The sequence below is a fragment of the Salvia splendens genome, chromosome 2, assembly GCF_004379255.2.
Source record: "Salvia splendens isolate huo1 chromosome 2, SspV2, whole genome shotgun sequence".
Classification (NCBI taxonomy): domain Eukaryota; kingdom Viridiplantae; phylum Streptophyta; class Magnoliopsida; order Lamiales; family Lamiaceae; genus Salvia; species Salvia splendens.
In genome coordinates, this window is record NC_056033.1 from 23,214,376 (window position 1) to 23,286,464 (window position 72,089).

The following is a 72,089-nucleotide window of genomic DNA, read 5'->3' on the forward strand; positions in this document are numbered from 1 at the left end:
TTTACACTTAAGAGCATATAAAAGATACAAAGATTTGATTTTTGATTTCTGAAAGTTAATGACAAAATAAAGCTACAAGCTAACTAAAGAAAGACTATTCAAATGGGAAAACATGTCACTCCAAGTTGCTCACTAAACTTGTATTGTTCTACACCTTTAACAATAAAACATGACCAAAGGTCATTTTTTGTCCTAAACATATAGCGATTTTATGATTTTGGTCCAAAACATTATCTTTTGAATTATTTGGTCCATCACAAATAAAAACGAGTCACATTTAGTCCGAATTGGACGGAACTGTTTAGATTTAACAGTGAACGAATCTTAATATTCGAATTTTTATTCTTTTTCAAAAAAATTCAAATTTTATTCGAAATTATTATTAACAAAAGGAACTACTTGTCATTTATAAACCCTAGTATAATTTTACATTCTTTTTCTCTCATTCATCTTCTTCCTCAGTTTGTTTTTGTTTGTTTTGGAGAGAAACCCTAGTTCTTATAAGAACCTCAAGTAACCCAAACTCGCCAACCATGGACCGTTCGAACTACAGCAGAGAGACCAGTGAGAGTGGCGGTGGACGTGACCTCCGATTCCGGTACGAATTTTACCATTGCAAGAATCGGGCTTCACTCCGAATCGTCAACACCCATGGAAAATTAAGAATCGGGCTTCACTCCGAATCGTCAACACCCATGGAAAACCAAGAATCAGGCTTCACTCCGAGACAAAGGTTGAATCGAAGGTAAATCACCGCCCCGAGCCAGGGTTGAATTGCCGGCGAGAACCAGAGTTGAACCACCGACGAAAGATGGGGGAGATAGACGAGATTCGGTGTAGGAATTGTGAAGAGAGAGATTGGGCAGATAGGCCGTCAGTTCATTCCATTTAGTATTGTTAATCATTTTATGTTTTATTTTATTTTTGTCAAAAATTATTAACGTAAAATTTTTAATTTTTTAGTTTTGGGTTAATTAGATATTAGACATTAATAAAATATAATTATTAACTTAATCTAGTCAAAATTCAATTAAGATTCGTTGACTGATAGATTTAAACAGTTCTGTCCAATTCGGACTAAATGTGACCCGTTTTTATTTGTGAGGGACCAAATAATTCAAAAGATAATGTTTAGGACCAAAATCATAAAATCGTCATATGTTTAGGACCAAAAAGGGCCTTTAGTCTTAAAACATCAACCTCACATACACTAAACATGTGCAGGATGAGTAGTTCACAATTAGCTGAACACATAACCTATAAACCAATTTTCTGAAGGGGTTGGCAGTGGAAGCATACATAAATCAATTACATAACAATTCTGATCTATTTAGCATATTATTTAGAAAAATTCTATTCGCGCAATTATCTCATGTATCATGCTCATAACTTGAATTAAATCATGCTTTAGCTTAATTGAAACCTAAAACATGCTTTCTACGGATTAGCCAATTTACCTTGAAGATTCTCCAAAGAATCAAAGATGGCTAGCGCTTTCTCCACATGAAGATGTTGAGTACTAGACCACGGATCTTCTGACTGGTTCCCGGACTGTACGCTGATATCAGTGTGGGCTGATCTCACCAGAATACTAGGACTTAAATAAAGAAGACAGAAATCCTATCTCACAGAGAAGAGAAAATCGTCCCTCGCAGTGTAGGGGAGGGGGACGAAAATTTTGAATAAAATTAAGTGTATTTTCTGTCTCCTTTATTCTCCTATTTATATTAAGTCACATATTAGGCCCAGTCATGGATCTATGGAAGGTTTTGGATACGGTCTCCCCCAATTAGCTTTTTACTAATTAAATTGAACCCACAATATAATACAAGCTTATATTGGAATATTACGAGCAGCCACTACAGAAGTAATATTGCACTGCCCATCCAAATCCGAAATTATAAGTAATCCAGGTTTCCATTTGATTGTCGTTCATTTCCCATGCTAGAAACGTCCATTAATTAATTAGTGTCTGCTGTGAACTTAATTAATTAACATCTTATTAATTCCAAGAGTGGACTTAGCAAGAATCGCTTATTTATTATTCATAGAGTAATCAAACTCCATCTAGCTAGGTTCCGAATAATAAAGCCTTGTTTCAAGCTCCTCTTGAAGACGTTATCAAACGAGACTCACCTTGCACACGATTCAATATAATAGCAATCCTAGCACCGCTAGATATTAATCACCACTACCCAATATACCAGGATTATTGGGTTGCGAAAAACCCGCACCATTTGGTAAGTCAAAGTAGTGCATAATCAATATCGTATGCTCAATGCTAACATACATTGATTAAGAAATAAATAAATTATCAAGACCTCCTCTTTTAGTAGATAGCATAAAGACTTGTCTCGCTGTTAGATCCAATTCAGTGTTCTACCACACCAATGTCATCTTATTTCAGTAAGGCTTAGAAATATGCGGACTGACATTGCAAACTTTCACGATAGGTAGTCTAGACCTATCTGGGTTGTGAAATTCTTATTTTTCTTTGTTCAGAACTGACCGTGTTACCTTAAAGTGGACGGCGCCCACAACCCGTCTACTAAAATAAAAACTTAGGCTTTGTTAAGTTACTTATACATTTAAACATGCAATAAACATCCATTAAATGTAAAACATAACAACATTATGACAAAAATAATATGTTTCATCCATTGGAAAATAAATAAAGAGTTTTACAGTATTCAATCACTCGAAAGGTGATTTCTAGTATACAAAACTCTAACATTTTCAATGTATATAAACTCATGCGGAAGCGCGGGAGAAATAAACATCTACTATAATCACATACTTAATCCACTAACAAATTATCCTCTGAACAATTCTAATTCAATAGCGTACCAACAATCAAACATTCCTAAACTATGTTAAAGAGACAATAGCAAAGGAAAGAACAACACTACATTATTTGCCAAAAACATAGTGTATAAACATTGAGCACATTGTTGGTAACAAAACACATTAATTCAACGGTGTAGAAACATCCATACAAAGCATAGATTACAACTTGGAGCGACATAGAGAGTTTAGCCTAAACACATGGTGGAATTTGCAATAAAAACCATAGGAATCATGCTCTCGTTGAGTGGAATTAGGATTTGGAGACAGATCGTCGGAATGTTAGCTGGAATTTCTTCCTTTTCTTCTTCCTCCTCTCTTTCTCTCTTTTCCTCTCTCTTTTCTCCTCCCGAATGTCTGAATAATCCTCCCAAAACTGCCTCCAAACTATTTGAAGACTGAATTCGGCAGTTACTACGTCTTCGTATCCGGCCGGGTGAATTATTAGGCATGAAAATTACCCGGTCGGGTGGCTAATTTTGAGGACTTACTGAAATTTTTGCTTTTTGGACACGTCACCCGGTCGGGTGCCATTTTTAGGCACAAAATTCACTCGGCCGGGTACCTCATTTTGAAGGCTTTCTGGAACTCAAGACGCAAACTGGGCAGCTTGTCAAATTGGGTAGTCTATCACGAAATTTTTTCAATGACTATGTCCTCAATCCGAGCTTCATTCCATGTCTCGTTTCACCATCCATTCCGCTTCCTACACCATAAAACATACTTTTGCGAGCATCAAACCATATAAATCACGTAAAGCAATGGGAATAAAGATATACTATTTGATTCACATCAGTCCACATGTAGAATGACGTGTAAGGTTAGTATCAGTTTAAAACTTTCTATTTTTAAAATTAATTTAATTTTGATGGACGACCAAAAATGGTAAAACTTGTCTAATTTATGGACGGAGGAGGGAGTACAATTTAATTCAACAACACGACTTCTTAAGTTGTGCTAAAATATAATGTCTCACATAGTGTGAGACGATAGAGTAGTACGTCTTCCCTCTCGACTACAATGACACATTTCTTAGTCGACACAGAATTTTAGAAGCTAGTTAATGTGCTTAATTGAAGAAAAAAAAAGTAAGTCTTGGTAATAAATACTAAATAGATAAAGAAATAGGATTTAATATTTAATTGAAAAGAGAAAAATTGGTTGGATATATTAATTAAAAAGAAAAATAGTATTATGATTTTAAAAAATAGAAATATAGTAGCATTTTATTAGAGGTAAATTAAAAAGAAAAGCGTGTCTTAATTCAGTTTTAAACGGAACAAGTAGTAGTACTTGTTTATGAAATCACTAAAATACTACTCCAAATTTGATAAAAAGCAAAACGAGTAAAAATGTTGATCCAAATGTAGTGGATAATTATCATCCTTACATTACATCTCACTGTACTGGATAAACGTATAAAACTCTAACGCCACACCACAGCCTCAATCAAAAATTTTCTTCGCCCAAAATAACAAACAATGACCGCCTCCACAGCCCTCTTCTCTTCAATTCTCAACATCCCCACTTCCAAGATCTCCAATTCCCATCTCAGTTTCAACCACATCCAAAAGAAGCAATCTTTCTTCGCTCCGTCAATCCCAATTTCGACCTCCTGCAATTCAACCGCAATTTCCAATTCCTTGGCTCTCGATCACGATGAGGAGGTGAAAAGGGCGGAGTCGATACTCGGGTCCAAAGTCCGGGTCAAGGTGCCCCTGAAAGTGTACCACGTGCCCAAGGTGCCCGAATTGGATCTCACGGGCCGGGTCGGGTTGCTGAAGCAGTACGTCGGGGTTCATAAAGAGAAGAGGATCTCTGCCAATTTGCCCTACAAGGTGGAATTCGTGGCGGAGGAGATCAGCGGCCGCGGCGGTAAGCCGATTAAATTCCTTGCGCATTTGAGGGAAGATGAGTTTGAGTTTCTCGATTGATTGTGCTCTCACTTTTTTTAGAAAAATATTGTGTAATTCAATGTAGATAATGTACCCCTTTATACTTACTATGTCGAATTGAATTCTATCGTTGCTTTTATGAGAGATGAAGAGAATGAACAAATTTTAGGGTCTCTGTTACTGATATAGCTTGGTGCTTTGTCTTAGTTTTTTGTTAATGCTCCATCTGTTTCGTGGCAGTATAGTCATTTCTTTTCGGCATGGAAATTAAGAAAGAGACGTATAGTGCATTAAATAAATAGATACTAGTAAGAGTGAGAAAATGTGTTACCTTTTACTAAAAGGGGAAATGCCTCAACTATCATGAAACGTCCTTTCATAAAGGGGAATGGAGGGAGTACTTCATTGGCAGTTGAGATACTTGGTGGTTTGAACGCTTTAGGCATCTGATTTAGATGGTAGTTTCTTAAGGCGAAAGCCTGTGCACAGCAATGAAAATACCTGAATGTTGTCTGCTATTTTCTGTGAAGAATAGACCTAGATTATGGTTATGGTAAAACTTAAAAGCATATTGTTGCAGGCTTCTTCAGTAGTGTGTATTGACTGCTGAGAAGCTGTTCCGATATAGGTCTCCTGTTGTGTTTTTCTCATCTTTCTTTGCTCTTCGTTTTTACCTGTGGGTTTTGTTGTTTGATTTGCTATGAATTCCTAAGAACATGCGGATACTTGTCATAGACTCTGACTATGGAAAATTTCTTGTTGTTGGTACTCCCTCCGTCCCAACTAAGTTTGAGTCGTATTACTTATTGGGATGTCCCAACTAAGTTGAGTCATTTCCTTTTTTGACAAAAAAACAAAACATCCAATCACTCTTACATTATTCCTCTTTCCTACTCTTAATATCCGTGCCCAAAAGTTTTGACTCAACTTAGTTGGGATGGGAGGAGTATTATTTTTATCTCAAATTGTGAGGATTCTTCCTAAACACTATAGTAGTTCTTGTTGGATAACATCTTAAGAATTTTTAGCTCTTCTCGTGGGATACTAGTTGTTGATTTCACATCTTCGTACCAGTTGTTTGAAACTCGTCTATATGATTCCAAATTGTCTCTTGGTTCTTGAATTTCACTTGGTCAGTTCTCCATTTGTAACTTTTAGCTCTACATTTATTGTTTCAACTTGCAACTTTAAGGAGATAACATTCTTGATGCCTGGTTTGTGCTTCTGCACCATTCGCCTTTTATTTCCTATGTAATTTGAATTGGGTGAGTCACGCGATCTTGGCTGCTCTTTTTTCGCAGTTGGTTTCAGTTGTCTATAATGATGGTTGATGCTGGTTCCAGCAATGCAATTTAAGCATAGGCATATGGTTTTTGTCTAATGTTGTTTCCGCTACCTCTTTTGTTGTTTTTGAGGACTGAGCATGGCGCTGTGTGCTTTTAGAGTTTTTTGGGGTTGATGATATGGAGAAACTTAGGTCTTTCTTGGTATAATGGAATGAGACAAGGGAAGAATGGAATGAGAATAGGAATGAGATGATATTTTTTTTTTGCATTCCCTTTGCATTTTTGTTCAAATCTCTCCATTAGAATGAAAGTAGGAATCTTAATCCATTCTAAAGTTGCACACATTTACAATTTACGAATTTTGGTACCCGAAGAAAGAATGTCTTTGTTTGGAGATCTAGAGCGACTTGATTTCTTTGTTCTTGGAAAGTCGAGGCTAGCTCCACTCGATTCTGCCACTATCGGAAGAATTGGGTTGTTCTATATTTGAAAAGAAATACTCTAACCGTTCACGAAAAATCTCTTTGGTTCATACACCAAATTTAGTCTCTGGTTACAATTAACCAGATTTGGTATACTCCCTTTGTTCTAAGCTAATTGGGCATTTCTTTTGGACACAGGATTTAAGAAATTGATTTGTTGTGTTTGTCATGACGCAGTTTGCATCTTTAAATTTCTAATCCTTTATAGTACAAAAAAAATTAAACGTGATAGAAAATATATTTTTCGATACATATTAATTAATTAGTTAATGTGCTAAGAAAATTTTGATTATATTCATAACCATTAATTAATTAATGTTCTAAGAAAATTTTATTATATTAATAACCAATTCAATTTCACGAAAAAATCTACACAAGTATAATAGCATATGATCATAATTCAAACTCTGTTAACATATAAAATAATTAACTAATTATAATTTTTAATATTTTTTTACTTATAGTAATAATTAAAGAAATTTTTAAAGCAAGAAAATAAAATATTAAAGGCCAACGAAAGAAAACTTCTATATAACGAAACAAAAAATTTTATATGCATCAGAAATGTCAGTAACGTGTAAAATGAGTAGTAATTCTGATAGAATACTTACTATTCAATACATATTAATTATTTAATATACTAATATTAATTATAGCTAAAATTAATATGCTAAAAATGATACACTATTTTTATTTCACGAAAAATTTAAACAAGTAATAAAGTATGACTGTAATTTAAACTTTGTTAGTATCTTAATCAATTTTTAATTATATACTTCATCCGTCCTATAAAAATACAAACCTATAAAAATACAAACACTTTTCATTATTGTATATCCCATAAAAATAACACACTTCTACTTTTGATAACTTCTTTTTCTCTAATGTAGCGTGTCTCATTCTAATATCACAATTACTTTTTCTTAAGGATCTCTCTTACTTTATCCATTGTTAATTAAAACACATGCCGTCCCAAAAGTTTATATTTTTATGGAACTTGACGAGTATATTTTTTATAGCAAATAAAAAAAATAAAAAAATAAAATAAGAAATAAAATATTAAGAGCATCATCCCACAACAGTCATCCATTATCCATTCGTCCTTTAACTATTCATGGCCACACTTTTTATATAAAATAAAATTATATAATTAAATTCTTGAAAATTAAAAATTACATAATAAAAACCCTAAAAATAAAAATTACATAATTAAAATCCTAAAAATTACTTCTCCTCCTCTAGTGACGACAACGGCCCATGCGCAAAAATAATTGGAGCGCCGTCGCTCCAATTGGATGATGTCGCGAACCGGCTCCTAACCTCATACCAATGTCAGACCCTCCCAAATGAGCTCCATTGAGCTGGGCTTGCGACCTCGTCCGAGGAGGACTGGGTGCCACTCGCCCACTTATCAAGACCTCGGACCTTCTTCTAAGTAGTGACAAACTTGAAGAAGGCCCTCCCACAGGTGTCATGTTGGAAGAGCATCACGGTTGAAGTCAGAATGTCGGCTTCGCTCGATCAATCTACCGCTGCACCTCCTTTCTTCATTACCGCTGAACTTTTGGATTTTGGAGCTCTTCCGACCGAAATGATTTCATAGAATCTTCGCATTGCAACTTACGAATCCTTCCAAATGCGTAGAATTGTAGGTTGCAGTCACTCAAGTTACAAAAACCTTTGCGTTTTGGTTGGTTCTCACAACCGAATTTTTTTTTAATTATATATGTACTAAAAAAGAGTTAATGTGCACTAAAATTTTTAATAAAACAAACTAAAGCTAAAAATTCGAAGATCTTAGATACATTCAATTACCATATTTGTAAGTAATTATTAGTTGGACACACCATTTCATGGTGTCCACTTGGTTTCATAGACTAGAGAAATTTTTCTTATTGCCCACAATTACACTATTTTTCATGAACTGAAGAGTTGGTATTCTTTGCTCGAAGGGTAGAAATGTGCCCTGACTCCTGAATTTGAGAAATTTTAATGATCAAGATAAAAATATTCAATTCTCAGTTATGAAGTAATTGCACTGCCCGAAGAGCTTTAATCAATTTTAATGATCAAGATAAAAATATCAATTATCTATTTCATCAATTATGATAAAGGGATTGTACAGCCTTTAATCTATTAATGTTGGATAGGTATTTGTACTTACATAGATTATAGTTTATTCATTGTTAGAACTTCTCCAAAGAATAGGTACATGAAGAAAAATATTTTATATTTATCTTTTCTTCATAAAAACTCATTTACCTTTTCTCATAAAAACTAAACATGATAGTTATTTTTCTTAATTTTTTATAATATACCTTCTTTCCTTGAAATTTTATTACTCTTGAAAAAACGCAAGTATATTTATATTTTTGAAAATAGAAATAAAAAATATGCAATTTATCTGAAGTATCTTAATGTTCTTGTACAAGATAATATAACATCTATTCAGATAATATCCAAATACTCTCTTTATCCCTTTAAAAAGAAAACATTTTTCTTTTAGATTGTCCCATGAAAATGAAATATTTCCTAAAATAGAAATAACATCATCTCTATTTTTTCATCTCTCTTATTTTACTTTATCTTCATTAAATCACAAAACAACATTGCAAAAAATCTCGTGCCAGAAACCAAATGTTTCTTATTTATTGGGGCGGAGAGTATTTATCTATACACTAATTATACCTACTCTCCCCATCTCATAAATTTAGTGACATTTGGGACGACATGAGATTTAATTCATAATTGGTAAAGTAAAAAAAGAGGAGAATAAGGGTAGTTAAAATTGTATTAGGTGGATAGCGGGACTCATATTATTATTGATGTAAATGGTGGACCCTAGTTATATAAATTGTAAATACGCCAAATTGATGTAAATGGGTAATGAGATGTGGAAAACTTTCTATAAATGGAAATCTACTATTTTTATGGGACGAACAAACAATAAAAGCGTTCCTTGAATAACACCCAATACTTGCATGCTATTTTGACTGTTATTTTTGCGTGAATCTGGTTTCTGATGAACATTGCAAAACAAAATAGTGAAATGTTTTAATGATATTGTTTCTGATCAAATGCTATTATTATTTTAATTTTTATATTTCCCTTCACTAATAATTCTAAAGATAAATAAAAGTAGAACTCACGTTTCACTAAAAATCTTTCTATTCATTTTTCACTAAAAATCTTTCTATTCATTTTTCACTATATTTCTTAAAATTCAAGCCTGATCAAATATGTTCTTATATTAATGGACGGAGGGAGTAGCAATTAACAATTGATTACATTTGATAAGTAAATTATATTTTAAATTTAAATAATTAATATATAAACTTAAAAGATATTAATATTAATTCTTATATATGGTTTTAAAACTAATTATTTTCTCTCTCATTAAAATCATCTTAACATTTAAATTTACATAACTAGCTCGATTTAAATTATTTTTTCATAAAAAATGTATCAACTTAAATGAAATTTTATAATGATTCTAACGATATCTCAATTGTATATGTTTTAACGATGATCGAATAATAAAATTTCATAATTTTTATTTCAATTTTCGTATATGATGATAAACAGATTTTTTATCAATAAAAAAACATAAAAAATTTTAATATAATACGTGTACAATATCAATAAAACCGTGATGATATTTTCCCGTATTTGTGCTGAAATTCTCAATGTCGTTATTGATATTAGTCATACACTATGTTGATATAGTAAAATCATGAAAATTACTACTCTATCCGTCCCCAAAAAATACACTAGTTCCTTTTTTTTTTTACCATTTTGGGTCATCCCATAAAATTAGATAAAACCTAAATATGTAAAGCTTTTCAACAAATAATAATCTCACACCTCATTTATAATGTGAATCTTACAATCCACTAAGAGCATTGGCAATGGGTGCCCATCGCAAGGGTCGAGTGATCGGCTCCCCCATCGGCCTTTGAGAGGCCTCCATTGTGGAGCAATGGCCTTTCTCCACTTATCATGGCTCCTCCCAAAGACCGATATATCTCTTCTTTCTATTTTATTTTTTTTATTTTATTTATTTTTTATTCCATATATGTACTGCATTCCCCACCAATTATTCACATTTATCCCACTTTATTTTATCTCACTCTACATTTTACTTCTCTATAGTCACAATGATTACAATATTTTTATTAATGTTTAGTTTTTTTTTCTATAATTTTTTTAGATGTAAGATGTTTTCATTTTAATGAAATTTGTTTTTTATTGAGTTTTCTCCATTTCTTGTTATTCTATATCATTTTATTTCACACTAAATTAAAAGTGAAAAATATAAAATAGTGAGGATGTGGAAAAGATATGGGCTCTGAGATAGGCTCTGGGATGAGCTCTCATTGCAGGGAAGATAGTCTCTGAGATGAGCCTGCTGACATGGCAGGAAAAAATGGAGATAGGCTCTGAGATGGGCTCCGGAGATAGGTCACCATTGCTAGTGTTCTAATACTCATTTCACTATATTTTTCCTCTCTCTTAGACCATCTCCAATCATTTACACCAAACTCAAACTCATTCTTGAGTATACGTCACACCAAAAAGTAGTTTTACTCCAACCATTTACACCAAATTCAAAATTTACACCATTTTTGAGTTTTTGTCACCATATTTGGTGTTGTGTTTGGTGTTTGTGTTTGGTGTATGGTTGGAGAAGATTTCTACACCAAAACTCATTTTTGGAGTATGGTTCGAGATGGTCTTACTTTTTCTCATCTCTGTCTCACATTACTAATTGCACATTAAAATCCGTGTCATTTATAAGTTTGTCAATTTTTTTGGGACGGATGGGGTATATTTTAACAAATGCACTACTCCCTCCGTCCCGGCTAAGATGACACATTTCTTGGCTGGCACGACATTTTAGGAGTTATTGATTAAAGTGTTTAATTGAAGAGAGAAAAGTTGGATGTAATGTAAGTATTAAAATAGAAAGAGAAAGAAAGATGAATATTTTAATATGAGTGAGAAAAAGTGGCTGGTGTATTAATTGGAGAGAGAGTTTCCAAAAAAGGAAATGTGTCATCTTAATTGAGACAAACTAAAAAGGAAAACGTGTCATCTTAAGCGGGATGGAGGGAGTATTTTACTTTTTTTTGTTAATATTTTGTCTACAATTTATTGAAATCCATAAGTTTTAATCTCATCAACTCATTTTAAGATCTAATAATATAAAATTAATCTTAATTTTAGATTGGATACTACATGCATATTTTAATAGGATCCCATCTCTATATATACTATAATTAAATTCTTATTAATAATTTTTTCTACATAAGCACGTACATGATAAATAATTATCAAAGCGAACAAAACTATGCCTCCGATATTAACAATAGTCATCCACCAATGTGCCATCTGTTCTGTATTTTGCACTAGACGCGGGATGGTTGAAAGTGGAGTATCAGTGGATTTTGTAATAAAAAGATTATATTTTTTCCACTTTCCGTAAAAAACTTTAAAATATAAAGTTATAAATAATATGAATTTTAATGCATAATTTGTAAAATAAAAGAGATATAAATTGTAAAATAAAAGAGATGAAAGGAAAATTGTAATGATTGAGTGTTAATGAAAGAAAAATTGTAATGATTGAGTGTTAGTGATTGTGGGATACACTTATAAAATATATATAGGGGACGATAAAAACTAGTAAAACTTGTCTATTTTTTTTATTAATAGAAGGTGTTTATTTTATTTATTTACCTTATTTATATTTTTTTAAAAAATCTAAAAGTAGAATTATATCATCATAGTAAAATTCCCTCTTGTGCATTAGCTGAATAAGTCAACTTTTTGAATTCAATATCATACGTATATGAAGAAGAAGTAAACCCCCAAATTTAGTTTCTTTAAAGCAGGAAATCCCATCAATTAATTAGGTTTAAGAATAAGCGTAGAAACAATGAACGGTCTACGGTTTTGGCTTTCGCAAACGAAATTCAGTTTCTGAATTACGAATACAAAAATGATGGTGGTGGTGGTGGATAGTGCTTGAATTTTGGATTTATTTTTCAAGTGCATTTGCCATCATCGATTGCCATCAACATCCATTCATCAGTTCTACTGATCCAAATTGCAAAAGGTGGGTTTTATTTCTCAAAATCCTTCGAGATTTTTTGTGCCTTCCCATTTATTTTGACGTCTGATTTTTGGTGGGGTTTTAGCATTTCATGGTAATTATTTGTATTTTGGCTGTTTTGAGCTTCTGGGTTTATTTCGTGATGATTAAGTTAAGAATTCGTTTGTTTCTGGAACTAATCAAGTTAATATTATTGTGGCGGTGCTTTTCGTTGCCTGGATTGGATTTTTATTCTTCACTTTTCTGAATTTGTGTGGGGCTTTGGGGTTTTATGATTCTTGATCAAGCTGAGACTGGGAAGATTTTTACTTGATTGCAAGTTGATTCTAGATAGTCGCAGCTAGGTTGAATTGTTGATTTATCATACAAAAATTGTGATTTAAAAAGGAACCAAATGGCAACAATCTATAAAGTCAAACCAAGAAAATCGATAAACCCTGTTATAAAGGAGCTAGTTTTTTATGCTCCAGTGATCTCCTCTGTAAACAGATATTGACTTCCATCTCTTTGGCCCCCTCTCTCTGTCTCTCATTGTTCTTCTTTGTGCAATTTTTGTTCTTCAAGATGTCCCCTCTGTGAATTCAGTATAATAGAAAACTAAGAGGGTGTATATGTGTAAGGATTTTATTGTATGTTATACATTTATCTTGCTTGTGAATAATGATTTGTTCCTTGCTGAATCTTTTACTTTTAGCTGCATCAGGGACAGTATAACCCCATTCAACATTGATGTGTGCAAGAGCAGTAATTGGAAATCACTAAGCTGTAACTGTGAAGTGCCGTCAGCCTGGAGTATTATTTTAGTCCTGCTCACTTGGCGTGGTAGAGGACACGCCAACATAATACCATCTGTTATTATGTGCATATGATGATCTAGTGATTTTACAGTTTGAAGCACCAAAGGATGGGCTTAAAAGTGAACCTGCTTCTTTTGGTATGTGTCCTTGTTGTAATATTTGGTCATAGTATAGGAGCCGAAGAAGATAGACACACTTTACAAAGAGTAATAACTGCTCCGCGGAGGAATGCAGAAGGTGGTGTGATAGATGGATCTGGTACTGAGCATATTAGTGATGAAACGGGTGGGTGGCAGGATGGAAATGTTAGAGTCTCAGTGTCAAAAGTTGCAATTTGCACACTGGCCATGGCTGCAGCTACTGGTTTGGGGGCTCTCCCTTTCTTTTTTATGGAGCTTGATCCTCAATGGGCTGGAATATGCAATGGAATGGCAGCGGGAGTAATGCTTGCTGCAAGCTTTGACCTTATACAAGAAGGACAGGGCCATGGAAGTGGCAGTTGGGTTGTGTTGGGTATTTTGTCTGGTGGTGTTTTCATCTGGCTTTGCAAGAAGGTGAATCTCTTTGACTGTTAGAAATTTATATGTCTGATCTGTCTGTGGAGTTGTTGTCAAATACTTCTTATGAGTTGATGTTATCCTCATTGGTAGTTGTTCTGTTTGTATATCTCTTTATGATTTTTGATTGGCGACTATTTCTGCTTCTTGGCTTGCAGCTTTAAATTTCGATTAAAATTTTTCATGTAAACTCTCCGGGGCCCTCTTTTGATACCATGGATATAGTATTATCTAGTTGGCTGCAGAATCTTATGTCTCCTTTGATCATTTTTTTTTGGTTTTGTAATGGTTGGTTCCTGTGTTTTAAAGCTTTGAGATGGCAATCATGGCATGCTGGGTGTTTGGCAGCTATTTAACGTTTGAGTTTCTCCCCACTCTTCTTTTCCTTTTGTTTTTCACTTTTTTTCTTAGCCTATTTGGCAGGCTGGAATTGATTATTGATTTTGTTTTATTCTATCACTGGCTTAATGCAAATGTGGTCTGCATCTGCTTTATATCCTTATGAATTCAGACCCTATCTTCTTGCAAGAACATTATATCTAACGATAAGGCCTTTTCTTAACTATGTAATAAAAATATACGTAGTATTTACCTTCCCTCTTTTCACTTAATTCAAGCACAATTGGATCTTGCCTGTTTCCGTTACTCTGAAATCTCACAGAGTGCCAAATAGTTGTAGTGCAAAGGTTTTTAATTGATAGTATATTATATAATCAATTTCATTAACCATTCTAGAAGAAGTTTACTAACAACATTTCCTGGCATTATTTGTACTTTGGAACTGCTGCTCTTCTTCCTTTAGTTGACTGGTAATATATTCTTTTGTCTACGTGTGTGTTTTAACTCAGTTTCTTGAGCAATATGGTGAAATGAGCATGCTGGACATAAAGGGAGCTGATGCTACTAAAGTCATTCTTGTTGTTGGAATCATGACTCTTCATTCTTTTGGGGAGGGATCTGGTGTTGGAGTTTCCTTTGCTGGCTCTAAGGGTTTATCACAAGGGATATTGGTGACATTGGCTATTGCTGTACATAATATACCTGAGGGCCTGGCTGTTAGTATGGTCCTTGCGTCAAGAGGAGTTTCTCCGCAGAATGCCATGATATGGAGTGTGATTACGTCACTACCACAGGTAATTACGTCTGGTTGTGGATGACTATGAATATTTTACATACCTCTAGATACAAAATGAAATTGAGGGACATCATTATGTAGAAATAAACACGAAGGGGTAATTACTTATTGAAGGCATCAGTCTATAGCCTTATTAAGCTATTCCATTTGGAACATGGGAGAATTAATCAATACTACCTCCATCCTTAAATAGCAACTATTTCCATTTTGGACAGTCCCTTAAAATTATAAACTTTCTATTTTAGGAAACATTTTTCTCTTTAATAAGGTGGGACCCATTCTCCAGGGACAACACTTCAATCGCTTTTTCTTTCTATCTCTCTTACTTTACCAGATGTGCATTAAAACCCATGCTGTTTCAAAAGTTTTATTTTTAAAGGACGGAGGTAGTATGATTTGGAACCAGTGATTGTTGATTCTTTGGGACGGGATCTTATTGGGACAACGTAATGGTAATTGGTTAATATCTCTGGTGAATTTTTAAACTATCACTTGCCACTACTTGGCTTCTCCAGATGCCATTTGTGGATATTGGAAACATGTGGTACTTATTTTGCTCCGTGTATGGATGTGTAGAGGTTCTTTCTTCTTTTGTGGGGTTGGGGGGAGGGGTGTGGTGTAAGAGATTGATATAATCTATTTTGTAAAAGTTGGAAATTAGTATCTTATCTAGTTTGTTAATGCAGCCTCTTGTAGCGGTTCCTTCATTTATATGTGCTGATGCTTTCAACATGTTCTTGCCATTTGCTACTGGATTTGCTGCCGGTTGTATGATTTGGATGGTTATGGCTGAGGTCCTTCCGGATGGTTTCAAGGTAAAAATAGAGGAACATATTTCGAATTCATATAAGTTAATGAAGCAAGAATTCTCTTTCAGCCAGTATTGCTTGCATATACTTTTATTCCCCTTTTCGTTTACTATGAATTATGTGTGGCATCAAAAGCTAGTCTTTGAGCTTATGAATACGAAATCATAGTAATTTACATGTCTTCCAGATTAAGCCTTTTCATAGAATTTGATTGTATAGAAAATATAGATAGAATTTCTTTTGACTAATGAAAAACAAAACTTCCCTTATTGATGTCTGTTGATTCTCCATTCTTTATGGGCTGAAATAATATTCCCCGAACTTGTCAATTTCTATCTGATGACAGTGTTACGTGTAAATGTTAGTTTATGAAAAGGACCGAGACTGATCACAACATCAGAACTTATCAACTAGGATTGTTGTTTTGTTTATTTATTTTAAAAAAATTCCTCTTATTTGCAGGAGACTTCCCCATCTCAAGTGGCATCTGCAGCTACGCTTTCTGTGGCATTTATGGAGGCACTTGGTGCTCTATTTGAGCATTTCAGCAACAACTACAGGTGAGACCACTGTCTGCTAGCTTAACATTTTCTGTAATTTGTGTGATGACATGATGCCGTTTCTTTCATTCACTTCTTCTCTTCCGGGGTTAAATGGGGAAAGGAGTACTAAATTTAGCATGGTTTTAATTTTTCAGTCAAGAGGATGCTTCCGGCTTCTTTGTTTCTCTATTATTTGGCCTAGGTCCTTTGCTTGGTGGTGTAGCCCTTGTTGCATTTTCTCTTGCATTCCGGCTTCGGCACGCATTTCTTACTGGTATGGCCTCTGGCATAGCCTTTGTCCTCGGTGCCTGGCGACCCCTCCAGCTATTCGTTTCTTCTAAGATGGGGCTTCTTCTACTCATGTTTCTTCTTGGGGTCGGAGCAGCATTCATCCACGTACCTACATCCATTCTCACGAATTCTAGACTGCACAGGAAGACTTCAGCAAACACGTTATCTTCTGTCACTGGTGTCACTGTAAGTGCTCTCACGCTTCAGTCGGTCCTGTCTTGTGCAGCAGTCGCCCTCCATGCTCTCGCTGAGGGGCTTGCGTTAGGTGTAGCTGCACCCAAAGCCTACGGGCTCGGGAGGCACATGGTCCTTCCCGTCTCCCTCCATGGGTTCCCTCGCGGCGCAGCTGTGGCTAGCTGCATCTTTGGAGCCACCGATAGTTGGCATGCTTCACTCTTTTCCGCTGCCCTAATCGGGTTTGTGGGGCCGTTATCTGCCATTGGAGCGATACTTGCCGGGATTGATTACAGCGGGTTGGACCACGTGCTGGTGTTTGCATGTGGAGGGCTTTTCCCGTGCTTCTCGAGCACGGTGAGAAGAGCGGTTAAGTTGGATAAACGGAAGAGCCTTTTTGGGGCTGTGGTCGGAGTCGTGTTTGCTAGTGTGTGTCTAACGTGCACGAAGCTCGTGTGTTTGCACACACCATATTGCAACTCTGCTCCTGAAGCTGTCAGGTGATGGCATGATTCATCTTTATACAACAAGAGAGAAGAAACATAATTGTAGAAACAAGAGAGAAGAAACTCCACATTCGTTACTGCTCGAATGCTGCTTTTTTTGTATCCTTAGTGTTTGTTATTTACATATTTTCCTGGAATTGATTGAAGTTGACGCTCATAACTATGATTTAAATACCTCCTAGCCTACTAGGAGGGTGCCATAACTCACACTTAAATTACTAAATATAAGTAATGATGTGCATTAGATATTCAAATCAAGGACCAAGATTTTTCAATCCCAAGTATTAATATAATGAATAAAAAATGCCAATTAAGATATTAATATCATTTAACAACAAATTAGTTATAATTAATTTTTTAAAAATATCTCAAAATTTTAAATTATATAACTATCTTAATTTAAATTATTTTTTCACACTACATATATCAAATTAAAGGTAATTTCATAAATATTTTAACGAGATCCAATATCAAAGTTTGAAATCCTTTTGTGAATTTTGGTATTTTTCGACAAGAAGATTAATATCAATATAATACGTGTATAATATCATATCAAATTGTGTTAACATATTCAAGGCATTGTGTTGACGCGAGTTTTAATGTATACTTGGTAAAGTAAGAGAGAATGAGAAAAAATTGTTAAAATTATATGAATAGTAGAGCCCTAAATTAATAAAGTAAAAGATAAGGAGAAAAGGTTTGTCATAAATAGATATGGAGTATTTGTATGAAACGAACGAAAAAGAAAATATGGCCTATTTCTATGGGACGAAAGAAGTATTACATTGACATCTCCATTCAAAATCCTAAATTGATAGTTATTCTTACTTTCTTAGACCTTAGATCTCTAAAATTTCACGACCGCACTTTCTAAGGATAGAAAGCCCGGTTGATCACGACCAGGGGAGGATGAAAGAAGCGTGGAAGAAAGGGGAAGACTGTGGCACAACTGAACTTGAACTGAATAACTCGAATAATATATCAGAGTGCCTGATACAAGAGAATAAAATCTCGACTTTTACATTGCAGCGAAAGATTCAAGAGCAGATGACATCGTGTATGGAGACACGACGCATCCAAGTACTATTCTATCGAAGGATCTTCATCGCATGTGCTCAACACCGCCCGCCGTCATCACTGCTCAACCTGCACATTTTTAAAACATATGCAGGGCTGAGTACTTGGTGTACTCAGTGGACACATGCCGAAATATTTTACTGAAAAGAAACTAGTTTTGTCAAGCCACTTCTGAGTGAGCTCGAGGTTTTATCTTAAAAGATCCGAGAGCACTAAAAGCATTTTTCTTTTCCTTTGTCAAAAACGATCTGTCGATCTATTTTCCTGGAACATATGCTGTATCTGAACTAACTCCTGGTGAAATGAATTCACAAAACTCCTGGTGAAACGTATTCACAAAACTCCTGGTGAACCGAATTCACTAACTCTTGGTCTAGTAGGGACATCGCCCTTGCTAAACAATCAGATAGGCAAAGTTCAAAACAAAACCTGACTTGTCATGACTTTCAAAACTTCAATTTTCTCGTAAACATATTTGAATCAAAACTCATTTTTATCGGTCACATCCGAACACAATGTTGACAAAGGCTAACCGTCATGAGCACTCGTTAAGTAACACATAATGTCACATAATATAAATAACATCACTCTCACTTTTTGTAAATAACTGCACACATACTGTAAACAACTGAAATCATACTTCAAAGCTATTTTCTCAATTCTAAAAGAAAGCCCATAATCATATATCACTATAGAAAGCTCGTAAAATACTTTTTGTAAAAACTGTATAGTAACTAGAAAGCCCACCTCGTTTGCTTAAAACTCCTTAACTTGAATTTTCCTGACTCCACTCTTAACTCGCGGAGATAGCCTTTAGAAAGCAAACAATGTTGTAATAAGACTCAAGAAATTCATATACTTATAGGAATGCATGCCCCTAATTTATTTCTTCTATCCTTCATTTACTTCTATGAAAATTCTAGGACTTGCATATTAATTAAATCAGGAAATTTAATTAATAGCATTTCTTTCTTAAACTTAGATTATTTTCGTGACTTGAGCACGTCGTTCTCATTTTTCTTTCGATTTCTTTTGCACCTCGTTCGTGTCCTCATACTCCAACATTTTGTGTCTTAAAAAATTTAATACTTTATCCGGAAATTAGATGATTAACCTTCAAGCTCGACTCCTCATTTAATTTCGGCTCAATCTGTATTTAAATAAAGGCCTCAATACTTTGACTACTCACCAAATTTTCCTAAGCGGCCCACTTTATTTAATTTATTCCTCCAGCCCAATTTGTCTTGCTCCTTTCTCACTTATCGGTAGGAATAAAAAAAATGATTCCTTAATTCCCTTTTCTCCACAAACCCAATTCCAAGTCAGAGAAATGAATTCTAATCTCTTCTCTTTCTCATCGTGAATTTGCAGAATGGGGTTTAAATTCCAAATTCACAATCTTTCCTTCTCACCGCCACCTATCTCTCCTTCCTCTTTCTCTTAATTCATTCAATTTTCAATTAAAATTTTGGGGAGCCCTAATTGAAGAAGAAGCGGCGGCTCCTACTCCTCTCACCGGCGAAGTCGCCGTTCACCTCCTATATTCGGCGTCGGCACCAAGACCGCCGGGTATTACCGGCGTCGCCATCTATTTTTCCTTCTGTTGAAGTTCCGAGGTCAGCCGTCGCACCTACGCCGTCAGCCTCGCGAGCAGAGCCATTGCCTGCGTCGCCTCCGTCTCGTCGGTGCCCGCTGCCTGATGGGTCAGCCGTTGTTTCCCCGCGGAGTCCGTGCGGCGATCTTCGGGGCTCCGTCGGTGCTCGCTCGTCGCTGGACAGCCCGTTGGTCTCGGCCTAAAGCTAAGTCCCCTCCCTTCCTCTCCCCCACCTTTTTTAACTTGGTTCCTTGTTTGAGTTATTCTTCAGCTCCTATGGTTACTCTTATCTTGCTAAATACTCGCTGGAATGAGTCATTATTTTTGGAACTTAACTGCTACTGTCATTAAGTCTAAGAGGCCGTCTATGGAATACTTTGGGCATTTCTTGATTGTTGAGGCTACTGTTATGTTGTTCTTTCAAAGTTCTTGACCCTAAGCATGATGTTCTAAGAGCATCTGTAACGCCATGGGCCGGGCCGCAAATCGTGAGTCCCGGCCCGTCCCATGCATTACACGGAAGGGCGGCACGGCTCAGGCCCGTCCCGGGGCTGCGTTCCCGGCCTGGGGAGCGTCCCGCGTCCCGGCCCGGGACGGGGTTGCACGGTGACGGGCCGCATGTCCCGCGTCCCGGCCCAGCGTTACACGCTCTTCGGGCCGGGCCGCAAATCCAATTTTTTTTAATTCGATGTCTATAAATACGAGCTTGCGTTCCATCCATTTCAATCCCGCGTTCCATATCAATACTCTATTATACCCTTTGTTTCGGCGCCAATGGATTGGTTCAACGGCGATCAACGTGAGATGGAGGAGTTCGTTAACTCGAACAATTGGTACATACCGTCGTCGCAACCATGGCAGACACAACCTAGTCCGGGAGTCGGTAGCAACGTCGACATTACATCACCGGTCAACACCGAAGAGTTCGAGCTCAGTGAGATGGAGCCCGCTCAAGAGCGGGGAAAGGAGAAGGTCGGGGAGGAGGATGGGCCGAAGAAGTACACTTCGCACGAGACATTGTGGCTTGCGAGGAACTACATCGATGTCGCCGAGGATCCTATCATCGGCAACCAGCAGACCGGCAAGGCTTTTTGGGAGCGGATTGCGCAGAAATATAACGCTGGCCGTCCGGAAGGGTCGATCGAGCGTAGCTACGTGAAGCTGCGCAAGCATTGGGGCCGGGTCCAGGCGGATATGAGCAAGTGGAACGGAAAGTGGGCCAACGTAGTCCGTATGTGGCCGAGCGGGCACAGCGAGGCGGACCTCGTCGAGAAGGCGAAGGATGCGTTCTTCACTGACGGGAAGAAGACCTTCAAGTACTTCGAAGTTTGGAAGCTCGTCGAGAAGAGCCCGAAGTACACCAGCGGTGTCGAGCCGGCGGCAACAGGTGCGGCGAAGAGAACCAAAGTTTCCGCCTCCGGAAATGCCTCCGGAAACTACTCTTCGAGCGAAGGAGGTCCGACGATCGACCTCAACGTGGCGGACGACGATGTCTTCTGCTCCTCTCCTAGCATTCAGAGCCGCCCGATAGGAACAAAGGCGGCCAAGAGGAAAGCAAAGGGGAAGGCAGCTGCGAGCAACTCCGCTATGGTGCCACCGCCGACCAATCCGTCTCTGGATAAGATGGCCGACACTTTGTCGGAGATGAATATTACATGGCGGATGAGCCAGCTGACGGAGTTGACATCGAGGGATACATCGAAGATGTCGGACGAGGAGATCGAGTTGCACCGTGAGATGATCGCCTACCTTCGCGCCCAAATGAAGAAGTTGTAGTCGTGGCCAGGGTTTCTTGTATTTCAAATTTGCTTCGTCTAGTAATGTAATGTTAATTTCTAATGAACAATGCATTTTCCCGGTTTCAATTGTTCAACGAATTGCGTTTACGAGTTAAATAGGTTGGAGTTGTGAATAGTGTCATTTATTAGTTGCGGCCCGGGCTGCAACCTGCAGGGTTACAGCAGTTGGGGCCTGGGCCGCAACTGTAGAGGAATGATGACGTGGAGGGACTTGGGGCCGGAAATGGGGATGGGGTTAATGATGCCCTAAGGGCATCCGCAGTGGTGCGAATGTCCCGTCGGACATCCCAAAAACACCTTCTGCCACATCATACGGACATCTCACTGCGGATGTCACGTCATACGGACATCACACTGCACAGTGGCGGATATCCCAAGGACATTCCGACGGACTTCCGACGGACTTCCCACAATAAAAAAAATTCACAAATTCACAAATTAAACAATTTACAGAATTAAACAGTTTACAGAATTAAAATTTCGATACAAATACGCAGAAAATGAAACCACTTTATTTAAAAAAAACATACTTAATTAAAAAATACATAATTATTAAAAAAAATTACATTGTTAAAAAAAATTCGCCTTCTCACTCTTCGGAATCCCCGCCGCCGCCACCCCCTCGTCGTCACTCTCTGACATGTCTCTGAACCCCAAATCGCGTCGCATACTGTTGATGATATCCTTAAGCGACCGCTTGTAATGACGGTCGGTCGATTGGCGCCATTCAACCATTGCACGTAACAAGGTTTCATGTGCCGTGATGCGGGCGAATGGGGGGTTCTCGGGATCATTTTGGGTGGGTGCTGCCGATTGGGCCTCGCCGGATCCGCTGGCGCTTCCCCTCGCCATCCGCGCCGCGGACTTTTGCCCAACCAGGCGACGGCGTCGGGCCGACGATGTGGGCGTCGGGAACTTTGCCTCGGTGGGGGGGAGTTCGTAGGAACCAGCACTGCTACTGTACTCTCCGGAGGTGCTGATCTTCGTCCGCTTCGGCCAGCCAGATTCAACACCCACAGTGAACTTGGCCGAAGTCTGCACCACAAGATAGACCTCCCAATATTTGAATTCCTCTAACCCCTGTGCAGTGTCGATGAACTGATGGTGAGACAGGAGTTTCACATCCTCGGCAGACATGCTGCTGGTTGCCGAGCGGAGGTTGTTTGTGTAAATGCCGGCAAATCGGCTTAGCTGCCTCCTCAGCCGCTCCCACTGTTTCCGGCATTGCTCTCCGTTGTGAGGCTTCCCCCCTGGCGGTTTGAACTGGAGGTAGCTTTGGCTAATGCGCCACCACATCCTATCGATGTGCTGGTTAACCCCGACGTACGGATCCTCCACCACACTGATCCACGCATTCGCCAGCGCGATGCACTCCTCCATGCTCCAGACGGTCCTCTTCTTCCCGCTGGACCCCCCCCCCCCACCTCAGCGTCCCCCGCCCCTCCCTCTCCCCTGCCCTCCCCCTCCTCCCTGTCGCCGTTGGTGCGTTGATGGGAGAATCCCGGATCGGAGATAGCCCCAACTCCTCAAGCGAGAACGTCTCGATGCTAGTGAACTGAGTCTCGAGACGAGTACTCAGCGGGTTGTCTGGCACCAATAAATCCATATAGGGTCGATAGACGTTGTCCACCGGCGATTGCATCATCCCCTGCCTTCTCCACCCTGCAGCGCCCGACGATCCCTGCATCATTCCCGACATCATCATCCCGGGCATCTGGGGCATCATCCTCGGCATTTGGGGCATCATCCCCGGCATTTGGGCAATTCCGGGGCGCACCCCGGGCACCTAGGACATTTGGGCATCATCCGCGGGTACATGTTGTAGTACCCGGGCATCATCCCCGCCGCCATTTGAGATTGGCGCATCATCCCCGGCATTTGGGGCATCGCGGCGGACATCGGCGTACTACCGCCGAAGGGAAAATAAGGCGCATGTGACTCGCTCGTGGCGGGGGAATCGCTATCGTGGTGCTCCATTGTTCTTCGAAAGAAAAGTATTTTAGAGAGAGATACTCGTTAATGCAAGTGATGTGAATGAAATGAAATTCAATGATACATATTTATAGAATTATTAAAAAAAGAAATTAATGCAATAATCGGGACGTCCGGGTGTAGTTATGGATAGTACACCCAACGGACCCATATGCACCCATCAATTCATTCAGTTTAAAAGTGAGAGATGGTCCGATATTAGCACCAACATAATCCGCAATAAATATCTGGTGAACTGTGTCAAGAACACGATTTAATCTCATGAATTTCTGGTGTTGTACTAGAACCTGGGGTGGTTGTGTTCTTCGTTCAAATGTTGTATTACATAACCACGGTCAGAGTCACATTTGAACGCCACCCTAGCATTACATCCATATTTTTTCGATTTACGATTGCGCTTGAACTGATCATAATGAGATTTATGTTCACTTTCTTAGCTACAAACAATGTAAAACCATATGGTGCGATCATCAACTTTCTTAGAACCATTCTTCCTTGTGTCAAAACCAACAAGGTGACCATAGTTCTCATAGAACTCAATAGCATTGTCCAATGTCGGGTAGCTACGACCAACAAATGGTTTGAGTTCTACAGGGCAGTCTGGTGTATTTAAAACTATAATAATATAAACAGAGAATGTAAGTATGATGAGGCACACTAATAAATAAAATGGAAAAAGTATCATAGCATGGAAAATTCAAGTCATATATAAATACGACATGCTCATTACAAAGAATGGAACATGCAAACAAAAGGTCATATTAGTTTTGACATTCTCAAAGTATTGTGTTGATATTTTCAAAATACTATATTGACATTTTCATCCAAAATCCTAATTTGATAGTTTTTATTATATTATTTAATTTAATTAATAAAAACGAAAATTACACGTGGCAATTTTAGATCACTAGATTTCTAAAATCCTATGATCTTAAATTAGTTGTAATTAGCAACTAGAGAGTGTGTAATAATAGAGTGCTCATTTCAGTTGTAAGAAGAAGGCAGAAGAAGTAAGAAGAAGGCTGATGAAGAAGGAAGAAGAGTTTGAAGAACTAGCCGTTGGAAAGTTAGTTAGGTTGTTGTAAAGAGCAGTTGACAGCTCTTGGTTTCTTGTTTCTTGTTTTCATTCAGTTAGTAGCAGTTACTACTTCTTGTATTAGCTTAAATAGAGCAGTTGCTCGTGTATGTAGATTAGAGATTGATATTCATTCAATAAAATAGATTCCATTTTCTCCAAGAAATCGCCTACTTTCAATACTGGAGTTTAGTGTGTGTTTTCTGCATAAGTGTGTGAGTACTTCACATTACAGTGAGTGTGTGTGATCTATTCAAGAGTGTGTAAGCCTTGTGTGTTAATCCTAACAAGTGGCGCCGTCTGTGGGAAAGGATTGAAGCTGATTTGCAGAAGTTCAAGCAGTTTCAGAGATGACAGCAAGGCTTGATGCAGAAAAATTCACAGGCAAGAATGACTATGGCCTGTGGAAGATGAAGATGAAGGCGGTTTTGATCCAACAAGGCTTGGCTGCAGTGCTTTCAAAACCTGAGGAAAAGGGAAAGGCTCCAGTGCTTGATGATAAAGCACAAATAAAGATGGAGGAGATGCAGTTCAAGGCACACTCTGCAGTGATTTTGTGCCTTGGAGATAAAGTCTTGAGGGATGTTCAAGAAGCCAAGACTGCGGTGGAGATCTTGGATAAGTTGGATGAAGTTTACTTGGCCAAATCATTGGCTAACCGGCTGTATCTCAAGAAGAGGCTCTATGCCTATAGTTTCTCTGGAGAGAAACCTATCATAGAGCAGTTAGAGGAGTTCAACAAGATCATTGATGATCTGGGCTCTGTGGATGTTAAAGTTTCAGATGAAGACAAGGCTATTCTTACATTGAATGCCTTGCCTAGCTCTTATGACCAGTTGAGTGATGCAATCATCTATGGCAGAGATAAGCCTATCACCTATGCAGAAGTCTACTCGGCCCTGATGGCTAAGGAACTCCAGAAGACCACCAGCAGAGGCTCTGCAAGCTCTAATGTTCAAGCTGCAGAGGCCTTGAATGTGAAGAAGTTCAAGAAGCAGAATTTCAAGAAGAAGTTTGAGGGCACAAAACCCTCAAGCTCTGATGCTCAGAAGGAAACCAGAGCATGTTATTGGTGCAAGAAACCAGGGCACTTGAAGAAGGATTGCCATGCATGGAAGAGAAAACTAGCCTCTGAGGGCCACAACACTTCTGATTGTGTGGAGAGTACTGATCCCCCTGCTCAACTTATGAATATCAGTGATAATGGGATCAGTCACAGGTGGATAATGGACTCAGGGTGCAGCTTCCATATGTACCCCAACAAATCTTGGTTTCATGATCTTCAGGAAGCATCAGGGACTGTAGTTCTTGGCAATAACCATGTGTGTCAGATCAAAGGGATAGGGAAGGTGAAGCTAAGTTTGCAAGATGGCTCAATGAAGATTCTGACTGGAGTGAGGTTCATTCCAGAGGTGAAAAGGAACCTCATATCACTGGGAATGTTGGAAGAGAAGGGTTTCACCATTGTGATGTGTCAGGGAAAGATGCTTGTGAAATCTGGGAATGCAGTAATGATGGAGGCTGACAGAGAGCATGTGCTTTACTATCTTAATGCAAAGGCAGTTGGTGGAGAGAGCAATGCGGTTTTAGAAGAGCCCTTGAAGCTGTGGCACATGAGGCTGGGCCACCCAGCTGAAGGGACCATGAAAGAACTCATCAAGAAGGGTCTGATTCCTGGAGAATTCAAGAAAATGGATCCATGTGAGCAATGCATACTTGGTAAAGCAAAGAAGGCACCCTATTCAACAGGTACTCACTCATCTACAGCCCCATTAGACTACATACATAGTGATCTCTGGGGCCCTTCACCTGTAAGCTCAATTGGTGGTGGGAAATACTACCTTGCTATTATTGATGACTACACTAGGAAATTGTGGGTGTACATACTGAAAGAAAAGTCAGAAACATTCACAAAATTCAAGATGTGGTGTAAGGAGGTGGAGCTAGAGAAGGGAAGGAGTGTTAAATGCCTAAGAACTGATAATGGCTTAGAGTACTTATCTGCTGAGTTTGACTTGTTTTGCAAAGAGAAGGGTATGAGGAGGCACAGAACTGTTCCTAATAATCCTCAACAAAATGGTGTTGTAGAGAGGATGAATAGGACTATCCTAGAGAGGGTAAGGTGCTTGCTACTCAGTTCTGGTCTGAGCAGCAGATTTTGGGGTGAAGCTGTGTATACAGCAGCCTATCTCATTAACAAATGTCCATCCACTGCTCTAAAGTCTGAAACCCCTGATTACATGTGGTATGGAGCTCATAGTGACTACTCAAAGTACAAGGTGTTTGGGTGTGCAGCCTATGCTCATGCTAGGCAAAGCAAGCTTGAAGCTAGGGCTCTGAAATGTATCTTGCTGGGATATCAGAGGGGTGTTAAGGAGTATAGACTCTGGTGTATTGAGCCTGGTAAACAGAAAGTAATTGTGAGCAGGGATGTGGTGTTCTTGGAGGATCAGATGCCCTACTTGAAAGAGAAGCTGGAATCCAGTGAAGTTGAGGGTGATTTCTTCAAGGTGGAGCCTGTGGGACTTGGCCTAGGAGCAGGTGGAGCTACTGACTCAGAAACTGAGTCTGAAAATGATGATACTCCATCTCAGGAACAAAGGAGTAATGAGCCTACAGCTGATCCTAACAGAGAATATCAGATTGCAAGAGATAGAGGAAGAAGGAAAGCAAAGCCCCCTGAGAAATTTTCTGATGTGGTCTACTATGCTCTTTGTGCTGCAGAGAGTGTTGATGGTGCAGATCCTCTCACCTATAAAGAAGCCATGAGGAGTAAAGATAGAGAAAGGTGGATACAAGCCATGAATGAAGAAATAGAGTCTTTACTCAAGAACAAAACCTGGAGTTTGGTGGACAAATCCAAGTTGAACACAGATGGAAAAGAAAGGAAACTGATCAGCTGCAAGTGGTTGTTTAAAAAGAAGGTGGAGACCACTGACAAAGACAGAATCAGGTTCAAAGCAAGGCTGGTGGCAAGGGGATTTACACAGCAAGAAGGAGTTGACTTCAATGAGGTGTTTGCTCCGGTTGTTAAGCACACATCTATTAGGATTTTGTTGGCTGTGGTGAATCAGCTAGATTGGGAATTGCAGCAGCTTGATGTGAAGACTGCCTTCCTAAATGGTGACCTAGAGGAGACTATCTTCATGGAACAGCCAGAGGGCTATGTGAAGATTGGAGAAGAAAGCAAGGTGTGCTTGCTACAAAAGAGTCTTTATGGTCTTAAGCAAAGTCCTAGACAGTGGAACAAGAAGTTTGATGCACAAATGAAGAAGATTGGCTTCATTAGATCAGAGTTTGATGACTGCATCTACATAAAGAAGTCAGGCAGAACTCCTATTGCCTATCTATTACTTTATGTGGATGATATGCTGCTTGCAGGACCTTCTTTGACAGAAATTCAGAAAGTTAAGGAGGATTTGAAGTCTAGCTTTGAGATGAAGGATCTGGGAGAAGCTAGGAAGATCCTAGGCATAAATATTCTGAGGGATAGAGGCTGCAAGAGGCTGTGGATGCTTCAAACTGACTACATTGAAAAGGTCTTGCAGAGATTCAAAATGGAAAATGCAAAACCTGCATCAACCCCACTGTCACAGAGCTTTAGACTATCTAAGGAGCAGGCGCCTAAAACTAAGCAAGAGGCTGAGGAAATGGAGTCTGTCCCCTATGCTAGTGTGGTTGGAAGTGTTATGTACACAATGATATGTACCAGACCAGACCTTGCTCATGCAATTTCAGTGACTAGTAGATACATGGCTGACACGGGGAAGGAGCATTGGAATGCCCTTAAGTGGATTCTGAGGTACATGAAATCAACCAGTGGCTGGGGAGTTGTTTTCAATAGCTGGGAAGGTGAATCTGAGGAGGTTGTTCAGGGCTACTGTGATGCAGACTTTGCTGCAAACCTGGACAACAGAAAGTCCCAAACAGGCTACCTTTTCACCATGTTTGGAACTGTGATCAGCTGGAAATCAGGTTTACAAAGTGTTGTTGCTCTCTCAACAACAGAATCAGAGTATATGGCTCTTACTGCAGCTGTACAGGAGAGTTTTTGGATCCAGGGAGTGATTTCTGAATTTGGTTTTAACCAAAAGACAATGGTGATTCATTGTGATAGTAGTTCAGCTATGTGCTTGGCTAAACATCAGTTTTTCCATGAGAGGAGCAAGCACATAGACATAAGACTACATTTTATTAGAGATGAGATTGAAAGAGGGAGAGTGAAGGTGGTAAAGATTAGCACCTTGCACAATCCAGCAGATATGCTAACTAAATCTCTAAGTAGAGATAAGTTTGATCATTGTAAGGAATTGATCAACGTTTGCTGTAAGAACTGAAGTGAGCCCTCAGGTGGAGAATTGTAATAATAGAGTGCTCATTTCAGTTGTAAGAAGAAGGCAGAAGAAGTAAGAAGAAGGCTGATGAAGAAGGAAGAAGAGTTTGAAGAACTAGCCGTTGGAAAGTTAGTTAGGTTGTTGTAAAGAGCAGTTGACAGCTCTTGGTTTCTTGTTTCTTGTTTTCATTCAGTTAGTAGCAGTTACTACTTCTTGTATTAGCTTAAATAGAGCAGTTGCTCGTGTATGTAGATTAGAGATTGATATTCATTCAATAAAATAGATTCCATTTTCTCCAAGAAATCGCCTACTTTCAATACTGGAGTTTAGTGTGTGTTTTCTGCATAAGTGTGTGAGTACTTCACATTACAGTGAGTGTGTGTGATCTATTCAAGAGTGTGTAAGCCTTGTGTGTTAATCCTAACAGAGTGAGTTAGCAATTGATCACTCTCTTGTATATATATATAGAGTTGTGATCAATTGAGATTTTTTAGCCTAATTAAGAATTGAAATGCATTATCAGCCATTCATTTTTATTAAATGAGTGGTCCAAAATTTGCCACATGGAAAATATTTTTAGATTAATTAATTATGAAAGAGCAGAATGGTAATTTCATGGTACATTTTATTCAATAAATTTTTTTTTTAATTTTTTTAATTTTTTAATCTTTTTTTTAAAAAATACTTAATTTTTTTTTGTCGTCTACATATGCAATTCATGTCAACTACACACATATAATGTCAACTACATATATAATTCATGTCAACTACACATATAATGTCAACTATGTGTACAATTTATGTCAACTACATATACAATTCATGTCAACTACACACATATAATGTCAACTGCATATACAATTCATGTCAACTACACACATATAATGTCAACTGCATATACAATTCATTTCAACTATACACATATAACGTCAACTATAAGTTGTTGACATTTGATTTGCATGCTATTGACATTTGATGTGCATGCTATTGACGATAATACCTCCGAATTGACATAATCTACTAGCAGTTGACATTTCGAAAAGGTTGTGGATGAGTGGCTGAAAATGCATCTCAATTCTCAAATAAGCTAAAAAATCTAAACCTAACAGGATATATATATATATATATATATATATATATATATATATATATATATATATATATGGGTGCATTATAATGATAACCCCAATTTCCGTAATAACCCTATAACTAAATCTGGACCACACATTTTTAAAATCACGTGGTCTAGATTCAAACTTAGATTTACTTCATAAAAAAAATGCGGGGGTAAATATGTAATTTCGCTCATGATAAAATTTACGTATCCAAATTTCGCTCATTTAATTTCTGAATTTCGCTCATTTTAACAGTCAGTCAAAAGTATCATTTTATCAACTCAGAGTATCATTCTATCCGGCAAAACTATCATTCTATGCAATAAACCTAACATATATCATTTTATCAGTCAGTCAAAAGTATCATTTTATCAACTCAAAGTGTCATTCTATCAGACAAAAAGTATCATTCTATGCAATAAACCTATCATTTTATCATTTTATCAGTCAGTCAAAAGTATCATTTTATCAACTCAGAGTATCATTCTATCCGGCAAAACTATCATTCTATGCAATAAATCTAACATATACTCACTCCGTCCCGCACTACTCGCACTTATTTCCTTTTTGGGCATCCCAAGTTACTTGCACTCTTTCCATTTTTAGTAAAAATTTTCACTTACAGCCGTAATTTTTGACTTTCCTATACACTCATTCATTAATCTCCGTGCCGAAAAGGAAAGGGGCGAGTAGCCCGGGACGGATGGAGTATCATTTTATCATTTTATCAGTCAGTCAAAAGTATCATTTTGTCAACTCAGAGTATCATTCTATCCGGCAAAACTATCATTCTATGCAATAAACCTAATATAATCGGCACAATACATAATATACAAACCTACAAAGCAGTAAACGTATCATTTTATCAACTTAGAGTATCATTTTTATAGGGTTACTGTCATTTTATCCGCTTAGATTATCATTTTATCAGGTAAAAGTATCATTTTATTAAACAAAAATGTCATTTTATACACCAAAAATACCTATCATTCTATCGGCTGAAAGTATCATTCTACCCGGCAAAACTATTATTCTATCGACTGAAAGTATCATTCTATTCGGCAAAACTATCATTTTATGCAGTAAACCTAACATTTATAAGCTAAAAGTATCATTTTATCAACTCAGAGTATCATTCTATCCGGAAAAACTATCATTTTTATAAGGTTTCTGTAATTTTATCCGCTTAGATTATCATTTTATCAGGTAAAAGTATCATTTTATTAAACAAAAATGTCATTTTATACACCAAAAATACCTATCATTCTATCGTCTGAAAGTATCATTCTACCCGGTAAAACTATCATTCTATCGGCTGAAACTATCATTCTATCCGGCAAAACTATCATTTTATGCAGTAAACCTAACATTTATAAGCTAAAAGTATCATTTTATCAACTCAGAGTATCATTCTATCCGGCAAAACTATCATTCTATGCAATAAACCTATCATTTTATCAGTCAGTCAAAAGTATCATTTTATCAACTCAGAGTATCATTCTATCCGGCAAAACTATCATTCTATGCAATAAACCTATCATTTTATCATTTTACATGATATTTGACGAAATTCAGAAATTAAATGAGGGAAATGACAGTTTTACCCCGCGCTTTTTTTTATGAAGTAAATTTAAGTTTGAATCTCAAAATTATCATTCTATGCAATAAACCTATCATTTTATCATTTTATCATTTTACGTGATATTTGACAAAATTCAGAAATTAAATGAGAGAAATGACAGTTTTACCCCCGCGTTTTTTTATGAAGTAAATCTAAGTTTGAATCTCAACTGCATGATTAGAAATATGTGCGGTCCAGATTTGGTTATAGGGTTATTACGATATTTAGGGGTTATCATATGATCACAACTATATATATAATATATATATATAGTCTCATTATTCACAAATCCACTCTTAAAGACCGAACCACCGAACCATACCAAATTAGGGTTTTTAGATCTAGTTTTTTATGGATGAGAGGCATAAATTTATCAATTATTTTCGCCTTCATCACGAGTCTATTTTAATTCATCCGAAGGTAAATAAGTCATAGTAACATGTTACAAAGATTTAACTTTTTCCAGTAGGTTTTTACTTCATTCCAATAGTTTTTTACTTCATTCCAGTAGGATTATTACTTCATTCCAGTACGTAAATACGGTTTCGCCGTCGCTTGCCGTTCTTTCTCTCTACAATATCTATCACCACCGCCACAACGCTGATATGGTGTAATAAACACATTGAATGATGTAATAAATTATTGGAATGAAGTATGTGTAGAAGCACTTGAAGTCCTACTGAAATGAAGTAAAATCTTATCCAATGAAGTAATAACGTTTCTGAATGAAGTAATAAATGCACTTGAATAAATTGTATTTTTTAATGTAAATAGAGTAAAAACTCAAGTCAATGAATTCAAATGAAACATATGTTGAATCATTTCAAAACCTACTGGAAGAAAGTAAAAACATGTTGTAGTTTCAAGGTATTACGTACGGAATGAAGTAATAAACCTATACAATGAAGTAAAACGAGCTTGTAATGAAGACCGAAAAATTTACACAGCAGCACATCTCATCAAAAAAACTAGATCTAATGGCCCAGATTTGGTCTCTAGTTCGGTCTTTAAAATTGGTTCGACATTGATCACAACTCTATATATGATTGTATTCAATGTCGAACCAATTTTAAATGCCGAACAAGAGAACAAATCCTGTACACCCATTTTTATAATTTGATCTTGACTTATATAATCTTGTGGTTAAATATAATTTACCATAATTTCATTATTTTATTCACAAAATAATTGCTTAAGGGTATTAATAGAAATCAACATACAAGAATGGTTATTTCTATACGTGATTCACCCCAAAAATTGTTCTACCTCCGTCCTCCATCTCCTACCTCTCGCACACTGCCTCTCTCTCTCGTGCCTCTACCTTCGCCGGCGAGTGGCGGCAGGCCACCGGTCATTCCCCCTCTCACTCACGTCTGGCCTCTCTCTCTCTCTCACTATCTGCTCTCGCTCAAAATGAACCAATGTAGTGTGCCACCGCTGCCGCTGCTACACTGTCGTCGTTCAATCACTTCATCTTATAATAACTGTACTTCATCTTATAATGAAATAACTTCACAAGAGAAATGGAAACATTTCGGGTTAAAACCTCCCTCCTCTATCTTCTACATCTCGCTCACGGCATCTCTCTCCAGTGCCTCTGCCTTCGCCGACGAGTGGCGGCACGCCACCCGTCATTCCCCCTCTCACTCACGTCTGGCCTCTCTCTCACTATCTGCTCTTGCTCAAACTCGTTCACTCTCATCCCCATCTCCAATTTCGAACCCTAGCCATCTGAAAAATCCTCTTCATCAATCTCCCATCTCAGCAACTTATAGCCACCCTTGATTCGTGACATCCGGTGTCGGTAACCGCCATAACTCTGCTTCTAACGCCACGCCTCGGCTCTCCCTACTCGCGGTACAGGCACCGACTCGAGGTCAGTCTCAGGTTGAATTTCACCTGCAACTCGGCCCCGATGTAGTGTGCCACCACCGCCGCTGCTACACTACCGTCGTTCAATCACTTCATCTTATAATCATTGTACTTCATCTTATAATGAAATAACTTCACAAGAGAAATGAAAACATTTTGGTTAAAATGAGCCAAAATTTGAACAGTCCAAAATAAATAACTTCATCTTATGATATAATTTCTCCATCTTATAATTACATTACTTCATCTTATAATCAAATAACTTCACCCGAGAAATGAAAATAACTTATAATAATGCATTATGAATAAATAGCCCCTGGTATGAAGTAAATTGCTCTTAGGATGAATGATGAAAATTATTTGTACAATATCTCATCTCATCCATAAAAAATTAGATCCAATGGCTAATATTTGGTCTCTAGTTCTACACTAAGGAGATGTTGTGCAAATAAAGGGACTATATATATATATATATATATAAACGTTAAACTCATTTTCTCCCCTTAGATTTAAGTTTCTTCGCAATCTCGGTCGTTGGATCAGGAGGATAGACGTTCTTGATTAAAATCATATTTATCATCCCGCGCTTCATTATTTGACCAATTTGGTGCATCATGAGGGTGAATTAGTCATTCTCTGTAATCAAAACCGCTGAAAACATATTGTGCGAAATTTAAGCGGGATCTCCCTACTACTTTCCATCGACTCAATACAACATCCATCATCACTCGCATTTACTCACAATCTCTCTCCCGAATCTCTCGCTTGACGCGTCTTCCCAATTTCAAAAGCGTGCAAAAACCCTAGCCGCCGCCACTCAAAATCGCGCCGTTTTCTCAGAAATTCTCCCTGGGTTGCCTTGATTTCCAATAACCCTTCCTGGTTTGAAAAGATTTCACTGCGCTACAACAACAGGTAGGGTTTGGTCGTTTATTTTACGATTTTCAACAATCGTTTCCCCAATGCCCGACCGTAATACATCACCCACACCACGATTCAACCGATTACCATTAAACGCGAGTATGTGTTGTTAAAATTTTGTAGTTTTTTGATTGATTGCTGTTACGAGCAGATTTTATAATGACTAAAAGAGGAAGACCTTCCAATTCACAATAATCCCAGAAAGATGGTGAGTTTTCGTTCGGCCGTTGTTCTGTTTCTCTGGTTGACATATTTTAAATTTAATCTTACATGATGTAGTCGAGTTTGTACATTATTTGCATGATTGTGTGCATTAACATAACTGATGTTTCCATTGTTTGTATGTCAATGGACATTAGTGTTACAAAATAGGCTATATTAGTGTTTTCATTACTTTCATGGATCTTCACATCATTTGATTTTTTTATGCATCAAAATATCCTGTATTATGCATCATTTAACTGGTGTTTTTAATTGTTAAAAAGTACCTGTAATATGTGGGTGTGCATTATTTGTTAAAACATATGCATTATATGAATATATAAATTCATTATATGCAACTGCAGAACATTTTAAAAACTGCGGGTGGTTTTTGTGGAGATAGTGGATGCAGAGTTGTATTTGTCATTAATAAAATTAGTTTGTTCGTTAATTTGTATTCTATATATATCTTGTATCATGCATCATGCCAGTTAGGCTTGCACAAGGGTCGGAACCCGCCGGTTCCGGGCCCGAACCGGCGGGTCAAGGGTCGGAAAATTCGCGAACCTGAACCGGCCCGCCTAGCTCCCGGCGGTTCCGGTTCAGGTTCAAAAAACCGGCGGTTTTCGGCTCGAACCGCCGGTTCCGGGCCCGAACCGGCGGGTTGACGATTTTTTTTATTTTTATTTTTTTGCATTTTTCAACTTTTCAATTTTAATCAAATTACATTACACTTTTCAAGTTTGCTTTTGTATGCAATGTGAGTAAATAAAATTGAAAAAAATACGGCTAAAGTTGCAATTTTATTGAAATTGCATATTTACAAATTACACGTTACAAGTTACAACAATTACAAATTGAAAACATATGGCGGTCTTGAAGACTTAAACAAAATTTAAATACAAATGAGACTACTAGTGAAGAACTAATTACAAATGACAAGAAACGACGTTGAAGTTCTTAAACGTATAAGTGTATTATATATATACTCTTAACCGGCGAAGAAGATCTTTCTACATAACTAAATTAAGGACACCTTTAGCAATTCAACTTTAAATGTTGAGTTTCGTCTAACAATCAACAATTATAGTAGAATTGTCAAAAGTTTCCCTCATTAAGCCGTATAGAGAAATATACTTCATCGACTAGAGTATATACAAATACAATTATGCAATTGTATTTGCATATTTTTAAAGTAGGAATTAATGGGAAAAAAAAGAAATAAAAGAAAAAGGACTTGAGCTCAACTTAAATTAAAAATTTAAGTTGAGGTGCCTACGTATCCCAATTGCTCATTTGCATTAGGGAATCAAAGTCCACGTAGTTCTCTTACCTTACATACCTATTTGGCTTGGCCGGCGGCGGTTGACGGTTGGCCTAATCTTCATCCCCGGTGAATTCATCTTGTGATCCCTCTTGACGATCATTCCAATCATTTTCTTGTTCTCGGACGTCAGCTTTGGCCCAATCATCAAGTAACATCACGGCTTCCATATTTTTCGCCGAGAGCTTACTTCTTGATTCATCCAAAACGCGCGAGCCAACACTAAAAGCGGACTCGACGGCGACGGTGGAAGCCGGAACAGAAAAAATCTCCTTGGCCATTGAAGCAAGGATGGGAAAATCTTTCTCGTGGGTTCCCCACCAATCGAGGACGTCGATTTGGGCGGGAGGAGTAGGACCTTCATCACCAAAGGAAAAGAGTGATTCAAAATATAAATCTAATTCACTGACCATACCTGAGGACCTTCCGCCGGTGCTGTAGTTGTATAGGTCGGCTAGTTGGGATTGCGCGTCGGGGTCATCATAATCGGCTTGAAATGCAAAGCCATAGTTATGTTGTGGAGGAGGGGGTCTTCTGACTTGGTGAGTGGTGTTATACTTGGTTTCATATTCGGTGTAGAGAGAGCGCAAGTTATACTCGAGGTTTTGTTGCACAACTGACGGGTCCGGGAGGTTTATTTGAAAGGTTTCTGAGAGGTCGACTCCAAATTCGTCACTGGTATCGGATTGGATTGCTTGAAGGGGACCAAGATCAATTGAACTCAAATTGTTATAATAAAAATCTAAAATTCTAGAGGTACCTGCTAATTTCCATTTTGGATCCAATACCTTTGCAATCAAAAACACGTTAGGAATCTCACTGAAATACTTGAGCCATTTTTCAATCATATAATACAAAACGCACATTAACTCGGGAGAAGAGGAAGCATTTTTCATTGAAGTTTTAAAACCAAGGGATATGTACATGCAATGCTCCAAAACACGAACAGCAATGCAATAATAAACACCCGACAATTCAACAGTAGCATTTTTGAAATATTTGAACAATTTAAATAAAGCCAAACTGTTATCCCAACAACTATGCGAAAGATATAAATCACGGTAGGGGTTAGTTCTATAAAAATCACATAAAGCATCTTTATGTGTCAAGGTAGAATTCAGACAATCATATGTCGAATTCCATCTATGAGACACATCCATAGTAAAATTCGTGTACCTGACATTCTTTTGATGGCAATATTTCTTCCATGCTTTGCCAATAGCTGGCTTTTGATGGATTAATCTAACTGCATTTCTAATAGGAGAGACATGCTTTTGCCATAATTCAAGCGCATCCTGTACACATAAATTTAAAATATGGCAAATGCATCTTTGATGAAAATATTTACCTCCAATTACCGGTGTACAAGCCGCAATCAAATCGGCAATACTTGCGGTGTTGGCAGTTGCATTATCAAAACCAATAGAAAATATCTTGTTGCATAGCTGAAACTCATTCAACACTTGTATAATCAAAGAAGCAATTTCTGGTGCAGTGTGTGGACTTTCAAATTCTCTAAAACCAATTAAACGCTTGTTCAAAGTCCAACTGTTGTCCACAAAGTGAACCGTAATACCCATGTATGAATGACGGTTAAAACAATCCGTCCAAACATCTGAGCAAATGTTCACCCTGTGGCCCATGTTAACTAAATAACGTGATAATTCTACCTTTTTCTCCAAGCACTGCCGAACGGTAGATCGTTGCACGGTCATTCGACCTATTCTTTTGATTGCTACATTCAACCCACTTTGCATAGTAACCTCAAAACTTTTGTCATCAAAAACATTAAAGGGCATATGCTTCATAGCCGCCCATCTAGTCATTGTATCATCAAAATTCTTTTTATCATATTTAAATAGAGGCGCACCTGACGAACCCGAGCCGGCGCCGGCGGGTTGGAAGTTTAGTTGGCTTTGGGTAGAGGCAGTGCCGCATTCTACCGGATGCTTTGCCACTAAATGGCGACGGAGGGTGCCATATCCACCACCGGCGGACCATTTGTACACTTTATCGCAATAGTTGCAATAAACATGAAAGTCCGAAGTCTCTTCTTGAGAGTTCGGATCGTGAGGACTTGGAATCACCACCGCCACCTTCTTGTAGTGTTTGATAAAAATGTCCGATTTCAAAGGTTTTGCCGTGTTAGTGGGTGCAGGGGGAGGCATCTCCTCATTTCCGCCGGTGCTAGAAGGAATACGAGAATGCGATCTATCCTCGTTGTTGTCCGAGTCCGACGATATAGTAACGTCGAACTCCTCATCTCCCCTACCCCCGCCTTGTTGCATTTCAGCAAGTAGCATGGCGGTCCTATGATCTTCTTCCATCTACAAATATTATGTACGTAGAAGTTAAAAGTATGAACGCAAAAAAAAATTAATGAAATTTTGTGCATGTGAATTGGAAAACAAATTTTTCATTACTTACTTGCATGCGTTCGGCTGCCAATCGGGAAACCTCATCCATAACATCTCGACGACTAGGTCGTCGAGATTTTGAGGGACGCGTAGTGCTTTGATCTTGGGCTATTCCCTTGCCCCGATCACCACGTCCCGATCCACCACGAGAAGAAGACAAATTGAATATATTGATAAATGAAAAGTAATATGGACTTGGAATAAAATATGTATGAAGTATAAAAGAAGTGGTAAATTATGAGCACAACAAATATAGTAGTGAGTAGAAAGTGTAGAATTAAACTTGCGCAATTAGAGAGAATGATGAGAGAATAGAGAAATGGAGATTGAGAATGAAATCCTTGTTAACACAAGAATGGGGTAAGGAAATATGAAGGAGAAGTGAGGTATTTATAGGAGTAAAATTGGAAGAAATAAAAAAAAAAAATTCAAATTTCAAACTTTCAAATTTTCGGCCGAACCGCCGGTTTACCGCCTGAACCGGCGGTTCAACCTCAAAACCGGCGGTTTTTCCACGAAACCGGCGGGTTGGTCCACGGTTTTCCGACACAAACCGCCGGTTTCTGACCTCACCTAGCCCCCTACGCCTGAAAAGCTTTCGGAACCGGCGGAAACCGGTCGGAACCGCCGGTTCAAACCGGCGGTTTTCCTCCAAAACCGGCGGTTTTCGCCCAAAACCGGCGAACCGCCGGTTCATACCTATCCCTACTTTGAACCCCTACGAACCCCTACGAACCCTAGCCGTTCGACCCTTTGAACCGGCGGTTCGAACCGCCGAACTGCCGGTTTTGAACCGCCGGTTCACGGTTCAAGTTATGCCCGAACCTGAACCGGCCCTTATGACCCTCCGACCCTTCAGTCGGTTCAACCCGCCGGTTCCGGGCCCGGTTCCGGTTCATGAACCGGCGGGCCCGAACCGGCGGTTAACCGGCGGGCCGGGCCGGATTGTGCATGCCTAATGCCAGTGTTAGGATTGCATTATTTGCTTATGTGATTGCATTATTTGACTATGTTAATGCATTATGCTGATTTCTGTTTTAAATTGTCAAACATTAACTGGAATATGTGTCAGTACATTACATTGTATAGTCTTTGCATTATGTGTACATGGTAAAGCATTATTTTCCTATACGCATGAATTATGTGTACATCTGTTTTGTATAGCCAAAGTGTAAAGGAAGTAAGTAATTGGAACATTCTTTTAAATATAAGTATATTTCATTGTAGTATTCACCTAAATGAGTACATTATATCCGTTGCTGGACAATGGAAATTTTTTGGTTGTAATGTTAATGTTCATTTGCTAGATTTAGTTCTACAATATAAATCTGTTTGGTATTCCTTATATTGCACGTTTCATGATGCATGTTGGTGTTGCTGGACATGGACAAAGCAGTTGAGGATGAACATAGAAGATGCTGTGGATGATCTACTGCCGGTTGGAATAGCCCAGACATTCCGCGCACGAATTACGGAAGCATCAACCAGCTCCGCACAAAATGACTGTGATGACAAAAAGAACAAAGCCAGAAGGGACGACTATTTATACTGTCGACGTACACCTGCAGAGTTCTTGTCCTGCTTGAAGAGTCTTACGCCGCAGCAAAAGGAAGCTGTGGCCGAACTAGGATTTCAATCTATCCTGTGTTTCGATGCCAGGGAGATTCCAGGCCAACTGGCCTATTGGGTGCTAAGCGCGTTCAATCTAGCTCGATGCCAGATTGGATTGTCAGGAGGTGGAAACCTAGATCTGGATGAGGAAGACGTCCATTTGACGTTAGGATTTCCTCGTGGCCGAACACCTATCTCACGGCCAATGGAACATCATAGCAACTTCACCTTCAACGACATGGTTGCTGCCCGATGTGGGAAGGGGCGTTTTAAAATGATCCCAAAGGACATTTCCCACCTGATGATGCAGGAGGTGAATGGCAGCGACTTCTTCAAGAAGCTCTTCATGTTCCTGTTGGAAAATGCGTTGATAGAGACCCCGTCTGACGGCCATTGCAAACCGAAGATTCTTAATTTCATAGATGATGTGGACGAAATTAGGAACCTAAACTGGTGTGGTTACGTCCTGTCTGTGCTCGAGGCTACGTACCCTAGCTGGGCAACCCGCCAGAGTGTGAACTTTAGCGGTCCAATCTACCTTTTGGTGGTATGAGATTAATATGTGCATTAGATGCCCCTTTTCTTGCATTATGCATTGGTATAAATACATTATTTAGCTGTACACATTGCATTACACGGCCATTTTCATGCATTATGCAGTAGAATAGATACATTATTAAGCTGAACTAATTGCATTACACATATTATCTTCCATCAATCTCTGTGATTTTGTCATTTCTGTGATTATATTGGTCTTGTTTTTGCATTATGTCATCATTAATATGCATTAATGGTCTGTTCATTATGCTGTTGTAATTTTCTGTGGAATGGGATTAATATATGCATTAAATGGGCATTTTCGTGCATTATGCATTACAATAGGTACATTACGAAGGTGAGCTAATTGCATTACACATATTATCTTCCATCAATCTCTGTGATATATTCATTTATGTGATTATATTGGTCTTGTTTTTGCATTATGTCTTCATTAATATGTATTAATGGTCTGTTCATTATGCTATTGTAATTTTCAGGGGGCTTATGTCGACCGTGTGGTTTATTGCTGGAGAAGGGTGATCCGTTCTTGGCCAACGATCAAAGGTTGGACAACAGAGGCTTTGTAGCAAAGGGCTGACGTGGAGCACGGCCAGTACGGAACTGGCAGGCTGGAAGGAAGGGTCGATAAGAATAGCTGGCTGGAGGAAGAGGAACGAAGGAAGGAAGAAGTGGATACCATAGGAGAGCACGCAGCACCTGGCCGACGCAAAGCATACGGCCTCAGAAAAAAGTTTGTTGCGTCGAGCGCCCTGATGGCACGGGCAATTTCTGCATGGGTGGTTGACTTCAATCAAATCCCAGTGGAATTGCTGGATGACGAGTGCTTCCGTGTTGGAAGCCAGATTGGGAAAAAATTACTGGGAATTGAGGATCAAACTGTGGTGGCGGACGAGGATATTGTGACGAGGCTGACGCAGGCGAAGGACGATGAGGAAGAATACAGTCCTGAGTGGATCGTTGAGTTAGAAAAAATGATGGCGGCATATGATAAAAAAAAAGACATTGAACAAGAGCACCACCAGGCCTTCTTTTGTCCTAGATGGCTTCGATTGCCCTGACCCTTTCGCCACACAACCATCAAATGGAGCTGGGGGGAGTGGTACTGGCGGCACAAAGCCGCCAATTGCTGACATTACACCGGAAGTCCCAATCATTGGGCAGCCGGGAGGTGAAGATGTCGAAGGAGATGTCGGCATTCCCGAGCCGTTTGATTACGAAATCCCGGATGTCATGCACACTGGAGCAGGTGTTAAAGAACAACAGCTCCCGCCATCAGACTTAGCGGTTGGCGGGGGATTGCGGAGCACCGCTGAGGTAAGCATCCAGTTACATATCCTTGAGTACTGTGAATGGTTACCGATACTAACTCATTTTAATTGTGTGATTGATAGGCACAGGTGAATGCTTCCGTAGGAGAACCTGTCCGCGATGCTTTTGAGGGAGGGGCAGACGCCGGCGTTGGCGGCCAAACAAAGAAATGCAAGACATCAACAACGGGTGTAAAGATAGGAGCATTGGGTCAGGAGGGTGGAGCTGTAATGGACAATGCCAAGGTTTGTGCTTCTTAGAAAAAAAGTGAACTGTATAACGTCATGATTTCATTGGCATAACGTTCTCACTAAATTCGTATTTTATGTAAAGGACGACAACACACAACCAAAAAGTAAGGGGGGCGCAACAAAGGGAAAGAATGGGAAAGAGCCGCTGGCTCATAAGGTATACGTGTAAAATGGAATTATATACAGCTAATTCTACATTATAAACTTATTAACATGCATTTTTTGTGCTTCATTGTTCATTAATAGAATCGACCCCAGTGTAAGGGTAAGCGACCGGTTATTGACGAGTCTAGAGCGGGTGTGAATTTGATGGAAATGGTCATGCCAACTGTGGTTTCGCACGACAAAGGAAAGGGAAAGGCGATACAGAAGCATGCTGGAGATGTGGTACGGAAAAGTTAATTTCCTTTTGAAAACATAGTTTGTAACATGTAAATATGTGCGTACAAAATTATTGGTAACACTAATTTACCTAATGAGTACATTGTTTAAATTGTATTGTGAATATATTGTAATGTCACAGGCAATTGGTGAGGAATTGAATGTAATACATGTAGGCTCATTATTTAAAATAATCCCTTCATTATGGATACATTAAGATGCATTAAAAATATGCTTTCATGCATCATGATGTTGATGTTATACCTACTGCTCGTTTGCTGAAAGGGTGTTACATCTGTATTTTACATATCCATACTCTCATGTATAGGAGGAGACCGGGGCGGTGGCTAGAATCAAAAAGGCAAGTCTGGCTGCAAGGTCGCCGTTCAATGAGAGGGCTGTTAGACTTACAACCAAAGCCAACATTGTGGACAGAGAGTTGTATTATTGGGTGCTAAGCACGGTAGCCACAAAGAAGTAAGTTTGGTAATTTTGCTCAATTGCTGTTTAACAAATAATTGTTTGTTGTTGTTAAAGTGTTTATTGCCTATCAGGGACAATGTTGTCTACAAGGACAGCTTCAGGGAAACATTGCATGGGGAGTTCCAATCATGTGTTCCATTCAACAGGATCAGCCCTGCAATTGTAGACACCTGGACTTCTTATTTGAACAACATGGAGCAGATAAAAGCGTCAGAGACAGTGTCTAGGCTATTCTTCTCCACGAGTCCTTGCGTGAGTGATCTACGTTTTAATTGTGTGATCAACCTATGTAAATAATTTTAAATAAGTAACTAGTTTACCAAATAATTTCCAGATGGAAACCGTTGTCGACGCTCGACGGAGTGGAATGAGAAGCAACAACTAGATACATTCTGGACCAGACTGTTCGGAGAAGCGCTAGGAATGAGAAACCTTCAATGGGAGACATATGATATGTTGCTTTGTGCATAGTTCGGCTGACACTGTGCATTATTTGCCTAGAAAATACACATTACGGTATCAAAATTGTTTCATTACGTCTGAAGTTGTGTTGCACTATAGAACTACATTTGCAACTATGGATCGTTGTTTATTTATTTTCCACTACATTGAAACTTTTTATTTGTACTTTCTGAATAATTTTTAATGAAAATAATCCGTCATTGTGCAGATCTTTTTCCCAATATAGGGTGCATCGCAGCAGTATGTGGTATGTTTTGATTTGCCCGATGGAAAATTGAATATCATAGACCACAGTTTGGCAGAACCGCACGCCTCCTTCGAAGCCAAGTACGGCAAGACACCTTCTTTTCTGGTAAGTAATAAGTTTACTACAATAGGCTGCCATATGGTGCAAATAATTCATAGTAGAATTAAGAACTAAACAATTTTATTGGGTGGTCTAGAAAAAATTCTTGGCTGAGGCACTCACGAGGTGCAAAGTTCCTAAAATGGCAACCAGGTGCGAAAGTGCAGAACCCACATGGTCACCATGCCTTGGAGGAACAACAACTTCCTTAACGAGGCAGGTATCTACGTCATGCGGCACATGGAAACCTATTTTGGTGAAAGGGAGAAGGACTGGGAATGTGGCCTTAATGCAAGTGGAACTAAAAGTGTGGAGATGTTCCGCATCAAATATGCAAGGACCCTCCTGACGTGTGTTTACAACACTAGAGGTGGTGTCAACCAGAAGAAGGCAACGCGCTTTTGGAAAGAGAAGCCGGCGAAATTCAACTTTGAAATTGGGTCCACCTATACGGTCTTGAGTGATGTGTGGTATGCATTACACAAATCGTGATGGGACAAGTAATGGCAGCGTTTGAGTAAACTCTTGAATTTTATGATTATCTTATTTTTTGTGAAGTACAGTTATTCGAACATCTATTAGTATGAATATTGGGAACAAATATCTTGTACCAGTGTTATGAATTTTTAAATCTTGTACAAAATAACAAGACATCACTGCATAATAATAGCAAATAAGTACATAATAATGCATTCACATTCATCAATTTTTTTAAAAATGAAAAATAATTGGAAGAAAATATACCTAAGTTACAAGATGATTCATTTGGTACAAAACAACCTAGCATTCCACATATACGCAATGTATGGGCGTCAATGCAAACCAAGCATCATGCATAATATTCTGCAATCTTCGCGCAATATTCGGTTGTGCATTGTTTGTAACAATATGTGCATTAATTTCCATTTTTCATGCATTATTTTGCGTGCATTATTTGGCTTAATACGTACATTAGAGGCCCTTTTTAATGCATTATGGTTTTTTTTCATTACGAGTATTCTGTACTCACTACTAAATTTAAGTACTTATTATATGCATTATTATGTTATGTAGGTTCATCATGTGTTTAATATTAAAGCATTATTTGGTACCAGAATTAAATTTGTTTGTGATGGGCCTAATATCAAATTTCAAACTGCAAATGTGCAACATTGTCTTTCAATAAAACTGTAATTCCTGAGTTTAGTTAATTTCGATGAAACAAAAAATTGTAACAAACCAAAGGAATAAGAAAATAGATGCATAAAATAAAATAATCCGGCTACATAAATCCATAGAATACATCACAACGTACTCTTGCCCTTCCCCAACTCTTTCTCCATCTCCATCTGTTTAAGCATAGGACAATTTCTGGAGTCATGGTGGCCCAACTCATCGCAAGCTTTACACCGTCTTAGAGGCCTACTAGCATCATTTAGAGCATTTTCCCTTTTCGAAATCAGTTGTCTCTTTGAGCTGCTAGCATGCCCCTTAGTCTTGACAACATTTGGAGGATGAACCTCAACAACTTCAGGCCACACCATACCATAAAACTCTTCAATCATTCGCCTTTTTTAGTTGCTGTCGTTGTCGGATTCCCAGCTTGTAGAGAATTACCAAGATCTTCCACACCGCCCACAAAAGCCCTTAGCAATTCAATGTCCCCCTCAAACCGCCGGAGGAAACCATAGAACATAGAAATGCCTTGCTTTGACACTGCTTTCCTATCATCAACAACAGACCTAGTAGGAATGTCATCATGAATTTCCCCATGGACCGCCTTGGCTAGCGGAGTCTTCATCCATCTGCTTTGGCAATATTTTTCTGGTTTTTTCTTCTACTCATTGTTCCTGAATAGGAAAAAAATATGACTGCACAAATATCCATGCCTACCAAATAGTTTACATTCGCAATAATATGACTCATCACTCGTATCATGAGTCACCCAATACGATTTGCGATAGCTATCGCCAAGCTTGTATGTGTCAACAAATTCAGTCGAAGAAAATCCTAGCACGCGACATCTATCATTACCCTCAACGATTTCTTCCTGTATTTTCCTGAACATCGAATCGGTGTAAAGCGTCGAAGCATGTTTCTCAAACGGCAAGGTAGTAGCCAGAATGGGCAAAACAATGGCATCGTGGTAGTCTAAAGCCGTCCTACTGTTACGCTGAAACTCAACAGCATGGTTGAAATTCAAGTAGAACTCGGCTATGTTCGCACGGGGCTTCAAAAATCTTTTGTAGAAACTGTTCTCCGATTCGGAAATTGATGTTGTCCTAATCATTGAACCCAGTGGAAAATCTCTAAAATAAGCTAGTATCCAGAAATGCCTGTGCTCGTACAATGAGTTAAACCATTCAGAGTCTTCCAACCCATGACTTTCCACAACTCTTTTCCACTCCTCTTCAAATTCTTCAGGCTCAAGCAGATCAGACCAAACGCATGCACGAAATTCCTTCTTGAAAGCTTCATCCCTTAGCAACCTATTTGGGACCTTGGTGGACAACTTATGCATTATGTGCCACATACACCATCGGTGTCGCGTGACAACCAAAACCTCTTCAATGGCTGATCTCATTCCGTTGTCTTGATCTGTCACGATCATCTTCGGTGCTATGCCCATGCATTCAACAAAATGTCTAAACAACCAGCCAAATGCACCTGTTTTCTCATTACATACCAAGCCAGCCGCAAAGGTTACAGGGCTTCCATGATTGTCCTTTCCCGTGAAAGGACAGAATATCATGCAATACCTACATACACAATCGTGTGCGTGTCCTTACTTCACCATGATTTTACTTCACTGTTGTTTACAAAACACATCACTCTTAGCATTATTTTACTTCACTGTTGTTTACAAAACACATCACTTTTAGCATGATTTTACTTCACCCTTGTTTACAAAACACATCACTCTTAACATAATTTTACTTCACTCTTATTTACAAAACAAATCACTCTTAGCATGATCTTACTTCCTTATCATATATAATCGTCCCCAAACAAATTCAATGAAGTTATTGGCCGGGTCATCACATATTTCGATCCAATCAATCCAAATAAAAGCTTCAAACACGCAAATTAAAGACTAAGCATGCACCAAGATCAAGATTGCTCAATCAACCAAATTAATATGATAACTACATTGAAAGTGGATTGAGGTCAATACATATTTCAGTTTATCAAATCAAAACAACATATTCCATCCAACCACGTGTACAGAAAAAAAAAAGAATGAAGGAAAGAGCAAAATAAAATACTATTATCATCAAATATTGCACATCTTTGTTAATCTATAATTCAAGTACTATTGCCATAATCCAAACACTAGCGATCTACAAGCTCTCTCCCTAACCTCTCTCTCAAAGGCTCCATTTCCCCCTTCCTCTTCAATTGCACCAATCTCCAAGCACTCAACCTCTCCTCCAATCAGCTCTCCGGCCCCATCCAGCCTGACCTCCAGTATCTAGTCAACCTCGCCGTCCTCAATCTCTCCGCTAATCACCTCTCCGGTGACATCCCGCAGCAGTTAGCCCTCAACGTCATCGATCTCCACGATAACCAGCTCTCGGGGCTAATTCTGCAGCAGCTAGGGCTTCTGGTAAGGCTCTCCGTCTTCGATGTCTCAAACAACAAGCTATCCGGTCCGATTCCGGAGCGGCAACTTGCCCCGCTTCAATGCCAGCTCATACGCCGAGAATAAAGGCCTCTACGGCTACCTCTTGCCGCCGATGAAGAGCAGAGGGCTCTATTATGTGGCGGAACCCTAGGTTTCCATTGAGAGAAGAGAGTAGAGAAGAAGCAGCACAGTCGGTTATGGAGACGAAGCATTTTTCAAAATGAGTTTAATTGATTTTAACCCTAACTTTTGTAAATGACTATTTTGCCCCCGCCTTATTATAGTTAACCAATTTAACCCTTAATTTTTTTGATCTTATGTTGAATGTCAGTCCTTAATTTTCTTGATCTTGTGTCTGAGATTTATTCCCTAGTTATATATTTAAGGGATGCTTGCCATATATCACTACTCTCTCTCTATATATATATAGTCTCATTATTCACAAATCCACTCTTAAGGATCGAACTAGAGACCAAATTTGGGCCACTCATTTTTCTTAATGTTGTGGGTATGATTAATTTACAATTAATTTAATATTTTATAATAAAAATATTTTTTTTAATTTTAAATTTTTTTTAAAATTTATTTTCAATTTTTTCAATTTTTTTCAATTTTTTTTTCAATTTTTTTTATTCAATAAAAACTTGTTGGAGTAAATAATGAACTATATTCACTAAATAATGAACTAAATAAACGTATGGTATGAAGTAATTTTCACATGTTATTGAAATACATTAATGATACAATAAATTTTAGTGTTAAATGTTAAGCGTTAGTAATGAACTTATTACTTCATTCAGTCATGCTATTACTTCATTCCATCAGTTTATTACTTCATAATGTGTTATGACATAATTGTCTCTCCCCCGATGACCAAGTAACTTTACTTTTCAGTTTTTTTCGTTATCTTTTCGTTTTTACCTGTTTGAATGTTTATTTTTCAGTGTCTGTGAATTTGTGTTCGTTGCTCAAGCATGCCGCGTATGTAAATATGTGTATGTGTTTTCTCCCACTTAGCCCAATCTTTGGTCTAAGTGTGAGAAGTTTGTATTTTTGGGCATGTTTTGGTTTCTGTTTTATTTTAGTTTCTCCCACTTAGCCCGATGCTCGGTCTAAGTGTGAGAAGGTTGTTTTTCTTTTATTAGTTTGGTGTTTTGTATCCTTTGTTTTATGTTTTGTGCGCATTAACTGCCCCGTTTCTCCCCTTCACTGGGATGGCTTGGGGACAAGCTTGAGTGAAGTGGGAGGGGGAGGGAGTTAGTGCAGTTTGTGTCTAACGTGCCTAGGAGTCTTTAGGTCTAGGTTTTATGTGTGTCGCATGAGCTGGTGAATATAATAAGGCAAGATTCCCTTAGTGAGAGCAATTGAAGATAGAATACATGTCAACTTTGAGGCCTTTTTTTTCCTTAATAAACTGAAATCGGTTTGGATGAAGTGAGGACGATAGAGGATGCCTTAGACGACCTAGTTGTGAAGCCCCACTATAAGAGTGAGTTATAAGCCTAAACACTTAGAGCTGACATGTATAAAAATGGCCGCCACTGGATGTTTAGGGAGAAGAGTCTGAAGGAGAAAAAATAGTGGGAAAACGGTTCTGGAGGTATAAGCTGGACGAAGTCCATGGGAGAAATAAAATAAAATTCGGAGGTATAAGCGATTAGGGTATGTAATTGTCTCTCAGTTGAAGTAAATTCGGTATGTAATGAATGCGAAAAATAACACAACATAATGAACTACAATGTTAACTGTCTTATTACTTCATTCAGTCATGCTATTACTTCATCTTCTTAGTTTATTACTTCATTCCATTAGTTTATTACTTCATAATAAAAAGTTAAAAAAAAATTTAAAAATTTTTTAAAAACGTTTTTATTTAATAAAATATCAAATTAATTGTAAATTAATCATCACCACAAGATTAAGAAAAATGAGTGGCCCAAATTTGGTCTCTAGTTCGGTCTTTAAAAAGGGTTCGACATTGATCACAACTCTATATATATATATATATATATGTCCATGATCAATTGAGATTTTTTAGGCTAATTGAGAAATGAGATGCAACATAAGCCACTCATTTTTATTAAATGAGTGGTCCAGATTTTGCAACACAAAAAATATTTTTAGATTAACTTATTATGAAAGGGTATAATGGTCATTTTGTGGTTTAGTTTAGGGTTCTTCAGCCTTCAATCGCGATTTTGGTGAGATTGGCGATTTATCTGAGATCTCTCTGATTCAATTGATTCCAACGCTTTCTGATTCAATTGATTCGAAAATTAGAACACAGACGATTTCAATGATATCAACAATCTCTGATTCAATGATTCCTCTGCATATCAATTTAAAAAATTTTTAAATTTTTTTTTAACTTTTTATTATGAAGTAATAAACTAATGGAATGAAGTAATAAACTAAGAAGATGAAGTAATAGCATGACTGAATGAAGTAATAAGACAGTTAACATTGTAGTTCATTATGTTGTGTTATTTTTCGCATTCATTACATACCGAATTTACTTCAACTGAGAGACAATTATGTCATAACACTGAACCGTTTTATTTTATATGTAATTTACTACATATAATAAAATAAATTTTTTTTCGATTAGGGTTAGATGGAATGTGGGTATTGTGAGAGAGAAGATTTGGGGGAGAATATAGAGTGTAGAGAGAGTTCGGTTTTTTAGAGATTGGAAAATAAAAGAAAAGGGAGAAAAACTGGGTATTTTAGATAAGGAAAGGGAATGGTTGTAGGGCGGTTGCAGGCGTGATGTAAGCAACTGTACGCCTCCCCATAAAGTTAAAATTTGAATTTCAAAAATTCCACACTTCCATCCCAAAACATCTGGTCCGAAAATCTCTCATTCCCCCATGTAAATGCTATTCTCAGCAATACCACACTTAGGAAAAACAAAAATGAAATGCCAAACTCCCAGGTCAAGGATTCATTATGAGACAAAACAATTTCCCTAAGAAGTCTGGTGTTTCGAAAATATTTTTGGAAGATTAGGTTTTTTTTGGTAATTTTTCCTACTTTTTGAAAAGCAATTAAACTATTTACACTTTCATTTGCGTATTTTCGAGATCCCCTGGTTCAGTGTATAGATGAAAAAAATGCATTCCTATTTACCTGACCCAGGAATTCACCGAGAATACTTACTCACTAGTCCGATTAGATGACAATAGAGAGTGCGCGTAGTGGCACTTCCTCCACTACATATAATAAGGGTTAACTGTCTCTCAGTTGAAGTAAATTCGGTATGTAATGAATGCGAAAAATAACACAACATAATGAACTACAATGTTAACTGTCTTATTACTTCATTCAGTCATGCTATTACTTCATCTTCTTAGTTTATTACTTCATTCCATTAGTTTATTACTTCATAATAAAAAGTTAAAAAAAAATTTAAAAATTTTTTAAAAACGTTTTTATTTAATAAAATATCAAATTAATTGTAAATTAATCATCACCACAAGATTAAGAAAAATGAGTGGCCCAAATTTGGTCTCTAGTTCGGTCTTTAAAAAGGGTTCGACATTGATCACAACTCTATATATATATATATATATATGTCCATGATCAATTGAGATTTTTTAGGCTAATTGAGAAATGAGATGCAACATAAGCCACTCATTTTTATTAAATGAGTGGTCCAGATTTTGCAACACAAAAAATATTTTTAGATTAACTTATTATGAAAGGGTATAATGGTCATTTTGTGGTTTAGTTTAGGGTTCTTCAGCCTTCAATCGCGATTTTGGTGAGATTGGCGATTTATCTGAGATCTCTCTGATTCAATTGATTCCAACGCTTTCTGATTCAATTGATTCGAAAATTAGAACACAGACGATTTCAATGATATCAACAATCTCTGATTCAATGATTCCTCTGCATATCAATTTTTGAAAACAAAAACGACTAATTCGACGGAGTTTGGTTGAATCTGAAGTTTTTAGGTTGATTTTATCGACTTTGATTCTGTTTTTATGCTTTATTTGTTGATGCCCAGTCGAATTTATTCCTAATCAGTTTTTTTTTGTTTTTTCATCTTTAGCTTCGAGTTCAATTCGTAATCATTACCTAAGGTGTTATCTGATGGATTCTTCATCTTATTCCGAGTCGACGTCGACGAATGGTGAAGGTAATTTGGATTGGTTTTCATTAACATGACTTTTTTGTACTTTGTTGGTGAATTATACTCCGTTGACATAAATGCACAGCTGTTGATATTTGAATTGATATTCTGTTGACATAAATGCAAATATGTTGACATGATGTATGTTACCTGTTAAATATTCTATATAGTTATACTCTTCGTTGACATTTTGTTGAAATACAAAATAGTTGTATGCAAAATGCACTCTCCCCTGGCTGAAGAGCCCCTGCTGTGGTGTTTGTTGGTGGAGGAAGGTGTTATGGGTAGGGTTGACAGTCCATGATAGGATGTCTAAGATGTTGGTGTTGGTGTGTTGGTGCTGCGTATTTTGAGATTTTGATTTTGGTGTGAGTCAGTTAAGATATGCTAGTTGACATTATGTTCTGGTTTGAATTGATGTTCTGTTGACATAAATGCAAATATGTTGACATAAATTGAAGTTACCTGTTAAATATTCTATGTAGCTATACTCTTTGTTGACATACAAAATAGTTGTATGCAAAATGCACCCTTCCCTGGCTGAAGAACCCCTGCTGTGGTGTTTGTTGGTGGAGGAAGGGGTTATGGGTAGGGTTGAGAGTCCATGATAGGATGTCTGATATGTTGGTGCTGCTTATTTTGAGATTTTGATTCTGGATTCTGGTGGGTCAGTTAAGATATGCTAGTTGACATTATCTGTTATAGGTTGTTGACATATTTTCCCATTATGTTGTAGGATCTGTTATTCCAATTTGCAATTTCCCATTATTCAGGTTTGTCTTGCACTCTTGTTCATCAAAGCTCTTCAACAAAGAAAACGCTAATATGCTGTGAATGAAGTCAATTTTGAAATCCAAAACACTCTCAAACCCCATCTCCTTCACATAATTAATCTGTGCCTCATTTAATTTGCTTATTGCTTCAACAAAAAACAACGGCTTCCTTTTCACTACAAGCCGTTTACTGAAGTAATTATTTCATTTTTTCTGTTCTTTAACCTCCGTTTGCTTGTCATTTTGTCTTTTGCTTCTTGTCTCAGAAGCAACTAACTTTTCCTGGTCATTTCTTCTTTTGCTTCTTTTCTCATAATCAATTAAGTTTATCTTCCTCTTTTCTGGTTTAAAATCAATCATAATAAAAATGTCAATAATACAATAATATCATGTCAAATGTTTACATATATTTGAAGAGCATACATATGTTTTGTACAACCATCCTAACAACCATTCAAACAAGCATACACTATGTCAACAATTATGTTCAGCCCATTGACATCTTAACAGCCATACATATGACAAGGGCAAGCATACACTATGTCAACAATTATATGACAAGGGCAAGTACACATATAAGTCAGCCATCGTAACAGCCATATATAACAAGGGCAAGCATACCCTGTTTTCTACACTCTGTCAATAGCAATAGCTATTGACATACTACTACAAAATGTCAACACTACTATGTCAATAGACATCCTCTAATGTCAATAATCTCAAAATTTTAAATATATAGGAGTACTTAACTCGAAGAAGATTCTTCCTCTGTTTCGTTATTTCCCGCTTCTGACCCTTCTTCAATTTCCATAGCTAATAAACCCCCCCCCCCCAAAAAAAAATAGAAGTCGAACTCATCAGATAACTAAATTATGAAAACCTAAAAATAAAATTTTTGAATAATCAAACTTTGTTTTAAAAAACTAAAATCAAAGCCATACAATTAAAAAATGAATGAAATCTTTAACCTGAATGAGTCGGTTCAGTCGATTCGGTGTTGACCTCCAAATCGGACGCCATTTTTCCAGCAACGGTCGACTGTTCAATCGGTTCCTGAATGTCAATCGATTCCCTTGTCATTGTTTTAGAAATTTTTTGTTTAGGCAGGAGATAAAATCGGCTTTTAAATCAAACTGATTGGATTTTGTAGATGAAGGGTTAGGAATTGAAAAAAAAGTTGACTTTCGATTTCTATCGACTTGAAGATTTAAGAGAAAGTGGTTGAAAGAGAAATTTAATATAAATCTACTTTTGAGAGAGTTGGGTTTTGAAATGATTTAGGAGAGAAATGATTTACTAAATTTATTACAACTCTAATTAACTCTGTTTTTGAGGAAGGAAGTTTCGTAAAGAATATGAACCGCCAATTTTTTCCGCCAGTTTATTAGAGAAATGAGTTGTTGACATTTTAATACGAGTTGTTGACATTTGATATTTTGACTATTGATATGAGAATTATTTAGTTGTTGACTTTTTATACAGTTTATTGACATTTTCTTATTTGTTCTTAACATTTGATTTGTTGTCTATTGACATGTATTATATGACCATAATTCATGTCAACAACTCGTTTCTCTAATAAAATGGCGGAAAAAAATTGGCCGTTCATATTCTTTACAAAACTTCCTTCTTCAAAAACAGAGTTAATCAGAGCTGTAATAAATTTAGTAAACCATTTCTCTCCTAAATCATTTCAAAACCCAACTCTCTCAAAAGCAGATTTATATTAAATTTCTCTCCCAACCATTTTCTCTTAAATCTTCAAGTCGATAGAAATCGAAAGTCGACTTTTTTTTCAATTCCTAACCCTTCATCTACAAAATCCAATCAGTTTGATTTAAAAGCCGATTTTATCTCCTGCCTAACCAAATTATTTCTAAAACAATGACAAGGGAATCGATTGACATTCAGGAACCGATTGAACAGTCGACCGTTGCCGGAAAAATGGCGTCTGATTTGGAGGTCAACACCGAATCGACTGAACCGACTCATTCAGGTCAAAGATTTCATTCGTTTTTTAATTGTATGGCTTTGATTTTAGTTTTTTTAAAACAAAGTTTGATTATTCAAAAATTTTATTTTTAGGTTTTCATAATTTAGTTATCTGATGAGTTCGACTTCTGTTTTTTTGGGGGTTGATTAGCTATGGAAATTGACGAAGGGTTAGAAGCGGGAAATAAAGAAATAGAGGAAGAATCTTCTTCGAGTTAAGTACTCCTATATATTTAAATTTTTGAGATTATTGACATTAGAGGATGTCTGTTGACATAGTGGTTTTGACATTTTGTAGTAGTATGTCAATAGCTATTGACATAATGTAGAAAACAGGGTATGCTTGCCCTTGTTTTATATATGGCTGTTACGATGGCTGACTTATAAGTGTACTTGCCCTTGTCATATAATTGTTGACATAGTGTATGCTTGCCCTTATCATATGTATGGCTGTTAAGATGTCAATGGGTTGAACATAATTGTTGACATAGTGTATGCTTGTTTAAATGGCTGTTAGGATGGCTGTACAAAACATATGTATGCTCTTCAAATGTTATATGTAAAATTTGACATGATATTATTGTATTATTGACATTTTTTTATGCTTGATTTTAAACTAGAAAAGAGGAAGATAGACTTAATTGATTCTGAGAGAAGGGGCAAAAGAAGAAATGACCAGGAAAAATTAGTTGCTTCTGAGACAAGAAGCAAAAGACAAAATGATAAGCAAACGGAGGTTAAAGAACAAAAAAAAGGAAATAATTACTTCAGTAAACGACATCTAGTTAAAAGGAAGCCGTTGTTTTTTGTTGAAGCAATAAGCAAATGGAATGAGGCACATATTAATTCTGTGAAGGAGATGGGGTTTGAGAGTGTTCTGGATTTATAAATTGACTCAATTCCCAGCATATTAGCGTTTTCTTTGTTGAAGAGCTTTGATGAACAAGAGTGCAAGATAAACCTGAATAATGGGAAATTGCAAATTGGAATAAAAGATCCTACAACATAATGGGAAAATATGTCAACAATCTAAAACAGATAATTTCAACTAGCATATCTTAACTGACCCACACCAGAATCCAGAATAAAAATCTCAAAATAAGCAGCACCAAGATATCAGACATCCTATCATTGACTCTCAACCCTGCCCATAACCCCTTCCTCCACCAACAAACACCACAGCAGGGGTTCTTCAGCCAGGGGAGGGTGCATTTTGCATACAACTATTTTGTATGTCAACAAAGTGTATAGCTACATAGAATATTTAACAGGTAACATACACCATTTCAACATATTTGCATTTATGTCAACAGAACATCAATTCAAACTAGAACATAATGTAAACTAGCATATCTTAACTGACCCACACCAAAATCAAAATCTCAAAATACGCAGCACCAACTCACCAACACCAACATCTTAGACATCCTATCATGGACTGTCAACCCTACCCATAACACCTTCCTCCACCAAAAACACCACAGTAGGGGCTCTTCAGCCAGGGGAGAGTGCATTTTGCATACAACTATTTTGTATGTCAACAAAATGTCAACGAAGAGTATAACTATATAGAATATTTAACAGGTAACAGACATCATGTCAACAGATTTGCATTTATGTCAACAGAACATCAATTCAAATATCAACAGCTGTGCATTCATGTCAACGGAGTATAATTCACCAACAAAGTACAAAAAAGTCATGTTAATGAAAACCAATCCAAATTACCTTCACCATTCGTCGACGTCGACTCGGAATAAGATGAAGAATCCATCAGATAACACCTTAGGTAATGATTACGAATTGAACTCGAAGCTAAAGATGAAAAAAAAACTGATTAGGAATAAATTCGACTGGGCATCAACAAATAAAGCATAAAAACAGAATCAAAGTCGATAAAATCAACCTAAAAACTTCAGATTCAACCAAACTCCGTCGAATTAGTCGTTTTTTTTTAAAAAAATTGATATGCAGAGGAATCGTTGAATCAGAGATCGTTGAAATCGTCCGTGTTCTAATTTTCGAATCAATTGAATCAGAAAGCGTTAGAATCAATTGAATCAGAGAGATCTCAGAGAAATCACCAATCTCACCAAAATCGCGATTGAAGGCTGAAGAACCCTAAACTAAACCACGAAATGACCATTATACCCTTTCATAATAAATTAATCTAAAAATATTTTTTGTGTGGCAAAATCTGGACCACTCATTTAATAAAAATGAGTGGCTGATGTTGCATCTCATTTCTCAATTAGCCTAAAAAATCTCAATTGATCATGGACCTATATATATATTTATATATATATATATATATATAGGAGAGCATTATTCTCCTATTCATACCTAAGCTCCTTTTCTCTTCTTGATATTGACCATTAGATCCTATGAATCAACGGACCACATCGATGCTGAAATTCTCGGTCCGCGTTGCATTATAGAACCTAACATAATGCATTATGGGGATACTATAGTAAATGGGAGAAATTCGAACCTGCCATATTTTTGGAAATCGTGAATTTTCAGCGATTTGAACGTGTCCATCTCTTCTACCGCTCTCATTCATTACTCTTTCATCCTATTCCACTCTCCCTACTCCCTCCACTCTCTAAAACCTTAGCCGTTCAAACCGGGTGAAGAATTGATAGCAGCGATTCAAGATTTCGGTGATTAAACTCCACCGGTGGTAACATCTTATCCAAATCGACAATCCTTGACTCGTTTCGTGTTATATTCAAAAAATCCGCTAGGTATGTTTGACCATTACTTTTTGGCTCGTTTGTTGTTTTTATTTTGAAGACCCGAACAAAAAAAAATTGACTTTTCATATGCCATGGCTTTTTACATTCAGAATTAACTAGTTATTCCTCTAGGGTTGGCTCTGATTAGCACGGTTAGACATTGTGTTGTGTTAAAAAGTAATGGATTTAGGTCTCTTATATTTTTGTATTATTGCAGATCCAAAATGCCGAAAATAGGTCGTCCGCGCTCGGAAGCTTCACAGGATGCAGGTATATTGTCGTCGCAACTTGTGCTTTTCAATATTTTAGTTGTTTATTGTGTGGAATGGTATTTGCATGTGTGTTTGTTTAGGCCAATTGCTTCGTTAAAAATCTGTATGTGTATTGTGTGTAGTGCTTGTGCTATGCAGTCAAGAGTTTAGTGCATAGATTGTTTGGTTTGATTAGTGCATTATGAATATGTTTCAAGAATCATTATGTGTATTAAATTACGCACTATGTAGGGTAGTGAGTGTACTCGAGAACAAACTATGTTAGATTTTAGTGTGCATTTTTTAAGACATACTGTGCATTATGTACCATGATGTATGCATTATGTTGTTTTTAACATTGTGTGTTGTTTGTATTGGTTTGTAGCCTCAGAATGTTACAGAGGATTCGGTTGGATGATTAAATAGAAAATGTTTAAATGTGAATGCACAATGATAATTATTTGCTTTATATTATGCATTATGGGTAAGGTTTGTATGCATTAATTGTTCTTACTGCATCATTTTTTCCTGGTTGTACGTATATATCCGCATTAATCTCATCTGATGTTGTTTTTGAATATGCAGTTCATTATGTCAAAGTATAATAGCATAAGTCGTAGTTTTTGTTGCATTTAAGAGGTGTATGTAGTGTAATGTGTGATTTACAAACTAATATCAAGAGCAACTTTTTTTTGTGCATTATTTAACTTAGACAGTGCATTATGTACCATGATATATGTATTGTTATCAGTATATTAAGCATTATTAAGGGTATTAGCTGTGGTGGTTAAGTAAAACATTTAGTATTACCAAAGTTAAATATGAAGTGCGGGCAGTGCAATCTAAAAATGTAATTGTGTATTTGATGTGGTGTGTTGTGCATGTTGACTGATATTGTGCATTGTAGTAAATAAACTATATATTTAATTCATTTTTTTTTGTTTCAGACATGCTTTATTTGCAGGGAAGGTTTTGAAAATGTTATTGTGTATTTGATGTGGTGTACTGTACATGTCATTACATTATGTGATATGATGGTCTGTACTGTATAATGTTATTGTGTATTCATAAGCACAAAATATGATGGTAATTAGCATTACTTGTCGTGTATTTTGCAGTATGGGTTAAGTGTCATCATATGTTGTGATATATGTATTAATCCTTAATTAAACTCAGTTCATGATGTGTTGTTTGGTCCATTTCGGATAAGCAGCTTAGAGTCGACATAGACGATGTTGTCGACGACATTATTCCCGTGGCGCTTGCAAAAAGATTTAGGGAGAGGTTAACCGAGATAGGCCTTGGTACTTCTGGTAGTCATGGTGAGCCTAAACCACCTACAGGGCGAAAACAGGATCGACTCTACTGTCGCCGAACGCCATCCCAATTCATTGACTGCTTGAAGCAGCTGAATCCCCGACAGAAAAGGGTTGTAACAGATATTGGATTTGGGCCGGTCCTTAATTTCGACATTAAGGAAATCCCCCCTTATCTTGCATATTGGGTATTGAGCGCCTTACATCTTGCCCGCTGCCAAATTCAACTTACCGGCGGTGAATACCTTACTCTGGACGAGGAGGATGTCCACCTCACGTTGGGGTTCCCTCGAGGGCCAAAAGTGATATCAAGGCCCGTCGACAAACAGTCAAACTTCGCTTTTAACGACCTGGTGGCGGAGAGGTGCCAGAAGGGCCGCTTTAAGATGACCCCAAAAGACATTGCACAACTGATGATGGTCGAGGTTGATGGTGGAGATGACTTCAAGTAAGCTACTTACTTGTCCGCACAACGCCTGAGGTGCCGGAAACCAATCTAAGGCAACGAAGTATTGGAGAGATAGACCTGCCAAGTTCAATTTCGAACGGTGGGTCGAGAATTATGGGTTGTAGTGACTGATGGTTTCCGATATATGTTGAGGGAACCTACTGACTTGATTGATTGATTGGGTGACTTTGCACCTTAGATCTTTTTACAACCTTGAACACACTGAACAATGTTTTTTAGTATAGTCTTTATGAATTTGAACTTGCGATCATTTAGCCGAACACTATTTGCATGATGTTTATTCAGATGGCCTTTGTTCTAAACTCGGTTTACCTTGATTTGCAATCCACTGTGTATTATGTTATTTGTATATATAGGTGTACGCTTAACTCACATAATGCTAAACATAAACCACATAATGTACAAATCCTTGTGCATAATGCAATGCCTAAACCAAATAATGCATTTGTATTCAGAATATAATTCAATATGTTGTGCATCATATCTGCATATAATGTCATTATTTGTAAAAGATAATGCATTATTAAACTTTGTGTGTGTGTATTTGGGAAAGTTGGTTTTGTGGTAAGCCATTTGGATTGAATGCCAAAACTGACGAAATGCATTTAGATGCCTCGCGGCAAAACACCCGGCCGGGTGTTTTGGTTAAGTAAAAACACCCTCCCGGGTGAGGTTTCTGGTCTCTACATGCATTTCGTGAATCGCCCGACCGGGCATTTTGAAACATAAAATCGCCCGACCGTGCGTATCTTCTGGACTACGCATGCTTTACAATTTTAACCCGGTCGGGTGTTGTGTTGGTGAAAAATCACCCGACCGGGTGTTGCTTCTGGAGTCACCTTAAATATGTTAACTGTCTATACAGGTTTACGGTAAACTCTCATAATGCTTAACATAAACCACATAATGTACAAATCCTTGTGCATAATGCAATACCTGAACCATATAATGCATTTGTATACAGAATACGATTCAATATGTTGTGCATCATATATGCATATCATGTCATTATTAGTAAAAGCTTATGCATTATTAAACTTTGTGTGTGTATTTTGTAAAGGTGGTGTTGTGATAAGTCACTTGGAATAATTTTTATAGTTTTTGTCTTTAACTTGCTTCTGGGATATTAAATAATATAACAAGCAATGACAGCACGTATCAAACTAAAAATTAGTGTGCATTATGTTAATTGTGTATATAGGTTTCCGGTAAACTCTCATAATGGTTAATGTAAACCGCATAATGTATCAATCATTGTACATAATGCAATTTCCGCACCATATAATGCACTTATTTATTAAACACAAAGTATATTACGCCATATACAGAAAATGGGTAAAAATGATTTGCATTATATCTTCATATAATTGCATTATTTGCAATAGATAATATCTATTTATCAATTGGTTGTCGTGAAAGTGAGACTGAGATAACGAATCCTTATTAATAAAGTAGGTGACCGATATAAAATCTTATAATAAACCAAAAAATTTATCTCACCCAGCAAGTAAACGTTGGATTTCTATTACAACCATTCGACAAAAAAGAAAAATATGTCCAAACAAAAAACCAGAATGGTTTTGTTAATAAAACCCGAGTTAAGCTGGATTTTTCCCCTTCCGCGCATCTTTCTCCATCGTCATCTCTTTAAGCAATGGACAGTTCCTGGAGTTGTGATGACCCAACTCATCGCACGCCTTACACCGTCTAAGAGGCCTTGTCGCATCCTTTATAGCCTTGTCTCTCTTTGAAATCAGACGGCTCACCGAGCTGCTGGCGTGACCCTTCATCTTCACGACATCCGGGGGATGTACCTGAACAGATTCAGGCCTTGCCATTCAATAAAACTCTTCAACCATACGCCTCTTCTCAGCGGCTGAGGTTGATGGGGTACCAGCTTGAAGAGAGTTGCCAAGTTCTTCGACGCCGCCTACGAATGCACGTAACACATCGATGTCGGTCTCAAACCGTCTAAGAAACCCATAAAACATCGAACTCGCCTGGTTAGACACAGTTTGCCTATCGTCAACGGATGAATGGGTAGGCAGAGGATCCTGCAACTCCCCATGTACAGGCTTGGCTAAGGGAGTCTTCATCCATCGGCTTTCACAGTATTTATCCGGGATTTTTTTCACCTCATTGTTCCGAAACAAGAAAAATATATGACTGCACAAATAACCATGCCGACCAAATAGTTTGCATTCGCAGGAGTAAGTATCATCAGTCTTGTCATGACGGACAACATATGCATTGCGCTTGCTATCCCCAAGCTTGTATGTGTCAACCGTTTCTCCGGATATAAAACCCAGCACACGACATCTGTCATTACCCTCTACAATTTCTTCTTGTATTTTCTTGAACATACTGTCGGTATACAACGTGGAAGCATGTTTCTCGAACGGCAGAGTAGTTGCTATTATGGGTATGGCAGTGGCATCGTGGTAGTCCAACGCTGTTCTACTGTTCCGCTGGAATTCTATGACGTGGTTGAAATTCAAGTAGAATTCAGCTATGTTAGCTCGGGGCTTCAGGAAATTTTTGTAGAAACTGTTCTCTGATTCCGATATGGACGTTGTCCTAATCATCGATCCCATAGGAAAATCCCTGAAGTACGTCGGTATCCAATATTTCCTATACGCATACAATGTGGTAAACCAGTCGATGTCCTCTAGATGATGATGTTCGACCAATCTATTCCACTCCTCTTCGAATTCGCCTGGCTCTACAAGGTCCGACCACACACAAGCGTTGAATTCCTTTTTGAAATCGTCATCCCGCAACAATCTGTTTGGTACCTTGACAGCCAACTTATGCATTATATGCCACATACACCAACGATGACGTGTGCCGACTAGGACCTCTTCAATCGCTGATCGCATACCTAAATCTTGATCGGTAACAATCATCCGGGGTGCTACACCCATACAATCTACGAAATGTCTGAACAACCAAGCAAATGATCCTGTTTTCTCACTGCACACCAACCCGGCCGCAAATGTCACAGGACAACCATGATTATCCTTTCCAGTGAAAGGAGTGAAGATCATACAGTACCTGCATACATCATATTAACGTGGCATCAGAATTAATTAATATATCATAATGCAACGTAGGGTATTGTGTAATGCAGTGACATACGGTAATAATGCACAAAGTATAGAACAGATAAATGCACTATAACGTAAAAAACACTTTGCTTAGTTTCAACCTGTTTCTGTTGTACGTGGAGTCGAAGGACACTGTATCACCAAACATGTGGTAATTCCTCTTCATCAAACCGTTGCACCAAAAGAGAGCAACCAACTGTTCGGATTCGTTAACTTCGTAGTGATAGGTAAACGCCTCGGACATCTCCTTCTTCTTAGCCATATCATCCAACACCATTTGTACATCAAATCCGTGTGCATATGCTTTGATGTCCCGTGAGGCATTCCTGATATCCCCAACAGTGCAGCCAACTAGGTCAAACCCGCCAAGAATTTCCTTCAATACCTTAAATGTAAGCGTGGGTCTTAAATTAGCCTTGGTACAGCCGAGGATGAATTTATGATGTACATCATCCAACTTGCGATTACTTGACATGAATTGCTGATATTCCGTCTCAACCATGTGATGGTTATGAATCTCGTTGAACTCCTGAATTACATAACCTGACAAGCAATCTTCCGAGAAAAACCTGAAGGATATACTAGCCGTACAACCACACCGCTTAGATAGTTTCATACGCTTGATAGTGAAACCAGACCGGGCATTCAACTGGTCATCTTCGTCACCCTTCTTCCTTCCTTCCCTATTGCATATAACTTGATACCAAGTCGTGACATCATCAACCTTCCTCATCGCTTGTTTGCGCGTATCAAAGCCAACTGCGCGGGCATATATTTCGTAAAAAGCGAATGCGAATTCCAAGGATTGGAATTTCCGACCAACCACAGGCTTCAGCTCGTGAGAACATTCAGGTACAACAACCACTGTAAAGAATAGGAAAAAAAGGGGTCAGCATAAAAGTACAACTTTGCCATGTAGTCCATTGACAATTAATGCACGCTTTTCATAAATCTAATCGACAAAATATTTAAATTGGACTTTTACGTGATTTATGTCTACGTTAAACACACGATATTCTTAAACATTGTTTTTAATATGTACGTACTATACCCTACCCCCTAGGCTTATTAAACCCTTAGGGGAAAATAAGAAACGTGTGCCAAAAATCAAAACTACTAACGGACATTTAAGCCATAGAGGAATGAGGCATACTAGCGGTCCTATCTTAATTCGTACGACCTATACATTTCAAACAAGATATTATGCATTATACAGACAACATAATGCATTACGCGTATTCATTTATTGCATTATTTGCACGACCTTTATTCAGTATACTATATACATTGGAAACTGACGTAATTTATTTATAGGTCCACCACACGCTAATCTTAAAAGTTGTTATTAATGTGTACGTACTATACCCTAGCCCCTACGCCTATTAAACCCTTGGGGGTCACAACTCTTGACGTGTGCCAAAAATCTAAAACTACTACCGACATTTAAGCCCTAGAAGAACGAGGCATACTAGCGGTCCTATCTTAATTCGTACGACCTATACATTGCAAACAAGATATTATGCATTATACAGACAACATAATGCATTACGCGTATTCATTTGTTGCATTATTTGCACGACCTTTATCAGTATACTATATACATTGGAAACTGACGTGATTTATTTATAGGTCAAACACAAGCTATTCTTAAACGTTGTTATTAATGTGTACGTACTATACCCTAGCCCCTAGGCTTATTAAACCCTTGGGGGATGTGATGTGAAGAGGGATGAGGTGGAGAAGAAGGTGAGGAGTTTGATGGTGGGGGAGGAAGGGGAGGAGATGAGAAGGAGGGCGGCGGAGTGGAAGAAGCTTGCGGAGGAGGCGGCGAAAGGGGCGTCGCGACGGAATCTGCGTAGGGTTATTGATGAAGTGTTGTTGGGGAAAGTTTGATGTTTTGTTTAGGTTGATCGAATTTGATGTTTTTGTGTTATTGTTTTGATTGTATTTCAATTAAATGTTGTGATTCATAATTTTATTTTTGGACTCTATACCTCTATGTCACCTAAAATTACGTTTATTATTTATTTCATTAATTCGCTATTAAATTACTACTCCATTTTTATATGTGGATTCCACATTTTATTAATTTATTTCCAGCCCAAGTGAGTGACTTCTTTTTTTTTGGACTTAAAGCCCGGTTTGTTAATACCTACTAGTCATTTCATTGAGTACAAAACACATCACTCTTAGCATGATTTTACTTCACTCTTGTTTACAAAACACATCACTCTTATTATGATTTTACTTCACTCTTGTTTACAAAACACATCACTCTTAACATGATTTTACTTCACTCTTGTTTACAAAACACATCACTCTTATTATGATTTTACTTCACTCTTGTTTACAAAACACATCACTCTTAGCATGATTTTACTTCACTCTTGTTTACAAAACACATCACTCTTATTATGATTTTACTTCACTCTTGTTTACAAAACACATCACTCTTAGCATGATTTTACTTCACTCTTGTTTACAACATGATTTTACTTCACTCTTGTTTACAAAACACATCACTCTTAGCATGATTTTACTTCACTCTTGTTTACAAAACACATCACTCTTAGCATGATTTTACATCACTCTTATTTACAAAACACATCACTCTTATTATGATTTTACTTCACTCTTGTTTACAAAACACGTCACTCTTAGCATGATTTTACTTCACTCTTGTTTACAAAACACATCACTCTTAGCATGATTTTTCTTCACTCTGGTTTACAAAACACATCACTCTTAGTATCAATATTTTTTATTCTGCTTCAAAGTTACATCGTGAATTATGTAGCGACAAACAACCATGGAGGACGGTTCTCAAAGAACAACCATGTTCTTATATTAATTATTGTATATCAATGTTTGATTAACGAAGAGGTGGCGGCCGAGTCGTGGTTGGATGAATTAGGAATCTGTATTGTGTTACTATGTTAGTCATGAACCTCAAACCTTTATAAAGCATCACTTCACTTCAGAAAAAGAATTCAAGGTGTAAAAGGAAAAAAAGTAGAAAAAATGAAAAAATAAGCCAAAGATTATAAAGAAACTGTTTGCGCAGAAGATGGTGGCGACGGGGGCAGAGTCGTCGTGGAGTGGTCCGTCCAGTTCTTGTCCCCCCAATGCCACAACATGCTTTCCCAGAAGCAGAAATCTTCGAAGCATGTCATCAGCCGCGGATCCTGTATCCCATGAGTGGCGAGTGGCCAGTGGCCGTTGATCTCCGTCACTACTGACAAACTCTTTGAACGTTCCTTGGATTTTGAATGGAATGAAATGAAGCATCACAAATTCACAACCAAAATCATCATCAACAGTTTAAACAGTTTAAACAGTTTAAACAAAGCACAGTCATCAAAATGTGATGCTTTAATACTTCGCTTTCAAATTTTGATCTCCCAAAATTTCTCAAATCTTCATAATTTTCTTCTGTAAAACTTTCTGCAACCACCATGCCGCCGCCCCTTCAAACGCGCTGCAATCTCCGATCAACACAGGCTGCGGGAGATCTCTTTCTCCCTTCAAAACGACTCTGCCGCGCCCGATTCCGATTTTGAAATCGCAGGCCAGTTTTGGTGATAGAGAAGCAGTCAACCCTAAGAGGATTCGTAGCGGTTCACGAAAGCAGAATTTTGGCTATGCAATGACCATTATACCCCCGCCTTGTTATTGTTGATTAAATTTGTGATTGATGGAACTAATATCTCATTAAATTCGAAAATTAATACTAGCCCTTGATTTTTTTGATCTTGTGATTATGATTTGTTCTCTAGTTATTTGGTTAAGGGGCATTTGCCATAGATCACTACTCAATATATATATATATATATATATATATATATATATATATATATATATATATATATATATATATATATATATATATATGTTCTATAATTAAATGAAAGAGTGAACTACATAAACCATCCCTGACGTTTCTATTTGTTTCACTCCAGACCCTTGATAAAAAAAATATCGCCACACATCTCTGGCGTTTAACATAATCACATATCAGATTTTTTTACACTACAAGACCCTTCAACCCTAAAAGGGCATTAAGGTCATATCGAATGGAAATCTGCTGTGGCAGGTTGCTGCACTGCATGTACCTGCCAATTACTGTTCACTAACGAGATTTGACGTCTGCTCAATTATAGATAATAAAGCTCACGTAACAATTTCTATACGCCTTCTTCTTTTCTTTCTGTCCTTATATTTTTACCTTTTTGTTCCACTTCCAGTACAGTTTATTCCATCACCTTTTATATATAGTTTGATGCTTGGGGTTTCAGGCATCATCGGAACCACCACCGACGGGAGCGGCGGAAACCTGTGGCCGAGGCAGGAGACGGTGGCGCTGCTGAAAATTCGGTGTGATATGGAAGTTTCCAGGTGAGGATATAATAATTGAGTTCCAAACTTTAATTGTGAGCGCTCCTTGAGCTCAGCGACGGACATGTTGGTTGTGAGCGAGAAATGAATTGGAAGCAGAAGAAGAATTAATAAGTTGAATTGAAGCCTAGGGTTGACATTTTCGCAGAATTGAGGGTGGAATCGTGGATTTATTGGATTGAGGGAATTGAAGAGGTTTGAGCGTGGAAGCTGGTGGTGATGGAGGAGGTGAGAAATGAGTTGGACTGCAGAGACTTTACGGAGACGTTGGGTTCATTCACTGAAGCCCACTTTCTTACTGACGTGGATATAATTAGAGGCATTGTTTACTTATTAACATCAGCATCTATTTTATAAAATTCATTTTTTTCATTAATTTTATAAAGAGTGCAAACTCATCAGTCATCATATAATAGGAGTACATCTTTTGTCGATCAAATATTTACCACAATAGTACCATTTGTTATAATTCATTGATTATCTAATTATCACTAGAGGAGAAAAAAATGTTTACTTTCTGTAATAAACAATATAGTATCATTTAATATTTTAACACCTAATTTAATTTCTTAACTCTTAGGAGTATAATACATTTTTTTTTCAGGTTTATTATATTTATTTATAATATCTATTGATTAATTGTGTATCAAATTCAAAGTCTTAATAAATTTTTTATGGTATTTTTTATGGTATTTGTGAAAACAAATAAATCAACTCAAACAATTATACTATGATAGCTTGGATATTGACATCACCTAATATAAAGATCAACTTTGATTTGATAAAAGCGCAGCCATGTGCAGAGCTAAGTTGCAAAAATACAGTCATGTGCAGAGTAAAAATGATTGAAATGTCCTGCAAGGCATAAGGGTATTTTAGTTCGAAAAATGGTTACAAATATACGATATGTGATTATGTTAAACGCCAGAGACGTGTGACGATATTTTTTTTTGTCAGGGGTCTGGAATGAAACAAATGAAAACGTCAGGGATGGTTTATGTAGTTCGCTCTAAATGAAATTATTGTAGAGGAGAGAGAAGTGGCGTGATTTTAGAGAGAAAGAGGTGATTTTTTTTATTAAATTATCATAGGATTTGAATTAACTTGGGGAAAAAATCTACAAAAAGGAAATATAATTAACAATATCCCACAATATAGAGTAAAAAATCATTGGGGAATAATCAAGAAAATATTTAAACTCTAATTTGAATAGGACAAAGAAAGAATTAGATATGATAAGACTTGGTTTAGATTTAATTTATAGAAATAATATAACAATGCATTGATTAAGTCCATAAAATACTTCCTTCTCCTAATTTATAGGAGAATTTGAAAATTCCATATCTAATAGGGGGAGGGGGGTTTTCGGGTCTAATTAAATAGAGAAGATTTTGTTTGGATTTAATTATTGGATAAATATCCCAAGGAAATTTATCAAATCCAAGAAAAATATAATTCATCCAAACAATTTAGAGGGTCGAAAATAATAAAAGGGCAAAAATACTTATACGTTAACCCACTTAATTAAACACACTAAGGGGGGTAGAGGGGCCGGTCGCCTCCTCCCGGCCATTCGGAGAACTTAAACTTTCCATTGAATCGAGTCAAAAATAGCATATACGTCCCCTATATAGAGTGTAAAAATATATTTATTTTCAATAAATATCATATAAAATATAGTAGTCTAATGAATTTTAGCTAAGACGTCCAGGGATCAACCCTTAACAATACCATATTTTTTCTATTTTTTATTTTATCAACTCATATTTCTTCTTTATTATCAAAATAATAATACCTTTAAATACTTTATGAAGTTTAAACTTTTACTGACTTACATATATTATATTGTTATATTTATTTTTTAGTTAAAATCATTTTTAATTTTGTGTTAAAGTTTATTTGTCCTAAAGTATGATCAATGCATCTTGATTAGTTTCTATGTAATAAAATAAACATTTTAAATACTTTTTAATAGTGTTCTACTTATATTACTTTTGTATATAATATTTAAGATGATTATATTTTAAATATTTAGTGATTACGAAATCCATTGCGACTTTTCTTAGACCATCCACTACGCGTCTCGCGTCCCGTCCCGGAGAGAAGGGACCCCGGCGCGACGCGTTGCAGCTCGCCATCCCGTCCCGCGTCTCGTCCCGCGTCGCGTCCCGTTGAGCCACGAGACGGGCTGTCTCGCCACGCGCCTAAGCGACGTGGCGCGACCCGGCGTCGTGCGTGACACCCACTCGCCGGCCCGCGAGTGGGCGTCGTCACGTGCTGACGCAATAAATATTTTTTTTAAAATTCGAATTTTAAAAAAAATAAAATAAAAAATAAAAGAAAAAATAAAAGAAAAAAATTTGTAACGGTAATAATACCATTTTTTTATTTTTTTTTTAAATTTTTTTTTATTTTTAATTAATTTTTTTACTCTATAAATACTCCTAAACTCATCCTCATTTCTCACACAACTACACATCTATTCTTCCTATCATCTAAATTTTCTCTCAAATTTTCTTATAACAACTCAAGATGTCCGGCGACGGCGACGGCAACTACGGCGGTTCCGGCTCCGGCGGGTGGGATCTCAACCCGTTCGGCGATTGGGAGACCATGATCAATACATTGGGCGGTTCCGGTTCGTCAACGCCGGGGACCCAGGGTTCGGCGACGCCAGAGGGGTACCAACCACCCAATTTTGACCTTGATGCATATGTCTGTCCCTCTGCCCCGCGGTATTCGCAGGGATTATCCCAGATCCGGGAGGATTTTCCCGTTGATCCCACGCCGGGAGTAGGCCGAGGCAGTGGAGGTGGCCGAGGCGGTGGAGGTGGCCGAGGACGAGGAGGAAGAGGAGGAGGATCTAGGCCGACATCCATACAACAACCTCGAAACGCTGGCGGTGTACAACGCCTGGATCACCGTCTCGTACGATCCCATCGTCGGGAATCAACAATCTCGGAAGTGTTTCTGGGAAAAGGTCTGCGAGGTCTACCACCAGATAAAGCCGAAAGGCTCTCGCAAGCGCAAATTTAAAATGCTCCGCTCTTACTTTGACCGAGTCGACCGACAGGTCAAAAAATTCTGCGGCATCTACTCGGCCAAAGAGGCGCGCTACCAAAGTGGCGCAACGGCAACCGACATTTTGACGTCCACTTTGCGCGCCTACTACCAGGATGAAGGTCATCAATTCAGATTTGTTGATGTTTGGCAGGCCGTCAAGGACGAGGAACGGTGGGCCGGCGGTTTTCGCTCCAGCTCGGGCTCAACCTCGAAGCGCACGAAGCATACGGCGAGTGGCCAATACTCGTCTGGTGGTGACACCGCTGAGGGCATCAGCCAACCTGAGGCTTAATCCCAGGAGTTTGCGGGTACGGTCGGCGATGCTGGAGGATCCGCGAGTGGGCGCCGTCGGCCGCAAGGGACGAAGGCGGCGAAAGCGGCTAGAGCAAGGAAGGGCCGAGGCGAATCAAGCCAGCCGGCCTCGGGATCGGGCTCGCGGGGAGGCTCGGACACACTTATGGTGGCGTACATGACCGCCACAATGGCGGACACTTCCCGCTTCTCGTACGCCCAATTCACGGCCTGGTGGAACGGAATTGTGTATATGGCAGCACAACTTGGCCTTCCGACTCCCCCTCAACCTCGACCGCCTCCGGAGGATGATTAGCCGGCGGACTAGTTTTTTTATTTTTCTTTAAATTTGTATTTTAAATTATGTTGTGTGTTTTTTATGTTGTGTGTTTTTTACTAAAGTGTGTTTTTAATAAAGTGTGTTTGTTTTAATTGAATTGTGTTGAGAAAAAAAAATAAAAAATGAAATTGAATAAATAGTAATTAAGGGACGGAATAAGGGACAATTAAGGGACGGAGCGTTGCAGGTTTCGTCCCTTAGTTAAGGGATGGAGAAAAAAAGGACAGTGGGGCCCTCAAATAGTGGTCAAATAGTATTTAAGGGACGGTTTAGAGACAGCGTAGTAGATGGCCTTACCCACACAACTGCTTCAAAAATATCTGTACTCGTTAATTTTCTTCATTTTTCCATCAATGGCGGTGGTCTCATCTTCCGTTTCAGCCAGCGCTCTCTCGCTGTTCACGTCCATTCCACACTCCACCAAGAAATTAATCCCCAGAAAACGTTCCATCTCAATGTCCGCCTCTTCTTCCTCAGCAGAGGCTTCTCATGGTGAATCTAAATCAACTCAAAATCTTGGAGTTTCGGAGAAAGGGAAACCGCCGGAGTTACCCTACAATTATTCGCTGGTAAATCCGAATGGAAGCACGGTCGTGCAATTTGTGCAATCTACCGAGTCCAATATTGAGAGGGTATGTTAATTTTGTTTTTGTGCTTTTACTGTAGAGATTTTCTACTACTATCAATCTACCGATTCAAATGGCTACTTAATTTTAATGCTACTGTTTAGTTATGCTGTAATTAGCTGTTAAGGTTGGTATGAGATTATGCCTTTAAATTTATGATAGTCAAGTAGTCATATATCTTCTTCTTGTTTGATGAAATTCAATCATATATCTTGGTTAAAAGTTGTGAGTAATTTATCAAAATTCAATTATATATCTTGGTTAAAAGTTGTGAGTAATTTATCCCGATGTAGAATTTTTCTACTTCCTTTGATCCACAATAGTAGAGTTATTTCATTTAGTGCACTCGTTTTGGAAAAATGATAATAAATATTGAAGTGGAGAAAGAGTAAAGTTAAAAAATAAATTGTAGACAAGACTCTTGTTTACATTATTATCTCTTACTTCACTCATTTCCACTATAACTATTTATTACTCCCCCTTTCCCAGCTAAGATTTGTGCCAAATAAGATGATTTATTCCTACTTTTGGAATCTTTCTCTTTCCAATTAATACACTCAACTACTTTTCTCACTACAATTAAAATATTCATCTTTGTCTTCATTTTAATAACTCTCTCCAATTAAACACATTAACCAATAACTCCTAAAATCTCCTTGTCGGCCAAGAAATGTGTCATCTTAGCCGGGACAGAGGGGTATCATTTTTCTAAAACGAGTGCAGAAAATGAAATGACTCTACTGCTGAATAACGGAGGGAGTATGTAATAAGCGAGGGTGTGATGAGCTGAATTTCGTCTATAAAGTCA

The 72,089-nt window shown here is 37.8% G+C and overlaps 5 protein-coding genes and 1 pseudogene across 8 annotated transcripts in view; 5 read left to right on the forward strand and 1 right to left on the reverse strand.

The window, feature by feature from the left end:
• The first annotated feature begins 4,270 nt into the window (after positions 1-4,270).
• Positions 4,271-4,957, forward strand: LOC121768457 (ferredoxin-thioredoxin reductase, variable chain-like). The gene has a single exon (XM_042164982.1). It carries the CDS (start codon positions 4,326-4,328, stop codon positions 4,776-4,778), a length of 453 nt encoding a protein of 150 aa, XP_042020916.1. The 5' UTR covers positions 4,271-4,325; the 3' UTR covers positions 4,779-4,957.
• A 7,409-nt stretch (positions 4,958-12,366) lies between these two features.
• On the forward strand, positions 12,367-17,590 carry LOC121791887 (putative zinc transporter At3g08650). 2 transcript variants are annotated; one of them, XM_042189710.1, is made up of 6 exons: positions 12,367-12,625; positions 13,317-13,973; positions 14,825-15,109; positions 15,798-15,926; positions 16,383-16,480; positions 16,618-17,590. In XM_042189710.1, exons 2-6 carry the CDS (start codon positions 13,527-13,529, stop codon positions 17,429-17,431), a joined length of 1,773 nt encoding a protein of 590 aa, XP_042045644.1. In that variant the 5' UTR covers positions 12,367-12,625; positions 13,317-13,526; the 3' UTR covers positions 17,432-17,590. The 2 variants fall into 2 exon arrangements, with proteins under 2 accessions (XP_042045644.1, XP_042045639.1); XM_042189705.1 differs by having other exon boundaries at positions 13,326-13,973.
• Positions 17,591-33,885: 16,295 nt separating this feature from the next.
• LOC121768615 lies at positions 33,886-44,773 on the forward strand. Of its 2 annotated transcripts, XM_042165151.1 has the most exons (12): positions 33,886-34,827; positions 34,985-35,041; positions 40,172-40,933; positions 41,424-42,261; positions 42,339-42,500; positions 42,589-42,663; positions 42,753-42,893; positions 43,216-43,364; positions 43,442-43,622; positions 43,705-43,886; positions 44,041-44,184; positions 44,276-44,773. In XM_042165151.1, the coding sequence occupies exons 4-10, from the start codon at positions 41,932-41,934 to the stop codon at positions 43,753-43,755; spliced, it is 1,089 nt and encodes a 362-aa protein (XP_042021085.1). In that variant the 5' UTR covers positions 33,886-34,827; positions 34,985-35,041; positions 40,172-40,933; positions 41,424-41,931; the 3' UTR covers positions 43,756-43,886; positions 44,041-44,184; positions 44,276-44,773. The 2 variants fall into 2 exon arrangements, with proteins under 2 accessions (XP_042021085.1, XP_042021080.1); XM_042165146.1 differs by lacking the exon at positions 40,172-40,933.
• Positions 44,774-46,778: 2,005 nt separating this feature from the next.
• LOC121776649 lies at positions 46,779-48,107 on the forward strand (annotated as a pseudogene).
• Positions 48,108-61,297: 13,190 nt separating this feature from the next.
• On the reverse strand, positions 61,298-63,796 carry LOC121776660 (protein FAR1-RELATED SEQUENCE 5-like). The gene is made up of 3 exons (XM_042173847.1): positions 63,781-63,796; positions 62,668-63,430; positions 61,298-62,513 (listed from the first exon to the last, which is right to left on the reverse strand). The coding sequence occupies exons 1-3, from the start codon at positions 63,794-63,796 to the stop codon at positions 61,298-61,300; spliced, it is 1,995 nt and encodes a 664-aa protein (XP_042029781.1).
• Positions 63,797-70,991: 7,195 nt separating this feature from the next.
• The window catches only part of LOC121762972, a 3,373-nt gene continuing 2,275 nt past the window's right edge, over positions 70,992-72,089 (forward strand). For both annotated transcript variants that reach the window (XM_042159002.1, XM_042159009.1), the window contains exon 1: positions 70,992-71,287. In XM_042159002.1, coding sequence (XP_042014936.1) covers positions 71,009-71,287 — 279 coding nt within the window. In that variant the 5' untranslated portion in view covers positions 70,992-71,008. The remainder of the gene's footprint in view (positions 71,288-72,089) is intronic.

Bases quoted from the DNA above. Each gene is read 5' to 3' on its own strand.
- LOC121768457 (XM_042164982.1), top strand. From the start codon at position 4,326: ATGACCGCCTCCACAGCCCTCTTCTCTTCAATTCTCAACATCCCCACT.
- LOC121791887 (XM_042189710.1), top strand. From the start codon at position 13,527: ATGGGCTTAAAAGTGAACCTGCTTCTTTTGGTATGTGTCCTTGTTGTA. The intron at 13,974-14,824 runs GTGAATCTCTTT...GTTTTAACTCAG, and splicing joins TCATCTGGCTTTGCAAGAAG to TTTCTTGAGCAATATGGTGA. The intron at 15,927-16,382 runs GTAAAAATAGAG...TCTTATTTGCAG, and splicing joins TCCTTCCGGATGGTTTCAAG to GAGACTTCCCCATCTCAAGT.
- LOC121768615 (XM_042165151.1), top strand. From the start codon at position 41,932: ATGATAAAAAAAAAGACATTGAACAAGAGCACCACCAGGCCTTCTTTT. The intron at 42,894-43,215 runs GTACGGAAAAGT...TCTCATGTATAG, and splicing joins AGAAGCATGCTGGAGATGTG to GAGGAGACCGGGGCGGTGGC. The intron at 43,623-43,704 runs GTGAGTGATCTA...AATAATTTCCAG, and splicing joins TCTTCTCCACGAGTCCTTGC to ATGGAAACCGTTGTCGACGC.
- LOC121776660 (XM_042173847.1), bottom strand. The intron at 62,514-62,667 runs GTTGAAACTAAG...TGATGTATGCAG, and splicing joins TCCACGTACAACAGAAACAG to GTACTGTATGATCTTCACTC.